Source organism: Oncorhynchus clarkii, chromosome 15, assembly GCF_045791955.1.
Source record: "Oncorhynchus clarkii lewisi isolate Uvic-CL-2024 chromosome 15, UVic_Ocla_1.0, whole genome shotgun sequence".
Classification (NCBI taxonomy): Eukaryota; Metazoa; Chordata; class Actinopteri; order Salmoniformes; family Salmonidae; genus Oncorhynchus; species Oncorhynchus clarkii.
Window position 1 is genome coordinate 35,635,951 of NC_092161.1, and position 72,089 is coordinate 35,708,039.

The 72,089-nt window shown below is 40.5% G+C and overlaps 1 protein-coding gene across 1 annotated transcript; it reads left to right on the plus strand.

The window, feature by feature from the left end:
• Positions 1 to 14,455: 14,455 nt before the first annotated feature.
• On the plus strand, positions 14,456 to 58,525 carry LOC139366789 (cadherin-10-like). The gene is made up of 11 exons (XM_071104497.1): positions 14,456 to 14,671; positions 40,648 to 40,942; positions 42,978 to 43,097; positions 43,710 to 43,877; positions 44,508 to 44,695; positions 45,840 to 46,099; positions 47,261 to 47,397; positions 47,757 to 47,878; positions 47,971 to 48,079; positions 55,147 to 55,395; positions 57,471 to 58,525. Exons 1-11 carry the CDS (start codon positions 14,456 to 14,458, stop codon positions 57,962 to 57,964), a joined length of 2,358 nt encoding a protein of 785 aa, XP_070960598.1. The 3' UTR covers positions 57,965 to 58,525.
• Positions 58,526 to 72,089: the final 13,564 nt, after the last annotated feature.

Below are 72,089 nucleotides of genomic sequence, written 5' to 3' on the forward strand. Positions count from 1 at the left end.
AAAATGTATATTGATGAGGGGGAAAAAATAATTTCATCAATTTTAGAATAAGGCTGTAACGTAACAAAATGTGGAAAAAGTCAAGGGGTCTGAATACTTTCCGAATGCATTGTATATTCTCCAATTATCACTTCTATACAATGGGTTGCCAACATATTCAAACAATTATTGACATATTTTCATTAAAAACATGATTTTGATGTTTATATTAATTCATCCTTCCACAAGACATAGTCCCGAAACAAATCTAGGTTTGCTACCCAAGCCGGCTGGTGGTTCGATCTATCGGTTCAGTTGCCAGAGTCTTTTTGACCAGTCTTTTAGTCATTCAGTCTTTTTGTTTTGTATGTATGGACACGATCCAGTTGTTTGTTCTAAATGTTCCATTGCCATACTGGCTGGCAACATTCTTATCCCTTGCTTGCTAGCTAGCCAACTACGACTAACTTATAGTCACGTCAAAAAAAATGCAGAGGAAATAATAGCAAAGTAGCCATATTTGTTTATGCTGTTTTCTAATGCCATTTATTTGTAATCTATATTAATGAAATACTGAGGCACAATTTTTAGAAAATGTGCTCTCTCGCCAGTGCACTGTTGTTTAGAGGAGCTAGCCAACAACAAAGCTAACACAATCACTGCACACTGAAGCTGGAAAGACAGCAAACTAGCTGTATTTCAATTAATTTGACCTGTTTCTATTGACACTTCTTTGTATATAAAATAAAATGATGCCAGCGCATTCTTGATTTCAACTGGCTGAGAAATGCTGCCTACCTTTGTCTCCTCCCATCTCCCGACACGTTCATTACTAAGGGACAGCAGTAGACTGAATTTCAATATTGATACAATGTTGCAAATGTTGGTGAGACAGACAGCAAGTTTAATACAAATTAAAATCAAATTCTAGTCTAAAAGAAATGGGAGATCATGTCTAAATGCTTTTAATGTTGGAGATCAAGTTCATAAATTGCCTGGCTGGGCTGATAAGACAGTGGATTGTGCAATCAGATGGAACAGAGTAAGGCATTTCAACATCATAGCCTCAGCCGGTGGTAACTTGTGGAATAGACACAGGATGGAATGCAGTTTTAACCAATCAGCATTCAGGATTAGACCCACCCGTTGTATAATTAAATATACATCACTACCCCACATATCTTAGGAAGAGATGACTTCAGATAACCTTTCATTAACAGTTTGTTACAGTATATCAGGGTCCATTTTCAGTGTGTGTGTGTGTGTGTGTGTGTGTGTGTGTGTGTGTGTGTGTGTGTGTGTGTGTGTGTGTGTGTGTGTGTGTGTGTGTGTGTGTGTGTGTGTGTGTGTGTGCGTGTGTGTGTACTAAGAGACATGTTTGGTCTCAGGAACAGACAGCTACAAGTATCACCTAAACCTTCCTCTGTTTGATGATGTCGACGGTAACACATTTAATGAGTTCTCGGCAGATCACAATTCTAATGAGAGAGAAGATTTTCTGCCACGGTTGCTCGAGTCAAACGTCATGAAATGATTGTTTCATTATGTGGTTGTGTTAATTCTGAAGCAGCCCACTTCTCCTTCTGGAGACCTCTCATCTCTGTACCTACACTGTAAACTCCAATATGCTGTCATTACTTAAACCTGTTAGAGGAAACCCGTTGCTCTTAATATATCTGAGTATGGTTACTTGTGATTTTGTAGTCATTACTCAAACCAAGTGTCACTGGGGGATCCAGATTTTAGTTGTATTAGCTTGACATTTTTGTACTCATATAATTTCCAAGTGTACCTTGCCCTTTCGAGTGAATTGTAGAGTTACAACCCATGATTGTATTCGTTAATGACAGACATCGTGCTTGAAGTCATTCATTAGCAATTCTGTGGCCTTCACTGAAAGAGGTCCAAGCTGAATGATAGCTTAATAATAAAATGCTTGAACGCAATCTGTTACATATATCATAAGGCTTTATTTTTTAGCTTTAACTTATTACAGTGTCCTGTTACTCTACAAGCCATAATATCACTCCCGTAAGTAGGGTTGCAAAATTCTATTAACTTTCCAAAAATTACACAATTTATTAGAGTTCCTGTTTAAAGAATGTCCAGGAATATTCCAACTGGGATTTCTGTAAAACCTGGAAAATGTACGTTCATTTTGCAACCCAACCCTGAAGTGATATTATCCTGGCTTGCAAAATGATGTGTAACTCCTATTAGAATCCAGCCAGAGTTAGGATAACAGTTGATATTTTTATTCATCCACAACCTGCATTCATAATGACTGCTAGGGTTAGTAACCGTGTGAGGAGACTCATTTGAACTGGAACAACCAGTTCAGCAAAGGCAACAAATCTAACAAATGATTTGATTAGTTGTGAAAAATTGTATGTTATTTATCAATGTGTAGCATAAGATTAATCAGTCAATGTATATGTAAAAACACAGATATATATATTTTTTTATCCCCAAGAAATACCTGCCATAGAGCATGCTTGGAAAATGTTATAATTGGTTATCCTGATTTCAAAAAAAAAATAGATGTTGAAAATAGAGTTGATGTGACTTCTCATTTTGCTTTGAGTCAGTACCACATAAGCATTTTAAGAAATAATGACTTTTTACTGACTTTGAGTTCACTTTACTGGATGGATTTTGGGGTTTACAGTGTACTAATAACTATAATCACATTTTCCTTCCTATCAATTGGGTGAAAATATCTGTGTCCTGGTGACATAACATGGTGACATGGCAATGAGTTGCTTACATTTTTGGTATAAATACATTGTTATAGGTCAGTATAAAAGTCCATACCAAAGCAAGTTGAAATAAGCATAATGAAAATAGGAAAAGAGACAACTCTCTACAATATTTGAATATGTAATACATAATGCCCCATAGGATTAGCTTAGTGGTCCAGTCTGTTTGTGCTTAAGCCAACAACCTGTTTGTTCATTGTCATACCATGACAAACATGAATAGCATGAAAATTATAGAACAGTTGGCTAAAGCTCATACAGTCTGGGACCAGACTACCATATAGGATTTTGCTGAAAGCTTAACTTGTGTGGGCAAAAGTAGTGCACTATATAGGGAATAGGGTGCCATTTGGTATGCAGTCAGACAATTAGGATAGCATCCCTGAAACGCTCGTACTGGGAGAAAATTGTTTCTTTGCCCCTGGAATATGCATTTTTTTTAATGCAGCGGTGTACTTTTACTAAGCTATCCAGCAACGTACTTAAGAGTTACGTATAAGTCTTGCACCTCGGGGAGAGCAAGGGCATGATTCGGTGAAGGTCTGTGTGAGAGAGTTTTGGCACACATAGTCATGCTGTAAATGGTGTAAACCTGAGTCAGACACACAATTTGGCTGTTTTTCTCTGATTGCACTGTGTTGTTTGGGCTCGATAATAACAACATAAGTAACCTCCCAGGGGTGTAAATAACAAGTAGATTAAACCAATGATATGCACATATGTACAAAATAGCCTGGTTTTTACCCTGGCTTGTTAGTGTAGGACACAGGGGCATGGTGGCACCCACCCATACACCCACACATACACAAACACATGCATGCACACACACACGTGTGTACACATCCACACGCATACACACGCAGTCATGGTACACACGTACACTATCTCTCTCTCATGGCCGCATAAACAACACAACTACATTGTAAATTATGAAGGATGTGGACTTGGCTTCACATCAGAGAAAGGGTACCTCAGTGCCTGTGCCTGTGTTAATTAGTTTAGCTTGTTTGCTTTTTAATTTATTTATTTGTTGCAGTAAGAATTTGCCTGCGTCTTAAATTCCCCCTATGGGCCTTGGTAAAAAGTAGTGCACTATGTAGGGAATAGGGTGCAATTTGGGACTTCGAGTTAATCATCTATTCACACTGATAGTGGGAGATAAAACTTGCGGTGGGATGAGGGTGGCTAGTGGTACAGCTGCTGCTTACCTTAAATTATTCATTGAGATTGCAGACCCTGAGTGGCATACCATGCATTTCAAAGGTACTCCATCACATTGTTTATCAGCTCAGGGTACACGTATGTGTATTGGCATTTGATGCTTTATCACGCTCTCTCTCTCTCACTCTCATTCTCGCTCATTCTCTCTAACTCTCTTTTTCTCTGTACTCAGAATCAAACACCCTTGTGATATATTAACTCTCTCCATTTCCCTCAACTGAATTAAAATGCTATATCACTTTCAAAAGGCAGGGGATTGTGGAAGAGCTATATTGATATGCATCCAAGATGAAGCACATAATGAAAAGACATGACGGAGTGCTGCCTGCCTGGACTAACTGCCTGTGCGCACGCGCTCAATTTCACTGCAGTCCGGTTGGCCAAGTCACCAGGCAGACGAGAGAGCAATGGAGATGTAGTTGGAGAACACCCCCCCCCCCCCTATGAGAGGGTGATTCACAAGTTATGGCCTTTCTCTCCTTCATTCCACTGTCATTGAAAGGATATTAGATAGGGCTGATAGCTTGAGACATCAAACATCACAGAGGAGCTGGACTGATCAGGACAACCTCAGGACAACCTAGGTTAGACTCCTCTCTACAGAGCTGCTTTTCTCCCTGCAGTCACATGGAGTTCATTCTGTGCCTTCCAGGAGTCCTACCGTAAATATACAAGCAGTATATCAAACTGGGATAATATTTTAGTTTACACCTGTAAAGAATAAGAATATTTGCCACAGCATATTTTTTTCATTATAAATCTGATTATTTCACATAGAAGCTAAAAAGGCTGGCTAACTTGCTATGTTTTTAGCCAAGCTGCTCATTACTAGTAGCAAGGGAAGGCAAATCTACCTTGTTTTCAGCAAATAAAAAATAAAAAAAATAAAATCTTTGCTATTGTCCCCTTGTGAATGGGAGTGTGACCGGCGAGGATGTCATGTTACCAAAAAGTGTCCGCTACTCCAAAAATCCCACTCACACATGTAGATCAACGGAGTGAAGCTCGATGTCCTCACCTGAGCAGATATCTAATTAGTATAATGAAAAATCCCCATCAAATGCTGTTTGTTAAAGCAAGAGTTTTTTTTTTTTTTTGCATGGGCTGCGTCTCAATCTACCGCATCCGCCGATGACGGCCTTCCACATCTGCGGTGGAATGTTGCAAAAATCTGTCTTCTCACGAAAACCTCTTTAGCATCTGAACCGTTTGGGCTATACACTAATATGACCCCTCCATTGAAAAGTGAGACTGACCAAGTATGTGTTGGTTGTTTTTCTCTAGGATGCCCACAAGCCTCATCTGAAGGTAGTTTAGTTTCTTTCTTATATCACTAAGATATAGGACAGACAGTTCAAAACAAACTTCCTTTTGATAAATGTTTTGTCTATCTGTGTTGCCATATATGAATGTGTGATTCAATAGTGGACCCCCTCGAAAGGCATAAACTTTAACTCCCCCATCCTCAATTCCACTGCTGCTTTAGTCAACTGCTGCTTCTCACTGTGAGTAAGGGCACTCTCTTTTCTCCCTTATCCTTTTCCCCTCTGCTTCCTTTTCATTTCTTTCATTTTTTTTCTCTCCCTTGCCCTCTCTTTCTTCATCGCAAACTTGAGAATGGCAGCCAATCAGAAACAGAGTCCCCTTTGCTTCAGCCTCCCTGACATCCACAGCGAGAAGTGGTGCAGCGAGAGAGAAAGAGGGTGAGGGAGGGAGAGTCAGAGAGAGAGAGAGAGAGAGAGAGCGATAGATGGACAAAGAGAAGGAGAGAGGGAAAGAGAAAAAAGAGAGAGAGGCAGGAAGAGAGAGGATAGAAAGAGGGTGGGGGAAGAAGATCAAATGTGAGGCAGGAGGTGGAGCAAGAGAGGGAGGTAGAGGGAGAAGAGCATAGAGAGAGACAGAGGAAGCAGGCAGTAGGCTCACACAAACACTGACACACACACTAGCGCTCGCAGTACTGTTCAGTCTTGGATGTAAGTGCAGCCAAGAGGAGATAGAATAAGTGCCACCGCTAAGCACTGCTACGCGAGGAGTGGGGAGACAGTACCATGACACTCAGAAACACAGATGGACAATACTACTAGCTGTGAATAACAAAGGTAAGGTTCAGTTTTTTTGTTTTCTATTCTCTGTGTTGTAGGATTTTTTATATCAAATCTCTGGTGTTATATCAAATCTCTCATCTCCATCTCTGCAGTCTTAGGAAACTTCAAAATAAAAAGTGCCTGATGAAGGGCAGTAGCTACACGTAGGATATTAATTTGACAGGAAATGTGAATTATTATTTGGATTATGATTAATGGACATTTTTGTAGGGGTTCATACATGAGTTGATGCATTTTTTTGGAACAGAAAATCAAGCCTGAAATTTCAAAGTGAAAATTACAAAGTGGAAATTACTTTAGAAGGATTTTTTAAACCTCAAATACACTACAGATTTTAGATTTCCTATCAAAATCTGTAAATGCATTCAGATACTTTCTTAAACAAAATAGGATGAACACAGTGCTCATGAATGCAGAGACTTTTTATGAAAACAAACTAGGACTGGCACAGTGCTCGTACAGTGGAATTACAGATGTTGAAGGGCAGCAGCTACATACAGGTAACTGCCAAAATAAAAGAAACACCAACATAACATGTCTTAATAGGGCGTTGGGCCACCACAAGCCACCAGAACAGCTTCAATGCTTCTCGCTTTGGCATAGATTCTAGAAGTTTCTGGAACTCTATTGGAGGTATGCAACAACATTCTTCCACAATAATCATTTGGTATTTTGTTGATGGAAAACACTGTCCAGAATCTCCCATAAGTGTTTAATTGGGTTGAGATCTGGTGACTGACTGACGTGTGTGCACACATACACACACACACTTTAAACCCCCATGCTCCTTTGAGACACCTATTGAGATCTCTTCTTCTAACCATGGTAGCCAAAACAATGGGGAACTGGGAATTTTTATACATGACCCTAAGCATGATGGGATGTTAATTACTTAATTAACTCTGGAACCACACATGTGTGAAAGCACCTACTTCAATATACTTTGAATTATACGTATCCCTCATTTACTCAAGTTTCATTATTTTCGGCAGTTACCTGTAAATTTAGAGACTTCCTAAACAAAATACGACTAGCATTGTGCTAGCTCATAGGACAGATTTACAGATTCGTCCAGTGTATCACTCTGATGAAATGTTTCATGACCGGCCTCACATGCTTCCAATAAGCTAAATCATATTCAGACTTTTATGTCAGCTACAAGAGTGATTTGTGTGTGTGTGGTAGCAATGGCAAAACCGTACATGTAGTTAAGTGTGAACAGGGTTGATGGTGAGGCACTGCACTACTGCTCCTATCTCAGCTCAGGTGCATGGAAGGGTGAAAGAGTTCATTGTGGGGTTTTGAGCACTGCAATAATAGGGGCAATGAGTATGTTAGGATGTTAATGTTCTATATACCCTACAGCACAGAACTAATCTCTCTGTCCCTCTCTCTCTCTCCACCCCCATGTCTCTGTCTCTATCTTTCTCTCCATCTCTGCATCCCTCTGTCTCTTTCTCTCTCTCATCTTTCTTCCTCTCCCTATCTGCTGTTGTGTGCTATGGGGCTTGGTAGAGACTGCCTTATAGTCACACGTGATTTATAAGGGTGCAGTTTGTACTGGGTCATTTGGGTAATGCCATTATTGTTTAACACAAATTAACCACTAACATTTTCATGAATTATTATTGTCAGATATGTACTGGCCTTTCAGCGTTCGAATGAATAATAGCAAAACCCTGTATCCCTCCCACACAGACACTGCATGGTTCTCTCTCTCTCTCTCTCCCAAATACTCAACCAAAGCTTTCAACAGGCTCAAATTGAAACATGACAGACCGAACTCTAAATGAACATGTTGGATATATATAGGAAAATCTGGAAAAAAAATCACATGCTGATCATAAGGGTTGTCATTGTTATAAAATGCTTGGATCAGGCAACAAAGTTAATTTTGTGTAGTAGGGCTCATCTAAAACACATAATACAAAATATAATCAATGAACTGACATGGACAGCAAAATAAATTGTGAATGAAATTGTAAGCTTTCCGTTCAGTTTTAGTGCATCAAAATCACACCACTAACTCTAAGTGACAATTTATGCAATAGGAAGGAGTTTGTCTGTTCATGGCCTCACACATTGTATAGTTCGACCTCCTTTTGGACCAGTTTTCAAGGTACAAAGTGAAGACAGCATTTCAAAACTGCATTTCAAAATTGCAGCAGGTTCTGTAAAGAGTTGTCAAGCCTTGCCAGAGACTGCAGCAGGCAGCCAGGATGCTTGCGATGTTGGAAAGGTCTAGGGCTCCACCAAGTGGACACGTTTTTCAGGTCTGCCGCTTTTTCACAGCTGCATCACCACCCCTACTGTAGTAGCACTTAGGCTCTGTGGTGGTCTGTCAATTGTGTAGTCTGTCAGTGTGCAATCAGTAGCTAAAGCCACTCAGTCTGTCAATCACAAAACAGGCATTTATAGTCCTTGACCCCATTGCACCACAACTGCCTTAATCTCAAGTGCACAGTTTTGTTAAAAGAAGAACCACAAATTGTTTTTGGCAAATACGTATTCAAACCATCGCTCAGTCTTGTTAAGATAGGTCTATCCACAGGGACATCACATGAACCAAATATAGCCCATGATGGATTTGGTCATATTTTGGTAGAATGTAACATAAATAAGACATTCTCAAACTGTGGGACGTGGACCACTGGTTGTCTGTAAAAGTTTGCTGATTGCAGAGCAAGATTTGTGTGTGCGACTGAAGTTTGATTATTGTAGAAGAGTATGTGGGCATCAGTGGCCTATATATATATATATATATATATACAGTCGGGAGAACAAGTATTTGATACACTGCCAATTTTGCAGGTTATCCTACTTACAAAGCATGTAGAGGTCTGTAATTTTTATCATGTAGGTACACTTCAACTGTGAGAGACGGAATCTAAAACAAAAATCCAGAAAATCACATTGTATGATTTTTAAGTAATTAATTTGCATTTTAATGCATGACATAAGTATTTGATACATCAGAAAAGCAGAACTTAATATTTGGTAAAGGAACCTTTGTTTGCAATTACAAAGATCATACGTTTCCTTCTTGACCAGGTTTGCACACACTGCAGCAGGGATTTTGGCCCACTAATCCATACAGACCTTCTCCAGATCCTTCAGGTTTTGGGGCTGTCGCTGGGCAATACGGACTTTCAGCTCCCTCCAAATATTTTCTATTGGGTTCAGGTCTGGAGACTGGCTAGGCCACTCCAGGACCTTGAGATGCTTCTTACGGAGCCACTCCTTAGTTACCCTGGCTGAGTCCATCCTCCCCTCAATAAGGTGCAGTCATCCTGTCCCCTTTGCAGAAAAGCATCCCCAAAGAATGATGTTTCCACCTCCATGCCTCACGGTTGGGATGGTGTTCTTGGGGTTGTACTCATCCTTCTTCTTCCTCCAAACACGGCGAGTGGAGTATAGACCAAAAAGCTCTATTTTTGTCTCATCAGACCACATGATCTTCTCCCATTCCTCCGCTGGATCATCCAGATGGTCATTGGCAAACTTCAGACGGGCCTGGACATGCGCTGGCTTGAGCAGGGGGACCTTGCGTGCGCTCCAGGATGTTAATCCATGACGGCGTAGTGTGTTACTAATGGTTTTCTTTGAGACTGTGGTCCCAGCTCTCTTCAGGTCATTGACCAGGTCCGGCCGTGTAGTTCTGGGCTGATCCCTCACCTTCCTCATGATCATTGATGCCCCACAAGGTGAGATCTTGCATGGAGCCCCAGACCGAGGGTGATTGACCGTCATATTGAACTTCTCACTAAGATGCTTGCCTATTGTCCTGTAGCCCATCCCAGCCTGCAGGTCTACAATTGTATCAATGATGTCCTTCCACAGCTCTCTGGTCTTGGCCATTGTGGAGAGGTTGGAGTCTGTTTGATTGAGTGTGTGGACAGGTGTCTTTTATACAGGTAACGAGTTCAAACAGGTGCAGTTAATACAGGTATTGAGTGGAGAACAGGAGGGCTTCTTAAAGAAAAACTAACAGGTCTGTGGGAGCCGGAATTCTTACTGGTTGGTAGGTGATCAAATACTTATGTCATGCAATAAAATGCAAATTCATTACTTATAAATCATACAATGTGATTTTCTGGATTTTTTTCTCTCACAGTTGCAGTGATATATATATATATATATATACACTCCATTATAAGGGATGCTTAGGGAGCAATCTGCAGTGTATTGCTAAATGGAATGGTCTTAGCTGGTCTCAGGGTGGTTATTTATTCCATATTAAGGCTGCTGTTGCAGATAGGTTTTGAATCTCAAGAGAAATGCACCCAGAATACTCCTACAGTATAAAGGGCGAGAGCAATTCCACTGACCATTTCTGTTTGGAGTCTAAACACTCCCAACTTATTCAACACTGTGTGTGTTCTTAAAAGTCATATTCAAAGGACAGATAAATGGTTGATAACCATATAAGCCTTCATAGAAATAGTGTTTATTCCACTAGCTTTTGCCAGAATGGACAACCATAAAATGCTAAACGCTCTACTCAAAGACTTAAATTTTAAGAGCATATTTAATGATTTGTTGTTTCATGCATCTCTGTCTGTTTGCATGCCAAGCCTCTCAAGCTTCCTACCACCTAATATAATCATAAACAACATTTTTAATATACTGTAGGCATTTAATTGACTAATCAAACCAAGATGATTCAGTGAGAGGAGTTATAGCATCTGGTCAAGAAATCGAGTCAGTACGCTCTGCTCAGGGTGTGGAGGAATTTTAAAAAGACACACTGGCCTAATGCTTAATAGACATGGTGCATCAAAGATTAATATCCAGAATGCTATTAAAACTCAAGGACAGCCTTGAATGATAATTAGAAAATGCAATCACAGGAATCAGACCAAATTAATTGCCAGCCAATGTTTCCCGATTTCCGGGGTTCTGCGCCTGCCATGCCGCCTGTCATACTCATGGCAAAGCCTGGGCACGTATCGAAGTGATAACAGCACATCATCATCAGCTTATGGCTTACTGGCACCCCACGACTTCCCCCAATCAGCGTGGCTTCATTCTGTATCTTCTATCTGGTGGTAGGGACAGCGACACCTACAGTTGATATCACATTTTCTTGGTTCATCCAGTACATGTTGTTAAGCGTACTGTATGTTTTGTGAAAATCATTACTTTGTCCTCACGTAGTGCGCATTTTTATTAAATTAGTGATTGTTCTTGTACTTTAACAAGGTTAAACATCTGGGAAACTGCTAGACCGAGGTCTGGCTGACTGAAAATTTACTTTAATGGTTTAGTTACACTTTATGTTTTGAAGGCTTGACCTTGGATGACAGCTGAGACCATACCAGTATTCCCAATCACAACTGTCTCTCTCTGTCGCTGTCCTAACCTTTTAACATTTGGATATAAGTCATAACCTGCCTGTTTGAGAGTCACGGTTTGATTCAGTGTAGGCATTAGCCTTAATGACATGAATTACATTCCACAGTGCTCTTTAAGACTGATGGAATGAATAATGTTTTATTTTGAGATCTCATTAGCTGAATTATTTGATTTGCATTCATGGGATAACATGCATTTACATGTGGCGGTGCTTCAATTTCATCAATGGAACCTTACTAATTTGGCTACAAACAAGGTCCTTTGTTTGTTCATTTTTTTTATTGATTGTTGAACAAAAGCAGAGAAATGATCTAATATGGTCCTTGCTTGTTCAAGGCCCCTCGTGAGTTACACAATGAATGCTTGTCGGGATGGCGCTGGTACTAAAACCTTTCCACCAGCTTCACACTAAATGGGCTCTTTTTATAAAAGGAGGACAAGATTTATTAGGATTAACTTTCCAAAGTCCATAAATTATGCATGCATCCGCAAATTACCTATCAAGGCTGGCCCTGGTGGGGATTCTGCTTCATCTAGGCACTACAGACTGGTTAGCTGATAACGTCACAAAGACGATGTGTGCGCTTCGAGGGGGCAGAGGTCTGTATTTTTCATGATTCTGGGTGGCCAGACAGCTAACAACAATGACAAGAAGCTGCCATGTGGGGATTCGCAGGTGGCTTATTGTCCCTTGTTATGATACCATGTCTTTCTTGTTTTGAGGTGTTTTGACTCTTGTCACGTCTATGATTATACAGTATGGCTAAAATTAACAATGTGCTTGAAAGAGAACAAGTGCTCATTGTGCAAATGTATTTATTATTTCAATAAAGATTTGGAGAGGAAATATAGTTTACATGTTGTCAACAATCCTTTGATTCTAAGCCAACCCAGCCTCTTTGCTGCATGGTTGCACACTCATCGGGTTTGTTGCTAAACAACCCACTGTCTACATAGCGCGTGCCATGGAGTCAATAATACAATGGCTACCTTTAGAAGCCAAGGTTTGGCTGCCAGCAAGCCCAGTATAGCTTTGTCAGTGGTCAGTCACCATGTATCAATTAACAGGAAGATGGCTAGCTTAAGTTGAACTTGAACCAGGCTAGGAAAACTGTGGTTGAGTTAGCTAGCTAAGTATCTAGCAAGCTAGCTAACTTCCTTCAATTTCATTCTAGCCTGGCGGTTTTATAATTCACTTTGTCAATACCTATTGTTTCATTTCACAACTGGCTAGCAAAATAAAACTAATGATGACAACAGAAAATAGCTGTTACTAAACTGTATTACTTACTACTACTCTATTACTAATCAAATCTGCAAAAACAATCGATCAATGTATTACATTTTAATGTTTTATTGTAAGGGAAATTAAAATAGGCTAGGCAACGTGTTGCAGTAGGCCTTTGTAGAATAATACAAAACATATCCTTGACTGTAACCAAAAACAAATTACTCTTGTAATTCATCCTTTACAATTGTTTATGCACTATTTACCAAGCATTGGTACTTATGTTTATATCAGGAATCAAGGTAAGACCCAAGTGCAGACTTTGTGAAAAAGGGAGACTGTGGAAAAATAGGAACAGAGACAATTGCTGGTTGACTTGAACAAAAATGACGAACTGGCCCAGACATACAGAAAACACAGGTATAAATACCCAGAGGATAAGTGGGGAAGATGGGCGTGTCGCCCTGGAGGAGGTGGAGACAAGCACAGGACAGGTGGAACAGATCAGGGCGTGACAGTTTATGGCAAATAATTTGACCTGCAAACCTTGCGGGTAAATATTATTCTGGACTGCATTATTTACCGGACTGTATTACTCTAGTACCAATCAAATCTACAAATCAAATTGATCAAATCTGCTACAAGTTTGGCTACCAGCTAGTTTAAGCTAATCCTAGGTAAAATGTTTGACTCTTTGAGATGCCGATTGGAGCTATAATTCCTTTACTAAAAGCTCTATTCAATCTGTATCGATGAAGCATTACAGATTGCACTATAGACATTTAAAGGTAATTTCTGATTGGGCCAACATATGCAGTGTTTACCTTGAAAGCAGTCTCTGCCAATGCGGGAGCATTGCCTTTAGCTGAACTTAAATTTCGTAATGCTGGACAAATGCAAAATTGATTTTATATAGCCCAAGATAATTAATGAATGCATTTAAGGAAGTTTCTAATTCCATATAATTCATAATTGTCCCCCACGATGAAATTGGGCAGGGAACTGAGGATCTGTCTCCATCTGTCTGTCCGTTCGTACACGCAATATTTCAGATGGCACCGGCTCGATTTTGACGAAGTTTGGGTGAATGATGAGGCTTGCTATAGAGATCTGGCATTTACAAAATTACACTGATTGGGCCAAGGCGGGAGCTATAGTAATTAACAAAAATGTGTTAGTCACACGCAATCTCAATTGACCCAAGGGGTGGGGGGGTGACATGTTTATGTTGCCTGTTTTTTTCTCTAGGAAGATTAAACAGTAGCAATGTACAACACTGGCAACACTAAAGAGCTTTGAAACCAATTATCTCTTGATACAGATAAAATATCTTCATATGAGCCAGTTTGCTAGAGCAGGAAAATTATCCTGCATCAACGAATGTGAATTATTATGTGGATTATAATTAATGTACATGTTTGGAAGTCTGTCATTTCAAATTGGAAATTACAAACTTCAGAAGTCTTTATAAAACCTCAAATGCACTACACATGTTTTATTTCATGCAAAAGTTATCCTGCAATGGGTGATCAAATGAAGATCCTACATCTGTATTAGACACAATCAGACAATATGACCATTGGGGGGATATTGAAACCCAATATGACTGCCTCAAGTCAATATCCTGCTTGTGTTATCTCTCTAATTTATCCATGTTCTTCTTCTTCACAGGGATCAATAAGGGATCAAAGGGAAGAAGACTACAATGCCTGATTTGGTTACATTTCATTCCAGCGTGCATCCTACCAGAAGCCCATTACCATAACTCATTAGTCATACAGAACTATTTCCCCGTGTGATTGGATACCATGATAACCAATCACTTCCTGGGTCTACTGATGCTCTCCATCCTGCAGCCAATCAATGCCCTGCCTGTGGCACCTGGAAATACTGTGAATCTCTTGGGAACATCGCAAGAGAAGGATGATGGAAGGATACTCCAGCGCTCCAAACGAGGATGGATGTGGAATCAATTCTTTCTTCTGGAGGAGTACACAGGGAATGACAACCAGTATGTTGGCAAGGTAAGGGTTTTGTGCACCATTTTTATGGGACATTCTTTGTATGCTGCCTTGAGGTGGTCGATTATGTCAAAGTACACTCAATCAAAAGGACTGTTCCTGTTGTACTTGACATAACTTTCAATAGTTTCAGAAAATGTATCCATAAATAGAGAGGAGTGCACCAAATGAGAACTCCCTTAATGTAAGTACTAGCTTGTTAGGCCAATGATCATAGGTGAAGGGAATGGGCATCTATATCCTAGCAACAGGCAACTAATTCCAGCCATCTTCCCTCATTCACAGAACAATTCAAAAACAACAAAGTTGGATATAAATGAGTAAAAAAAGTAGGAATCGTCACTCAAATTAGCGATTTAAAATGACACATGGAGGAGGAATAGATGTTCCATATTCGACAGACAACTTAACCAAATCAAGTCATGAGGCAGACAAAACGGCGAAACAAAATAACTGACCCAGTCCCTCACATCGCCAAGGGCCTGAGAGCCTCCACTGTCATGATGACACAGCTCTTCAACTGACAGAGGCTTGTGTTAGCCAGTCAGGGACCAGATAAGAACGCATAAAAGTGGAAATATTTCTCAGAGCTATAACCCCCCACTTTAGATCAAAGGAGTGACGTGTCAAGCCACCAGTGTTAGTGCTAACACAGAGACAGCTAGTCGCAGTGTTAGAGACAACGTTACAGTTATCATCCTGAGGGAGGGGAACGAGGTGACTGTCGACAGCCAATTTTCTCAGAGGAAGCTGGCTTTCATCACCTGCCTGATCCTCAGGAGTAAACAAGTGTCACGGTACAGGGTGGAGTATGAGGATATGACTACCAGTTTGGCAGATAGCATCATCCTGATGGGTTGGAGACAGGGGAACAACAAGAAGACAAAGATGGAGAGAAGAGGGAAGAAGGGAAAGTGGGTAATGGAGAGAAAAATAATGAATCAATCAAGTCAGGCCAATGAAATTTCACTTCACATAATTTTGGCTTTCTTCCTGACTCCGATGATCTTTGGCTGGCACACTGGCAAGTTTCTTTGCATGACAACAATCACATGTGCTGGCTCTTGACTCACTCAGTGTCCAAAATCATTCACAATTAACCTGTTGCGTCTACCAAACCCGGATCCGGGATTCTATTTACAGACCTAAGCTCATTACCATAACGCAACGTTAACTATTCATGAAAATCGCAAATGAAATTAAATAAATATGCCATCTCTCAAGCTTAGCCTTTTGTAAACAACACTGTCATCTCAGATTTTCAAAATATGCTTCTCAACCATAGGAAAACAATCATTTGTGTAAAAGTGGCTAGCTAGCGTAGTATTTAGTGTTAGCATTAGCGTTAGCATCCAGCACGCAAGATTTCAACAAAAACATAAAAGCTTTCAAATAAAAACATTTACCTTTGAAGAACTTCGGATGTTTTCAATGAGGAGACTCTCAGTTAGATAGCAGATGCTCAGTTTTTCCAAAAAAGATTCTTTGTGAATTGGAAATAGCTCCGTTTTCTACATCACATTTGGCTACCAAAAAAAAAACGAAAATTCAGTCCTCAAATCGCGAACTTTTTTCCAAATTAACTCCATAATATCGACTGAAAACATGGCAAACGTTGTTTAGAATCAATCCTCAAGGTGTTTTTCACATATCTCTTCAATGATATATCGTTCGTGGAAGCATGGTTTCTCCCCTCAATCAAATGGAAAAGTACAAGCAGCTGGCGTTTGCGCACCGAATTCCACGCAGGACACCAGGCGGACACTTGGAAAATGTAGTCTCTTATGGTCAATCTTCCAATGATATGCCTACAAATACGTCACAATGCTGCTAACACCTTGGGGGAACGACAGAAAGTGTAGGCTCATTCCTTGCGCAATCACAGCCATATAAGGAGACAATGGAAAACAGAGCTTCAGAGATTCTGCTCATTTCCTGCTTGACGCATCATCTTGGTTTCGCCTGTAGAATGAGTTCTGGGGCACTTACAGACAATATCTTTGCAGATTCTGAAACTTCAGTGTTTTCTTTCAAAAACTGTCAAGAATATGCATAGTCGAGCATCTTTTCGTGACAAAATATCGCGCTTAAAACGGGAACGTTTTTTATCCAAAAATGAAATAGCGCCCCTAGAGATCCAACAGGTTAAACTGTCAGAATGACATGAGGTCTCAATGAATAAAGTTGGTGAAAAAACAAAGCCCACATGCTGGCTTTACTGGGGAAGTGAATAGTGATCACTACCTCTAATTCCATCAGCTTCACTCTGGAGTTGGTTTATGTGATGAAAATGTGGTGAAAAGCCAGGGCCGATAGACAGGCACTTAAATGCCCAGGACCAAGCCATATTTCAGTGCACTGTGGGAGGGTTTATTTATTTCACATCCAATCATGTCCCCCATCCACCAACCCTCTCCCTAAACCCACATACAGCTACAGTATCTTCCTCCTCTCCACAGGTGTAGCGGAAACCCCCTCAGCCCCCTACAAGGAGGGGGGACCCACCAACACTGTCTAAATTGTAATATAATTTTGTATAAAATAACTTTGACAGTAACCCTCCTTTTAATTAATTGTCCATATGTAGCAAGCAAACTGTTTGTTTTGTCCAATATACATGGGTACAATATAGTTTAATGCATCCAGTTAGCCAATTTCTCAGCTGCGCCAACGGCAGACCGCCTTAGCCTCCTCACATAATTGGCTATCAAGTTAAAAAAAAAAGTTTGGTGAATAAGGTCGAAGAGTAAGTTCATTGTTAAAACCTCTCTGGGATAGGCGGGACAGTCGCGTCCCACTTGACCAATTGCCAGGGAAAATGCATTAAATCACACATGTAAGATACCAAATTAAAGCTACACTTGTTGTGAATCCAGCCAACATGTAAGATTTCAAAAGGTTTTTCTGCGAAAGCATAAGATGCTTGATAGCAGATGATGATGATGATGATGATAGCACAACAGTAAACAAAGAGAGAGTAGCATATTTCAACCCTGCAGGCACCACACTAAACACAGAAGTAAAATATAAATCATGCCTTACCTTTGAAGAGCTTCTTTTGTTGGCACTCCAATATGTCCCATAAACATCACAAATGGTCCTTTTTTTCGATTAATTCTGTCGATATATATCCAAAATGTCAATTTATTTGGCGCGTTTGATCCAGAAAAAAACAGCTTCCAATTTGCGCAACGTCACTACAAAATATCTCAAAGGTAACCTGTAAACTTTGCCAAAACATTTCAAACTACTTTTGTAATACAACGTTAGGTATTTTTAAACGTTATTAATCGATCAAATTGTAGACGGGACAATCTGTGTTCAATACAGGAAGACAACAAACTCACGCTACTTTTCTAGTCATGCGCCTTCTCAAAATATACACTTCAAATGACACAAATTCAAGATGGCAGTACTTCTTCATTACACAAAGGAATAACCTCAACCAATTTCGAAAGACTGGTGATATCCAGTGGAAGCGGTAGGAACTGCAAACAAGTGCCTTTTGAAATCTGGTTTCCCAAGGAAAAATGATTGAATAGACAGTGACCTCAATAAAAAAAAAATCTGAATGGTTAGTCCTTGCGGTTTTGCCTGCTACATAAGTTCTGTTATACTCACAGACATGATTCAAACAGTTTTAGAAACTTCAGAGTGTTTTCTATCCAAATCTACTAATAATATGCATATCTTATATTCTTGGCATGAGTAGCAGGAAGTTGAAATTGGGCACGCTATTTATCCAAAAGGGAAAATGCTGCCCCCTATCCCAAAGAGATTTTAAAGATGGACAAACAAAAGGCAAGACCAAGTGGTGCATGAAAATGCAGCAAAAATACTTTATTTGATCAAGCTAGTGCCAATTACAGAAGATATCCAAATCAGCAAATCTACCACCTCGTCCCCGACTGTCAAAACACCATTGCAGGTAGAAGCTAGTAGACCTACTTATGTATCAGCTACCACTAGCAACCTTCCATTCCTGACAGAGGCATCACTGCCCGGGACTGGCAATGACAGTGGCCTTGCTCCTCTTCTTCTTACTCCCCTCAAGAATAGTGACAGTTCCAGTGAGAGTGTCAGCCCACTTTCTCCTGCTCCTTCTCTCCCAGAAAACTAAGACCCAGCGGCACTCATGAGAGCGACCCCACTTCTGTGAACACTGGTAAGCCTATGAGTAATTAGACGGAAAAACCTGTGGAGTCTGAGTTCCAATGTGTAATATAAATAGGCTACCAGCTAAATACTGTATATAGCCATAGATAGGCTAGTAAGTTAGACTGCATTGTCTCCATAATGAAGAGACACCAGTGTTCCTCTCAGTTGAGTTTCTCTATCAGCCGGTGTAAAATCTTTAAATGTGGGAGGATAAATAATTATGTTATTGTTTCGGTTTGTTGAGAACTCGTTTCTTCAGCTTTCATGGTACTATTGTGATTTACCAGAACAATATTGGTACATTTTAGGAGCAGGTTTACCGACACACTGGATCAATCTGGTATCTTATCATGGTGTAGACAGTCTCAATACACATCTCAGACGTTTAGGGCTCATCATAGATGTACATCATATAAAATATTGTGCTGGAGTGATTTAAACTGTTCATGATGCTGAAATGGCTTCTCTTTTAGGTGAACTTTACAGTGCGAATGTCCCAGGGTAGTGCTAATCTAAGATCAGTTATTAATGATTACATGAACATGGATGCCCTGATCCTAAATCAGCACTCCTACTCTGCAAAACTTTATGAAAATTGGTCCAGGTGTGTATTTGTCAGAAAACTCCACTGCATGTGCCTCTTGGAGTTGTTCATTCACTATCACCTGATCTTCAGCGAGCTATTTCAGACTGCCACTAGCAGACTGCCAATGAGTGAGAGTATTTAACCTCTCTAGGGTAGGGGGCAGCATTCGGGATTTTGGATGAAAAGCATGCCCAGATTTAACGGCCTGCTACTCGGGCCAAGAAGATATGATATGCATATAACTGGTAAACTGTTAAAATAGAGTCTGTGAGTATAACAGAACTGATTTTGCAGGTGAAAACCTGAGAAAAATCCATTCAGGAAGTAGATTTTGTTTTGGTTTTGTAGTTTTCAATGCCATTACAGTATCCATTGACTTAGGACTCCATTTGTAGTTCCTATGCCTTCCACTAGATGTCAACAGTCTTTAGAAATCGTTTCAGGCTTGTATTCTTATAAATGAGGGAGTAAGACCAGTCTGAATGAGTGGACCATAACGTGTCGCAGAGCTTTTTCAGGCGCATGTGCATTTCTTGTTTTCCTTTTATATTGACGACGTTATTGTCCGGTTGAAATATTATAGATCATTTAGGCTAAAAACAACCTGAGGATTGAATACAAACATCGTTTGACATGTTTCTATGAACTTTACAGATACAATTTGGATTTTTTGTCTGATTGTTTTGACTGAGTTTGAGCCTGTGGATTACTGAAGAAAACGTTTTTGGATATAAAGAGAATTCATCGAACAAAAGGAACATTTATTGAGTAAATGATTGTCTTCTGATTGCCACCATATGAAGATCATCAAAGGTAAGGGATTAATGTTATCTCTATTTCTGAGTTTTGTAACGCTTCTGCTTGGCTGGTCATTGTTTTTAATAATTTGTCAACTGGGCTATTATCTGGGCTAGGTATGTTCTGGGCTAGGTATGCTTTCGCCGTAAAACATTTTATAAATATGACACTGTGGTTGGTTTAACAAGAAGTTAATTTATAAACCTATGTAAAATATTTGTTGTTTTCTGAATTTTTATAATGAGCATTTCTGTAATTGAATATGGTGCTCTGCAACCTCACTGGATGTTGGCCAGATGGGACGCTAGCGTCCCACGTACCCTAGAGAGGTTAACAAGCCAAGCCCTCGTCAAGGGAGGCCTACTTTTTCAGTATGAAGTGTGAACACTTGCAATGTAATCAGACGGCTTTTGTGTCTGGAGTTTATTTCTGTAGGGGTGCAGTGGCCCACATCACTTGCAGTTCCATCCAAGCTATGCATGTGAAGAAAACCCCTTTAACCTTGTGGTAGTGTGTGATGCTTTGTGTCTGTAATCAAATGCTGCCGGTCTTCAGTTCCCACAACAGTTTCTTCCTGAATCCAGTTTCTACTGTTCCTAGGAAAAAATGAAGAATCTGAAATAACACTACTGAATGTGTATAATCCCCGAGTACAACAATGTGAGTTTATGTCCAAGATTATACACTAAACAAAAATATAAACGCAACATGCAACAATTTCAAAGATTTTACTGAGTTCCAGTTCCTATCGGCAAATCAGTCAACTGAAATACATTCATTAGGCCATAATCTATGGATTTCACATGACTGGGAATACAGATATGCATCTGTTGGTCACAGACCTTAAAATAAACAATAGGGGCGTGGACCAGAAAACCAGAAAATCTGGTGTGACCACCATTTACCTCATGCAACTTGACCTCTCCTTTGCATTGAGTTGATCAGGCTGTTGATTGTGACCTGTGGAATGTTGTCCATCTCCTCTTCAATGGATGTGCGAAGTTGCTGGATTTTGCCGGGAACTGGAACACGCTGTCGTACAGGTCGGTCCAGAGCATTCCAAACATGCTCAATGGGTGACATGTCTAGTGAGTATGCAGCCTATGAACGAACTGAGACATTTTCAGCGTCCTGGAATTCTGTACAGATCCTTGCGACATGGGGCTGTGCATGCTAAAACATGAGGTGAAAGCTGCGGATGAATAACACGACAATGGGCATCAGGATCTTGACACGGTATCTCTGTGCATTCAAATTGCCATCGATAAAATGCAATTGTGTTTATTGTCTGTAGCTTATGCCTGCCCATACCATAACCCCACTGCCACCATGGGCACTTGTTTACAACGCTGACATCAGCAAACCAATCACACGACGGTACAGTTGAAACCGGGATTAATACTTGAAGAGAACACTTATCCAGTGTGTCAGTGGCTATTGAAGATTATCATTTACCCACTGAAGTCGGTTACAATGCCGAACTGCAATCAGGTGAAGACCCTGTTGAGTACAACGAGCACACAGAAGAGCTTCCCTGAGATGGTTTCGTACAGTTTGTTTAGGAATTCTACAGTTGTGCAAACCCACGGTTTCATCAGCTGTCTGGGTGGCTTCCCACAAGGGAAGAAGCTGGATTTGGAGGTCCTGGGCTGGCGTGGTTACACGTGTTCTGAGGTTGTGAGGCCGGTTGGACAAACTGCTAAATTCTCTAAAACAATGTTAGAGGTGGCTTACGGTAGAAAAATCAACATTCAATTCTCTTGTGGATATTCCTGCAGTCAGCATGACAATTGTACAATCCCTTAAAACTTGAGACATCTGTGGCATTGTGTTGTGTTACAAAACTGCACATTTTAGAGTGACATTTTATTGTCCCTGGCACAAGGTGTACCTGTGTAAAGATCATGCGGTTTAATCAATTTTTCAAAATCAATAATTTCTTGATATGCCACACCTGTCACGTGGATGGATTATCTTGGCAAATGAGAAATGCTCACTAACAGGTAAGCAATTTTGAGCATAACATTTGAAAGAAATTAACTTTGTGTGTATGGGACATTTCTGGGATCTTTTATTTCAGCTCATGAAAAATGCTTTTATTTCAGCTCATGCGTTTATATTTTTGTTCAGCATAGATTAATGACTAAGGGCTTTCCAGCACTCCAGCTGGAGTGGAAAATATTTGGGGTATATCAGATTGTTCTGGCAATTCTGACATAGTAACTTCATTGAGAGAAAGGATGTTTAATATGTTTTTATATTTGTATCACAAACCTTTTTTTAATGAAAAACATGATAAAATGTGCCTTTTTTACTTATACATGCCTCCTTAACTTTTAAGAAGGCCCACATATTAATTGAAATGCATTCCAGGTGACTACCTCATAAAGCTGGTTTAGAGAATGCCAAGCGTGTGCAAAGTTGTCATCAAGGCAAAGGGTGGCTACACTGAAGAATCTCAAATATAACATGTATTTTGATATGCTTCATACTTTTTTGGTTAGTACATGATTCCATGTGTTATTTCATAGTTTTCATGTCATCACTATTATTCTCCAATGTAGAACATAGTACAAATAAAGAAAAACCCAAACTTTTGACTGGAACTGTATGTTGAGGTGGATGATGTTTGGATGAGTAAACAATCCATGGAAAAATAGTGCATTGGAATGTTGTCCTTTCTAATATAAGCAAGTGACTGTATTATGAACCTGTTTATTATCAATACTTACAGTATTTATTATCACAGATGTTCAAACCAACATTAGTGGAGAGAGAGAGAGAGGTGGAGAGAGAGAGAGGTGGAGAGAGAGAGAGAGAGGTGGGGAGAGAGAGAGAGAGAGAGAGAGAGAGAGAGAGAGAGAGAGAGAGAGAGAGAGAGAGAGAGAGAGAGAGAGAGAGAGAGAGAGAGAGAGAGAGAGAGAGAGAGAGAGAGAGAGAGAGAGAGAGAGAGAGAGAGAGACAGAGAGAGAGAGAGACAGAGAGACAGAGAGACAGAGAGACAGAGAGACAGAGAGACAGAGAGAGAAGGAGAGAGAGACAGAGAGCATAATTATTCTGTATCCTTTCGGGGCTCTTTTTTCCTATCTCCCCTCTGCAGCACTAAGCAATGCTCACTACAGACCTGACAGGAATTGCCAATGATTTTGCTACTTTACTGGCTATTCCTCTGTGCTTGTGCAAGGGGATTTAAGTCATCAACATGCTCCTCTGTCAAAGGCTCATTTTGTGCAACAAGAACTTTAGAAAAGAGAACCACCAAGCCTTACTTATAATACTGCATGTTACCTTGTTACTTGTGCTCACCTTGAATCCTAAAGAATGCATTGCTATTGAATTATAACTATTCTATGTTGGTACCAAACTCATTAAACAATAATCATTTCTGAAGGACAAGATCATAGAAACTACAGTCTTTCAATATACAAATCAAATCAAATTGTATTTGTCACATACACATGGTTAGCAGATGTTAATGCGAGTGTAGCAAAATGCTTGTGCTTCTAGTTCCGACAATGCAGTAATAACCAACGAGTAATCTAACCTAACAATTCCACAACTACTACCTTATACACACAAGTGTAAAGGTATAAAGAATATGTACATAAAGATATATGAATGAGTGATGGTACAGAACGGCATAGCCAAGATGCAGTAGATGGTATAGAGTACAGTATATACATATGAGATGAGTAAAGTAGGGTATATAAACATAAAGTGGCATAGTTTAAAGTGGCTAGTGATACATGTATTACATAACGATGGCAAGATGCAGTAGATGATATAGAGTACAGTATATACATATGAGATGAGTAATGTAGGGTATGTAAAAATTATATTAAGTGGCATTGTTTAAAGTGGCTAGTGATACATTTTTATATCAAATCCCATCAATTTCCATTATTAAAGTGGCTGGAGGCCCGTCAGGAAGTCCAGTACCCAGTTGCACAGGGCGGGATCGAGACCCAGGGTCTCGAGCTTGATGACGAGATTGGAGGGTACTATGGTGTTAAATGCTGAGTTGTAGTCGATGAACAGCATTCTCACATTGTTATTCCTCTTGTCCAGATGGGTAGGGCAGTGTGCAGAGTGGTTGCGATTGCATCGTCTGTGGACCTATTGGGGCGGTAAGCAAATTGAAGTGGGTCTAGGGTGTCAGGCAGGGTGGAGGTGATAAGGTCCTTGACTAGTCTCTCAAAGCACTTCATGATAACAGAAGTGAGTGCTACGGGGCGGTAGTCGTTTAGCTCATTTACCTTAGCTTTCTTGGGAACAGGAACAATGGTGGCCCTCATGAAGCATGTGGGAACAGCAGACTGGGATAAGGATTGATTGAATATGTCCGTAAACACACCAGCCAGCTGGTCTGCGCATGCTCTGAGGATGCGGTTGGAGATGCCGTCTGGGCCTGCAGCTTTGCGAGGGTTAACACGTTTAAATGTTTTACTCGCTTTGGCTGCAGTGAAGGAGAGTCCGCAGGTTTTGGTAGCGGGCCGTGTCAGTGGCACTGTATTTAATCTGTCTGGGAGCAAGACATCCTGGTAGGCGAAGGGCTGGTTTTCTTTTTGTAGTTCGTGATTGACTGTAGACCCTGCCACATACCTCTTGTGTCTGAGCCGTTGAATTGCAACTCTACTTTGTCTCTATACTGTCGCTTAGCTTGTTTGACTGCCTTGCTTTCATTTTTGCGCGAATGCTGCCATCAATCCACGGTTTCTGGTTTGGGAATGATTTAATCGTTGCTGTGGGTATAACATCGTCAATGTACTTTCTAATGAACTCGCTCACCGAATCAGCGTATTCGTCAATGTTGTTGTTGAACGCAACATGCAAGGCATTAGGAATTAGGTCATAAGTAGTACATATCATTGCAAGTCATATACGTTTATGTTACTTATTTTACTCATGGATCGAATCTATACCACTACATGAATTCATAATACTGCATGAATCACTGCATGAATTGACACCATACTGTTTCATGAATGGATTGTGTAATACTGCATGAATCACCTCTATATTACCTACAAATACTGCATGAATCGACTCCATACTGATGCATGAATTGACTCAATAATACTGCATGAATCCATACAGCACAGGGGTCTCAACTAACCTGTACCCTCAACTAACCTGTACCCATTGACTTGGTACCGGTACCCCCTGTATATTGCTTCATTATTGTTATTTTATTCTGTTACTTTATTTTCTTAAAACTGCATTGTTGGTTTAAGACCTTGTAAGTAAGCATTTCGGCGCATGTGACAACTACAATTTTATTTGATTATATTGTTTACCCCATACTAGTGTGCCAGCATGCCAAATATCCATACGGCTTGTGAAGTTGTCCATAAGCGGACCTCCAATAATTACCTTTTAGTGTTTACCGTTGGAGCGTGTTGTGTATTTTCTGCCTTTTTTAATTCAATAATTGCAAGCCTATGTACAGTACATCCCTTAGGCCTGTGTTGTCTGAGGATTGTCAAACTCCAATTAGCTGGCAGACCTGACAGTATGGCTCCACAGTATGGAGTTCCCTCTTCACCTCCCTTTGATGGTCTCCTCTTTGTTTTCTTCCTGTCAGTTATCTCTTTATGGGATTAACGACTGAGTCTGAGAAGCATAGGCTATGTCCCAAATGGTACCCTATTCCCTCTATAGTGCAGTGCTTTTGACCAGGGCCTATATGAAACAGGGTACCATTTGGGACACAGCCATACTGCAGGAATCATCAGAGGAATGTTCAGTGTGAACGGAAACGACACAGGGTATAAATTAGTAATATGAATGCCTTTTAGGAGCAGCTACAGATGTAGGATGTTAATTTGAGCCAGTTTGATAAATCAAGAAAACAATCTTGCAGGAACAGGAAGTATAATTTACTATGTAGATTATAGTTTCAGATTTGTTTATTGTTTGTTGTTGTTGATACATTTTTTGTTAGGTGCAAATCAAGTCTCACATTTTAAAGTCTAAATAATAAAAGAATTCCCAGCAACAAAAAGTGATAAAATGAAGATCCTACATCCGTGCTGTACATTTTATGTTGAAATTATTATATTGACTTCATCATATTCTTAAATGTTCAGCAATGAACATCATGAGTAATACTATTCACAGACTGTAGCTGGGTCGTTCCAACAATTCTGTACCTTTTGAAAAATTTAACTTTGTCAAGAAAAACATTGATTTCACCTCACATTCTGTCATAAAGAGCTCATGTTCAACAGTTTTTTCCATATTTAGAGGTTAACGAAAATGACTATAGTAAGTGCCTATGAAGTGCTAATTAAAGTGACAGGGTTGACAGTAACAGGGTTGACATTTTCATCTTAAAATAGCCATAAATCCCATTATGACAGGATGAATGCAAGGGTGCTGTGTGCAATAGGGAGTGGCAGTTGAATGCAAGCGTTACAATTTAATTGAATTGTCTATCTATTGGTAACAGGGTTGACGTGTTATGCTCTACCCGCTCAGTTTTACACCACAAAACACCGGATACTTGCCAAAAAGAGAAGAACCAACTCACCTGCTTTTACACTATGATATGATTATTAGATGTACAATATATGTATTTAAAAAAAAATATATAATTTGCATAGTTTCAACATAAAACGAGAGTTCATTCAAGTAACAGGGTTGACCTTAAAATGAGGGACAGATGTAAATGAATGACTGCATGAATTAAATTATCTTCAGAAATGACCAAATCACCCTCTAGAGGCCTCATGGGTGGAATGTTATTAAAATTGTTCTTTATTTCATAATTATTATTATTATTATTATTATTATTATTATTTATTTTTTTATCCCATCCCCACATCCCTTCTGTGATGTACATCAAGTGTCATATTGGGATGAAGACTAAGAATGGAATACATTTCATTTCTATATCTGACATGGTAGAGATGTCTTCTTTTTTAAAATCCATAACCATGTGTGTGAGGTGTATACCTTTGTTTTAAAGTTGATTTGTTTAAAACTACCAAGAAACACTCTATGTGACTCTGATTTAGCTCGCTGCAGTAAAAGGTTTTAAGTGGGTTCAAATCTTCCTAGAACTTACAGATGTGTACTGAAGGAAAATTATGAATTTTGACACTGAAGCAAGTCTTTATTCATATTACAATAAGAGGTGTTGAATTCTTCACGTGATCTATATTAAAGGGCAATTCATGAATATTTCATGCCATTAAAATTCAATATTGGTGCACAATTTCTACTTACAATATCTTTAGGGAACGACCCAGCTGTATTCATAGTCAGCATCCCAAATGGCACCTTATTCCCTATATAGTGCATTACTATTGACCAGGGCCAAGCATCAAATATGGAATAGGGTGCCATTCGAGACAACCATAGTCGGGTCACGGTGTGCATCCTTCTCACTTTCTTCCCCAAGTTGCACTGTTGTTGAGCCCAGTTTTCAGATTGCAGAAAATACAGTGGCTTGCGAAAGTATTCACCCCCCTTGGCATTTTTCCTATTTCATTGCCTTACAACCTGGAATTAAAATGTTTTTTGGGGGGTTTGAATTTGATTTACACAACATGCCTACCACTTTGAAGATGCAACATGTTTTTTATTGTAAAACAAGAAATAACACAAAAAAACGGAACATTTGAGCGTGCCCAACTATTCACCGCCCCAAAGTCAGTACTTTGTAGAGCCACCTTTTGCAGCAATTACAGCTGCAAGTCTCTTGGGGTATGTCTCTATAAGCTTGGCACATCTAGCCACTGGGATTTTTTCCCATTCTTCAAGGCGATACTGCTCCAGCTCCTTCAAGTTGGATGGGTTTTGCTGGGTACAGCAATATTTAAGTCATACCACAGATTCTCAATTGGATTGAGGTCTGGGCTTTGACTAGGCCATTCCAAGACATTTAAATGTTTCCTCTTAAACCACTTGAGTGTTGCTTTAGCAATATGCTTAGGGTCATTGTCCTGATGGAAGGTGAACCTCCATCTCTGGAAGATTGAAACAGGTTTCCCTGAAGAATTTCCCTGTCTTTAGTGCCATCCATCATTCCTTTAATTCTGACCTGTTTCCCAGTCCCTGCCGATTAAAAACAACCCCATAGCATGATGCTGCCATCACCATGCTTCACTGTAAAGATGGTGTTCTTGGGGTGATATGAGGTGTTGGGTTTGCGTCAGACATAGCGTTTTCCTTAATGGCCAAAAAGGTACATTTTAGTCTCATCTGACCAGAGTACCTTCTTCCATATTTTTGGGGAGCCTCCCACATGCCATTTGGCAAACACCAAATGTGTTTGCTTATTTCTTTCTTTAAGCAATGGCTTTTTTTCTGGCCACTGTTCCGTGAAGCCCAGCTCTCTGGAGTGTACGGCTTAAAGTGGTCCTATGGACAGATACTCCAATCTGCGCTGTGGAGCCACGCAGCTCCTTCAGGGTTATCTTTGGTCTCTTTGTTGCCTCTCTGGTTAATGCCCTCCTTGCCTGTGCCATGAGTTTTGATGGAAGGCCCTCTCTTGGCAGGTTTGTTGTGGTGCCATATTATTTCCATTTCTTATAATGGATCTAATGGTGCTCTGTGGGATGTTCAAAGTTTCTGATATTTTTTTATAACTCAAATCTGATCTGTAATTCTCCACAACTTTGTCCCTGACCTGTTTGGAGAGCTCCTTGGTGGTGCCCTTTGCTTAGTTGTGTTGCAGACTCTGGGGAATTTCAGAACAGGTGTATATATATTGAGATCATGTAACACTTAGATTGCACACAGGTGGACTTTATTTAACTAATTATGTGACTTCTGAGGGTAATTGGTTGCACGAGATCTTATTTAGGGGCTTCATAGCAAAGGATGTGAATACATATGCACACACCACTTACCCATTTTTTTTCTGTATAATTTTTTGAAACATGTTCTGTTTTTCATTTCACTTCACCAATTTGGATGATTTTGTGTATGTCCATTACATGAAATCCACATAAAAATATATTTAAATTACAGGTTGTAATGCAACAAAATAGTAAAAACACCAAGGGGGATGAATACTTTTGCAAGGCACTGTAATTAGTTTCTTCCTGAGTATGCTGATATTAATATTCATGTATGATGTTGATGCTGTGTCCCTCACTGCTTGTCATTTAGGATGTGAGGGCCCAAGAGATATAGAGCTAAATATACGCCTCTGACACTATTATCAACAGTGCAGTAATGAGCTTCAAGCCAGTCACTCATCATACTTGCTTGAGGTAATGCTACTTTCTTTCAAGACGATGAATAGTACAGAAAGAGGCACTTAGATGCCCCTATTTCTTTCCGTGAAATGATTGCATTTTCATGTCTCCGGGTCTTGTAGGCTACTTGCATTATACAAACATGATTGATTATGGTTTACATTGAACATCAAAATCAATATTTGGTGGCTATTTTTGTGTCTATTGTCAGATGAGATTTAAGTGGATGCCCTGCTGAAGTAGTAGGGTATAGAGACACATGCAGGTGCACGTTGTCAATAATAGGACAGAGTCACAAATCTATGTACATATGCCTCTTTCTTAATATGGACACCATACAGGCACGTGGAAAAGGTGCATGCTAGTAGTATGGCTCTTTACAGCATTGGTTGCATTCCAATTATCTCTCCTTTCCCCCTGAAGTGTGTACTTGTTAATTTCCCTTCATAGATTTGAAAGGTTATTACTGGTACATGGAAACACCTTCTAGCCCATGCCTACACCAATCCAATGTTTTTAAATGTGTGGGGAGTTGTAGTGAAAGAGTGCACAATTCAGAAGGAAGGAGAGATTATTGGGACGCAACCTTGGTGTCTTTCCCAGAGGGGCTTTATCCTCCCTATAGGCAGTATAGATACCTTAATAGAAAGTTACTCAAGTAAAAGTGAAAGTCAGCCAGTAAAATACCACTTGAGTAAAAGTCTAAAAGTATTTGGTTTTAAATATACTTAAGTATCAAAAGTAAATGTAATTGCTAAAGTATACTTAAGTATCAAATGTAAAAGTAAAATAATCAATCATTTAAAATTCCTTATATTAAGCAGAGCAGACGGAACCATTTTCTTGTGTTTAAAATGTATGGATTGCTAGGGCCACACTCCAACACTCAGACATTATTTACAAAATATGCATTTGAGTCCGCCAGGACAGAGGAACTAGGGATGACCATGTGTTGTCTTGATAAGTGCGTGCATTTAACTATTTTCCTGTCCTGCTAAGCATTCAATGTTACGTCTGATGTTGGAATGAGACCAAGGTGCAGCGTGGTAAGCATACATCTTTCTTTATTTCGATGAACACCAAAAAAACAACAAAAGATAAACGAACGTAATGTTCTGCAGGCTACACAGTAACTGTACAAAAACAAGATCCCACAACTGAAGGTGGAAAAAGGCCTGCCTAAGTATGATCCCCAATCAGAGACAATGATAAACAGCTGCCTCTGATTGGGAACCATACTAGGCCAACAAAGAAATAGAAACAGATTCTGATTTAACTAGGCTATATACATGGGACACCGGTACCGAGTCAATATGCGGGGATATAGGTTAGTCTAGATAATTTGTAAAGTGACTATGCAAGAAGCTCCCGCGCTCAGGTCGGTTCAACGCTGGTCCGACCAATCTGATTCCACGCTTCAAGACTGCTTCGATCACATGGATTGGGATACGTTCCGCATTGCGTCAAACAACAACATTGACGAATACACTGATTCGGTGAGCGAGTTCATTAGAAAGTGCATTGACGATGTCGTACCCATAGCAACGATTAAAACATTCCCAAACCAGACACCGTGGATTGATGACAGCATTCGCGTGAAACTGAAAGCTCGAACCACTGCTTTTAACCAGGGCAAGGGGACCGGAAACATGACCGAATACAAACAGTGTAGCTATTCCCTCCATAAGGCAATCAAACAAGCTAAGTGTCAGTATAGAGACAAAGTAGAGTTGCAATTCAACGGCTCAGACACAAGAGGTATGTGGCAGGGTCTACAGTCAATCACGGATTACAAAAAGAAAACCAGCCCCGTCGCGGACCAGGATTTCTTGCTCCCAGACAGACTAAATAACTTTTTTTGCCCGCTTTGAGGACAATACAGTGCCACTGACACGGCCCGCTAGCAAAACCTGCCAACTCTCCTTCACTGCAGCCGACGTGAGTAAAACATTTAAACGTGTTAACCCTCGCAAGGCTGCAGGCCCAGACGGCATCCCCAGCCGCGTCCTCAGAGCATGTGCAGACCAGCTGGCTGGTGTGTTTACGGACATATTCAATCAATCCTTATCCCGGTCTGCTTTTCCCACATGCTTCAAGAGGGCCACCATTGTCCCTGTTGCCAAGAAAGCTAAGGTAGCTGAGCTAAACGACTACAGCCCGTGCACTCACTTCCGTCATCGTGAAGTGCTTTGAGAGACTAGTCAAGGACCATATCACCTCCACCCTACCTGACACCCTAGACCCACTCCAATTTGCCTACCGCCCCAATAGGTCCACAGACGATGCACTCGCAACCACACTGGACACTGCCCTAACCCATCTGGACAAGAGGAATACCTATTTGAGAATGCTGTTCATCGACTACAGCTCAGCATTTAACACCATAGTACCCTCCAAACTCGTCACCAAGCTCGAGACCCTGGGTCTCGACCCCACCCTGTGCAACTGGGTACTGGACTTCCTGACGGGCCGCCCCCAGGTGGTGAGGGTAGGTAACAACATCTCCACCCCGCTGATCCTCAACACTGGGGCACCCACAAGGGTGCGTTCTGAGCCCTCTCCTGTACTCCCTGTTCACCAACGACTGCGTGGCCATGCACGCCTCCAACTAAATCATCAAGTTTGCGGACGACACTACAGTGGTAGGCTTGATTACCAACAACGACGAGACGGCCTACAGGGAGGAGGTGAGGGCCCTCGGAGTGTGGTGTCAGGAAAATAACCTCACACTCAACATCAACAAAACAAAGGAGATGAATGTGGACTTCAGGAAACAGCAGAGGGAGCACCCCCCTATCCACATCTACGGGACAGTAGTGGAGAGGGTAGTAAGTTTTAAGTTCCTCGGCGTACACATCACGGACAATCTGAATTGGTTCACCCACACAGACAGCGTCGTGAAGAAGGCACAGCAGTGACTCTTCAACCTCAGGAGGCTGAATAAATTTGGCTTGTCACCAAAAGCACTCACAAACTTCTACAGATGCACAATCGAGAGCATCCTGTCGGGCTGTATCACCGCCTGGTACGGCAACTGCTCCGCCCACAACCCTAAGGCTCTCCAGAGGGTAGTGAGGTCTGCACAACGCATCACCGGGGGCAAACTATCTGCCCTCTAGGACACCTACACCACCCGATGTCACAGGAAGGACATAAAGATCATCAAGGACAACAACCACCCTATCCACTGCCTGTTCACCCGCTATCATCCAGAAGGCGAGGTCAGTACAGGTGTATCAAAGCAGGGACAGAGAGACTGAAAAACAGCTCCTATCTCAAGGCCATCAGACTGTTAAACAGCCACCACTAACATTGAGTGGCTGCTGCCAACACACTGACTCAACTTCAGCCACTTTAATAATGGAAATTTATGTAAAAATATATCACTAGCCACTTTAAACAATGCAACTTAATATAATGTTTACATACCCTACATTACTCATCTCATATGTATATACTGTACTCTATACCATCTACTCCATCTTGCTTATGCCGTTCTGTACCATCACTCATTCATACATCTTTATGTACATAATCTTTATCCCTTTACACTTGTGTGTATAAGGTAGTAGTTTTGGAATTGTTAGCTTAGATTACTCGTTGGTGTAACGGTTTTCTAGGTGTGAAGGAGAGTCGGACCAAAATGCAGCGTGTCGATTGCGATTCATGTTTAATGAAAAAACACACTAAACACAAACACTACAAAAACAATAAACGTAACGAAAACCGAAACAGCCTATACTTGTGTAAACTAACACAGAACAAGGACATCAGGAAACTAAGGACAATCACCCACGACAAACTCAAAGAATATGGCTGCCTAAATATGGTTCCCAATCAGAGACAACGATAAACACCTGCCTCTGATTGAGAACCACTCCAGACAGCCATAGACTTTGCTAGATAACCCCACTAGCTACAATCCCAATACATACACACCAGAACCCCAGGACAAAACACACCACAATACAAAAAACCCGATGCCACACCCTGGCCTGACCCAATACATGAAGAAAAACACAAAATACTTAGACCAGGGCGTGACAGTTGGTTAATACTGCATTGTCGGAACTAGAAGCACAAGCATTTCGCTACACTCGCATTAACATCTGCTAACCATGTGTATGTGACAAATACATTTGATTTGATTTGCATATATAATAAGCAGCGAGCAGCAGCAGTGTAAAAACAAAGGGGGGGGGGGGGGGGTAAATAGTCCAGGTGACCATTTGATTCATTGTTCAGCAGTCTTATGGCTTGGGGGTAGAAGCTGTTAAGGAGCCTTTTGGTCCTAGACTTGGCACTCCTCTACTGCTTGCCATGCAATAGCAGAGAGAACCGTCTATGACTTGGGTTTCAGGAGTCAGACAATTTGTTGGGTCTTCCTCTGAAACTGCCTAGTATATAGGTCCTGAATGTCAGGAAGCTTGGCCCCAGTGATGTACTGTGCCATACGCATTACCCTCTGTAGAACCTTATGGTAAGATTCCGAGCAGTTGCCATACCAGGCAGTGATGCAACCGGTCAGGATGCTCTCACTGGTGCAGCTGTAGAACTTTTTGGGGATCTGGGGGGGAAAATATTATGTTGTGCCCTCTTCACAACTGTCTTGGTGTGTTTAGACCATGATAGTTTGTTGGTGATGTAGACACAAAGGAACATGAAACTCTCGACCCGCTCCACTTCAGCCCCGTCTATGTTAATGACGGCCTGTTCGTCTCCCCTTTTCCTATAGTCCACTGTCAGCTACTTTGTCTTGCTGACATTGAGGGAGGGGTTGTTGTCCTGGTACCACACTGCCAGGTCTCTGAAATCCCTATAGGCTGTCTCATCGTTGTCGGTGATCAGGCCTACCACTGTTGTGTTGTCAGCAAACTTAATGATTGTGTTGGAGTCATGTTTGGCCACACAGTCGTGGGTGAATATGGAGTACAGGAGGGGACAAAGCATGCACCTCTGAGTGGCCCCAGTGTTGAGGATCAGAGTGGCAGATGCTTTGTTGCCTACCATTACCACTTGGGGTTGGCCCATCAGGAAGTCCAGGATCCAGTTTCAGAGGGAGGTGTTTAGTCACAGGGTCCTTAGCTTAGTGATGAGCTTTGTGGGTACTATTGTATTGAATGCTGACCTGTAGTCAATGAACAGCATTCTCACATGGGTGTTCCTTTTGTACAGGTGGGAAAGGGCACTGTGGAATGCGATAGAGATTGTGTCATCTGTTGATCTGTTGGGGTGGTATGCAAATTTTAGTGGGTATAGGGTTTCTACCACGATGGTGTTGAAGTGAGCCATGACCAGCCTTTCAAAGCACTTCATGGCTACCGACGTGAGTGCTATGGGCGGTAATAATTTAGGCAGGTTACCTTCGCTTTCTTGGGCACAGAGACTATGGTGGTCTGTTTGAAACATGTAGGTATTACATACTCAGTCAGGGAGAGGTTGAAAATGTCAGTGAAGACACTTGCCAGTTGGTCCACGCATGCATACTGGTAATCTGTCTGGCCCCGTGTGAATTTTGACCTATTTAATGGTCTTGCTCACATCGGCTACAGAGAGCGTGAGCAGACAGTCGTCCAGAACAGCTGGTGCTCTTAAGAATGCTTCAGTGTTGCTTGACTCGAAGCAAGCTTAAAAGGCCCTTAGCTCGTCTGGTAGGCTTGCGTCACTGTGCAGCTCACTGCATGGTTTCCCCTTGCTGTCCGTAATAGTTTTCAAGCCCTGCCACATCCGATGAGAGTCAGAGCCGGTGTTGTAGGATTCAATCTTAGTCCTGTATTTACGCTTTGCCTGTTTGATGGTTCGTCTGAGAGCATAGTGGGATTTCTTATAAGCGTCCAGATTAGTGTCCCTTTCCTTGAAAGCTGCAGCTCTAGCCTTCAGCTCGGTGCGGATGTTGCCTGTATTCCATGGCTTCTGGTTGGGATATATACTGTACGTACAGTCACTGTGGCGACGACGTCCTCAATGCACTTATTGATGAAGCCGGTGACTGAGGTGGTATATTCGTCAATGCCATTGGATGAATCACGGAACAAATGCCAGTCTGTGCTAGCAAAAAAACAATCCTGTAGCATAGAATCCGCTTCATCTGGCCCATTCCATATTGAGCGAGTCACTGGTTCTTTCTGTTTTAGTTTTTGCTTGTAACAGGAGTCAGAAGGATAGAATTATGGTCAGATTTGCCAAATGGAGGGCGAGGGAGATCTTGGTATGCGTCTCTGTGTGTGGAGTAAAAGTGGTCTATAGTTTATCTTCTGGTTGCACATGTGACATGCTGGTAAAGCAGATTTATGTTTGCCTGCATTAAAGTCCCTGGCCACTAGGAGCACCACTTCTGTATGACCATTTTCTTGTTTGCTTATGGCCTTATACAGCTTGTTGACTGTGGTCTTAGTGCCAGCATCGGTTTGTGTTGGTAAATAGACGGCTACGAATAATATAGATGTGAACTCTCTTGGTAGATAGTGGGGTCTACAGCTTATCATGAGGTTGCCTACCTCAGATGAGCAATACCTCAAGACTTCTTTAAAATTAGACATTGTGCACCAGCAGTTATTGACAAATAGACACCCCTCCCCACCCCTCGTCTTACCAGACTTAGATGCTCTGTCCTACCAATGCACGGAGAAGCTGACCAGTTCTATATTATCCATGTCGTCGTTTAGCCATGTCTCGGTGAATCATAAGATATTGCAGTTTTTAATGTCCCGTGGGTAGGATAGTCTTAATCATATATTGTTCAATTTGTTTTCCAATGATTGCACGTTTTCCAATAATACGGAGGGTAGTGGTGGTTTACCTACTCGCCGGCAAATTCTTACAAGGCTCCCCACCCTCCCCTGCTCTTTTCTCTGTGTTTTCTTCAAGCGGATGACAGGGATTTGGGCCTTGTCTCGACAAAGCAGTATATAATTTGCGTTGGACTCATTAAACAAAAAATCTTTGTCCAGTTCAAGGTGAGTAATCGCTGTTCTGATATCCAGAAGCTGTTTTCGGTCATAAGAGACGGTAGCAGAAACATTATGTACAAAATGAATTACAAACAATGCGAAAAAACAGACAAAGTAGCACAGTTGGTTAGGAGCCCATGAAACTGCAGCCATCCACTCCGGTGCCATCATCATCATAGCAGGTAGCATGAGTGTGTTGCTGACATTTGGCAAAGATACCCTGCCTGCCACAGAGGATCAGTCCGAGGGTAACTTAGCTTCATGGTTAAGGCTTATGTTCCTCCTACGATGCCATGTTGTAATTGCCATCGATATGAAGATTTTGCGGCTGTGTTGGTGACAGTGTAAGACGTGGGAGGATTTTGTGGGGAAGAATCATACTTTTTAAAAACATGTCTGGGACTGTGGAAAGTTGCTCCAATTGTGTTGCGGATCATGTGGAGGGTTATTGGGGAGGTATCAAGCATCCATTGAAGAACAATTGGCTGAGGTTGTGTAGAGTTCACACCATGAACTGTTCAGTATCGATGGCTATCTATAAAGTTTAATTGTATATATGTAGAGGTGTGGTGCTTGCAGGGCAGGCTTACAATGTTCAATTTGTTTAATAACCCATGCCTCTCACTTGAGATCTATACAATCATTCATTGACATTTTACTTCAACATTTGTCAGAAAGTGCTTAACAGTACCCATCCTATACCTCCAAAAAGCAAGCAGGAAGCACAGTGGCAAGGAAACACTTCCTAGAAGAACAAGATGGCGCCAGAGGAGATGGCCGCCGTTTTACGGTCTCCTAACCAATTGTGTTATTATGTGGTTTTGTTCGTGATATTTGTAAATTATTTTGTACGTAATGTTTCTGCAAACGTATATTACGGCAGAAAAGAGCTTCTGGATATCAGGACAGCAATCACTCACCTCGGATTAGACAAAGATTTCTTCAACAACAACAACAACAACAACATGCCGGACTCACACGATATTCTCCAAACACCCCACATGGCAGACATCTCAATTATTCTCAAAAGGAAGCGACGCAGAGGACGAAGAGCCAGATGCCTCGTCCGGACCCGCAGAAGGCGAGTGGGAAAGCTGCCGTTACTGTCAATACTACTCGCCAACGTGCAATCATTGGACGATAAACTAGACGAGGTACGATCACGAATATCCTACCAACGGGACATCAAAAACTGTAATATCCTATGTTTCACGGAATCGTGACTGAATGACGACATGAATATTCAGCTAGCGGGATATATGCTGCACCGGCAGGATAGAACAGCACACTCTGGTAAGATGAGGGGAGGTGGGGGGGGTGGTCCTTGTGCCCAACAACACAACGGCAACCTGCAACCTAGCCATGAAGTGCTTTGAAAGGCTGGTAATGGCTCACATTAACAACAGTATCCCAGAAACCCTAGACCCACTCCAATTTGCATACCGCCCTAACAGATCCACAGATGATGCAATCTCTATTGCACTCCACACTGCCCTTTCCCACCTCGACAAAAGGAACACTTGTGTGAGACTGCTATTCATTGACTACAGCTCAGCGTTCAACACCATAGTACCCTCAAAGCTCATCACTAAGCTAAGGAACCTGGGACTAAACACCTCCCTCTGCAACTGGATCCTGGACTTCCTGATGGGCCGCCCCCAGGTGGTGAGGGTTGGTAGCAACACTGGAGCTCCCCAGGGTTGCGTGCTCGGTCCCCTCCTGTACTCCTTGTTCACTAATGACTGCATGGCCAGGCACGACTCCAACACCATCATTAAGTTTGCAGATGACACAACAGTGACAATGAGACAGCCTATAGGGAGGAGGTCAGAGACCTAGCCGGGTGGTGCCAGACTAACAACCTATCCCTCAGCGTAACCAAGACTAAGGAGATGATTGTGGACTACAGGAAAAGGAGCACCCAGCACGTCCCCATTCTCATCGAAGGGGCTGTAGAGGAGCTGGTTGAGAGTTTCAAATTCCGTGGTGTCCACATCAACGACAAACTAGAATGGTCCAAACACACCAAAACAGTCATTAAGAGGGCACGACAAAGCCTATTCCTCCTCAGGAAACTAAAAAGATTTGTCATTGGTCCTGAGATCCTCAAAAAGTTCTACAGCTGCAACATCGAGAGCATCCTAACCGGTTGCATCACTGCCTGGTGCAAATTGCTTGGCCTCCGACCGCAAGGCACTTCAGAGAGTAGTGCGTAAGGCCCAGTACATCACTGGGGCAAAGCTGCCTGCCATCCAGGACCTCTACACCAGGCGGTGTCAGAGGAAGGCCCTAAAAATTGTCAAAGACCCCAGCCACCCCAGTCATAGACTGTTTTCTCTACTACCGCATGGCAAGCGGTACCAGAGTGCCAAGTCTAGGACTAAAAGGCTTCTCAACAGTTTTTACCCCCAAGCTATAAGTCTCCTGAACAGGTAACCAAATGGTTACCCAGACTATTTTCATTGTGTCCCCCCCCCCAGCCCCTCTTTTACGCTGCTGCTCCTCTCTGTTTATCTTATATGCATATTCACTTTAACTATACATTCATGTACATACAACCTCAATTGGCCCGAAAACCAGTGCCCCCGCACATTGGCTAACCGGGCTATCTGCATTGTGTCTCACCACCCGCCAACCCCTCTTTTTACACTACTGCTACTCTCTGTTCATCATATATGCATAGTCACTTTAACCATACCTACATGTACATACTACCTCAATAAGCCTGACTAACCGGTGTCTGTATATAGCCTTGCTACTCTTATTTTCAAATGTCTTTTTAATGTTGTTTTATTTCTTTACTTACCTACACACCCACATACCTTTTTCGCACAATTGGTTAGAGCCTGTAAGTAAGAATTTCACCTGTTGTCTTCGGCGCACATGACAAATAAACTTTTATTTGATTTGAGAAGGAGGAAACCTCATGAAAACTCACTCAGAGGGGGAGGAGGGGGTCATCCATGCTGTAGGCCTACACAGTATGGTTACATGCAAGTGCAAAGGCCAGTATCTTTAAGAATGAAGTAACCATTCAGCTAAACAAATAGCCCATAAAATATGAAACAAGTCTTCTCATTCTGTCATCCAATCTCCTTAGAAATCTTTATTTTTGGATCTGCCCTGAAGGCAACGTCGCAGACGGAAGACATTAGGGAGCTAAATGGATTTAGAGTCAAAGTGACATGATTTTATGCTACTTGGCATATGGTATCAGATTGAGCTTCTGTCTATTTTTGGTCTTCAACCAAAGTCTTGAATTATGGAATTATGAAAATAAGCTTGGTCTGTGCTTTGTGACTGTTGATGCTTCAAGGAAAAGTTGTTGCAAAAATCATTCCAATCAAGGTTTTGCCTTTTGCTGTAGGATATTTTTCCCCTACGTTTATTTTGTTTTTTACCTGGCCACAGGAAAGGAAGGAATCGTCCTGCATGATTCCTGTTTTTTTCCCCCCGTATGATTCCTGTAGGACTTGTTTGTAAGGGGTAGTTCTTGTTACAGTATTGGTGTCTGTGTTGTAACATGAAATACATGACACCTCAAGGGTTGTCCGTTTGAAATTGTCTGTTTGAAATTGCCCACAGAATATAACTATTTTGATCAGACAGGGACATCCTGCTTTAGAAATGACCACTTCAGGGGGCAGTCACAATCAGGATAAGAAGTATTGCAATCAATTTGAAGGACACACTTTAAGCAGACACTCATGTTCCTAAGAAACAGCTGGAATACAATATTCTAGATGAGAGTTCTGTGCCAAACATGAAACATGTTTAGAGCAGTCTCTGAGAAACCGTATGTTTTTATTTTTGTGTCATTTAACGGGTGGAATGTAAGGTCCATGCAAGAACCATACAAGATACAAACAATAACCATTTTCATTAGAGCAGTCTGTGAGCTACTATTCTTGTTTTTCCATTTCTCAAATATACAGATGAATTAAACAATTCTGAGGGATGGTGATTGGTAGCCAATAGTAAATAAATAGCTGAAATCAAATATCTGTGGATTGAATGTATCCAAGGACAATATTGTGAGCTTAAGATCTCAAGCTCATGATCGCAAGATATAAAGTATGACTATCTGTCCTGAGAGACTAATGGAAGGCAGATGTAAAGTTTTAATGGCACATTTGAAGTTGAATCTGTTCTTTACGTAAACCTGCCAACTGTATTTGTTATTTTATTTTTATGTACATTTCACATTTCCTGACTAACACTGAATGCTCTCTCCATCTCAAATAAAAACTCTTACACAGCTTTTCTCTCTATCCACAGCTGCACTCGAATATGGACAGAGGCGATGGTAACGTGAAGTACATTCTCACTGGAGAAGGGGTGGGAAGCTTGTTTTTAATAGACGAGAACTCAGGTGACATTCACGCCACTAAGAGGTTGGACAGGGAGGAGAGGGCCATATACACACTCCACGCTAAGGTGGTGGACAAGAGGACCAATGAGACACTGGAGGCTGATACTGAATTTAACATCAAGATCCACGACATCAACGACAATGAGCCAAAGTTCTCTAAAGACCTTTATTTCGCCAGTGTCCCAGAGATGTCTGACGTAGGTGAGTAAGTTGGTCCTCTTGTGATGCTTTATTTCTGTGGAGAAATGTGAATGACAATTCTTTCTTAAACCTATATAGTTCACAGAGGCAGAGATAAGCAATGAACTGCATATCAATCAAATCATGTCATTCACACGACAATATAATAATAGTGGAAGGTTGAAATTGAAGCTATCATTAAAGTGAAGGTTTTGCTTCATCACACTCAAATTAATTCAGATAATATAGATTAACCAGTAGGCATGAATACCAACAAAGCTTTAAAAATGCACACAGGAGAACTGGAATCAATTTCAAATCATGAGCCTACAAATTAATAGAAAGTGTAATCACCATTGAATTAAAACTTACTTGCCAATATGAAAAATAATGGTTCTCTATTGTGTTCACATAATAATTGAATTGCTGACTGACTCCAGAGAGAGGATGTTGCGGTTAAAACATCCAGCATTGGTAATATGCATTGAATACATGTCTTTCTGTGAGGTAACCAACCACTATTTATTGAAGATCAGACTCAACAAGCTCTGGGTTGGACACTGTGAAAAGGTGTACTGTATAAGTAAAAGTTGTACAGTAAAAGCACTGTAAACCACTTGTGCTAACAGGCAGACTTCCATCAAAGGTTGATGCTTCCAGTTTCTATTTGTCTGTTAATTCATTCATTAATCCATCCATTTCTTCCAATCATTATTTCATTAATTTGTTATTCATTCATTCATACATACCCTCGGTAATGTTAGAGTGATGCATTTATCATGGGATTTCTTGTGTGTGAAGTGCATAGCCATTACCAAATCATTGGTCACGGTCACCAATGCTTCACCAAACAGATGAACAAACTGCCCATGGTTGTATCCCAAATGGCACTCTGTCCCTAGTGCACTTCTTTTGACCAGGGCCCATAGGGATGCATCCCATGTGTTTAGAGGGTGCAAACTCGTTTGTCAGAGCAGGCATCTGTGAAGAGTCAGCAGGCCCTTTCATATTCTCATTGCAGACAGCTGTTCCTGCAGTCATTAGTATGCTTGAAGATAGTCAGACTTAGCCAGGACATTACAGAGGTCTCCAGAATGCCAAGGACAAATGTGTTCCAAATGGCACCCTATTCCCTATAGTGCACTACATAGGGAATAGGATGTCACTTGGCATGCCACCATAATCTGAGCAGTGGCTAGACAATGTAAGTACAACAAAGAGCTACGAACCCACACTCTAGGGGCTAGTTTCCCAGACATAGATTAAGACTAGTCTTGGACTAAGTGGCACTTTCAATGGAGAATATCAGTTGTCTAGGTCTGTATCTGGGAAACCAGCCCCTAGAGGCTTAGTATTAGAACAAGAATGACATTTTTGCCCCCCAAAATGTAAAACTGTACTATTGTTCACCCTTAGCAGAGCTTGAATCATTTCAGCTCAATTTACGTCCCTTTCATAGATGACTATTATGCATTCCGTGGAATTTTTTGGGGGGGAATTTATTATTTTTAGCTATATTTATAATGACAAGAGCTGTGTGTTGTTCATATTTCCCTAGGCAAGGTTAACTAGGTACTGTGCAACATAAATTACAAGGCCTCACACAACTTCTACCTCCCTTTGAGCTGGATCGCATTTCAAATTATTTTGTAAAATGCTATTGTGCTTATAATTACTTTATTATATGCATGCTAGATCATTCCTAGTAATTGCTCTGTATAGCTATGTACATTTTCGTGAATGTATGGATGTGCATTAGCGAGTAGACTGTTGGGCCAATAACTGGGAAAAATATGTTGATGTACCCTTGAGCAAGGCACTTAACACTAATTGTTCCAGGGTCGCCGTTAATAATGGCAGACCATGGCCGTGCACCACTCTCCGAGGGTATCTCAGGGAGAGTTGGGATATGCAAGAAACACATTTCCAATTATATGCTAATACACACTTGTACATGTGTGAAATAGGACAAATAGAAGCATCCACCAAATTATATAATTTGTGCATTATCTATACTTTGCTATGTATTGTAAGTTCTCTATCTTCTCCTCCACAGGCACATCAGTTATTCAAGTCACCGCGACAGATGCTGATGATCAAACATATGGGAACAGTGCCAAGCTTGTGTACAGTATTCTACAGGGTCAACCATATTTCTCAGTGGATTCAGACAATGGTAATCTAATCACAACACCCACAATGGGCATGCAAACACTTGAAAGAAGCCATCATGTGTGTATATTATCTCTCCTCCTCTACTCTGCAAACAGAGACCCAACAGCACTCAGTATGGGGTGTTTGTTTAGGGAATGATGAGTGAGTTGAACTTATTCATGGTTTTCCTCTCTATCTCTATGTTAGTCAGATGGCACCTGGAAAGGATATTTTAATAGTGGGTGAATACAATGGCTGCTGTGAACTCAATGGCTTGGTGTGTTAATATACACTCTTAGGGTTCATTGGCTGTCCCCATAGGATAACCCTTTTCAGTGTCAGGGTTCCATGTACAACCCTCTGAGGAAAGGGTTCTGCATGGAACCAAAAAGGTTCTACCTGGAACGAAAAAGGGTTTTCCTATGAGGACAGCCGAACTTTACAGTAGTGTTCGGCTTTTGATACCTTCTTTTGATAACTACAACATTCTTGTGATATATTGCACATATTCTATTGAGGACTGGCAATTCAAATGTATTTACTCTAAATTAAGTAGATATTGTCCTTGTAAATTATTTTAATCTCAAGTTAAACCTGACCAGTCATATTGATAATAGTCTATTTTCTCATTCAGGCACGATTAGAACAGCCCTGCCTAACATGGACAGGGAGACCAAGGAGAACTACCAGGTTGTGATCCAGGCTAAAGATATGGCTGGCCAGATGGGTGGGTTATCAGGGACCACCACAGTCAGCATTACCCTCTCTGATGAGAATGACAGCCCACCGCGATTTGCTAACCGTAAGAGACCTTCTCTCTTCTCATCGTTGTTGATATTCTGTTTTTCGTGCAGACAAAAAGTGCTGTACATGTATGTGCTCTCTTTTCGCTATCACTGTGCAACTTTTTTTTAAACTGAGACGACAATTGTTAATCTGGCATGCATCGACGATATCCTGTGAGCTCTTTCTTAAGTCAGTGTTGGTTTGACCTCTGTCAAAAGTTGGTTTTGAGTAATGGGTTATGACGTAACTAATAACCCATTTACTACAATTATGCTGAAACTTCATCAGTTAAAAGGCAGATATTGTGCTATGTACGTAGCCTACGGGTAGGACTGGCATCAGAGTCGAAAAGGGAACAATCTGTACATAATAATCCTTTCTGAAGGAGTCCCACAACTAATGACAAAACAAACCGGAACATTTCCACACAAGACAAACTCTATAAAAAATCTGCGCTACTTAATTGAAGCTGAAAGTGGAGTACCTTTTATATATAATTCTCCCCCAGGAGACGTAGATTAACAAACATTTAAAAATACACATCAAATCACATCGTCCCAGAGTGCAAAGAATCTGGGGGAGAAAAATCCGGTGCTTATTCTGTTTCTATTCAATTCTTTTTATCGTATTTTCTTCTTCTCCCCAGATACGTTTCGTCTGAGCACTCTGGAGTCGGCTGAAGTAGGAGCAGCCATAGGTCGGATCAAGGCTAACGATGCGGACGTGGGGCGGAATGCTGAGATGCAGTATAGCATCGTCGACCGAGACGGACAGGATATGTTCACGATCATCTCCGACCAAAACACACAGGAGGGCGTTATCAGGGTAAAAAAGGTAGGCCCTAAACTTCCAGTACAATGTTCTCATGTTTTAATTGCTTATGACCCAACTGCTTCAAATCACAAGATACCACTTTGTGTATATAGTTATCCTCTCTCTAAACCAAACCCATCTTCTATTATTATCATCTTCATGAAAGTACTTAATCCTGTTCACTGTCAAGAGACCCTTATTCCTTCTGGGAATTTGTATAAAGAGTCTTTGAGACTTTTGAAATCCAGGTTTAGCTTTTCTTTTCTTAGCCAGGGCCATACTTTTCAGAGCCTCTGCCAATTATGCAAATTGGAGAGCCTAAGTGAAAAGAAGACGGTGCGTACATACTGTATATATAGGCTCAGATTAAAAATGACACCCTGATAGCAGTCCTTTATATCTAAAGGTGTGCAAATAAAATCATAAATACAGTAGGTATAAAGAAACTCATAGATACAGTAGGCATAAAGAAACTCATAGATACAGTAGGTATAAAGAAACTCATAGATACAGTAGGCATAAAGAAACTCATAGATACAGTAGGTATAAAGAAACTCATAGATACAGTAGGTATAAAGAAACTCATAGATAACAGTAGGTATAAAGAAACTCATAGATACAGTAGGTATAAAGAAACTCATAGATACAGTAGATATAAAGAAACTAATAGATACAGTAGGTATAAAGAAACTCATAGATACAGTAGATATAAAGAAACTCATAGATACAGTAGGTATAAAGAAACTCATAGATACAGTAGGTATAAAGAAACTCATAGATACAGTAGGTATAAAGAAACTCATAGATACAGTAGGTATAAAGAAACTCATAGATACAGTAGATATAAAGAAACTCATAGATACAGTAGGTATAAAGAAACTCATAGATACAGTAGGTATAAAGAAACTCATAGATACAGTAGGTATAAAGAAACTCATAGATACAGTAGGTATAAAGAAACTCATAGATACAGTAGGTATAAAGCTGTAAGGAGATAAGTAGTGGAGCTCCGCTTTACTTTACTCATTCACTAGTTTTTATTTCAACCAATAATCGACCAAGTTTATCAATTTAAGCATCAACTTTCAGTTTACTTTCAGTTATGATAGTAAATTAATTCTATTGAATAATTATTGATGGTTTATCTTTTTCATTTTCTTCATAGCAACTGGATTATGAGAAACAAAGGACGTACTCATTCAAAGTGGAGGTGACTAACACCTATCTGGACCCCAGGTTCATGTACAGTCCAAACCCTCCTTTCAAAGATGACGCCATGGTGAGGGTGACGATAGAGGATGTGGATGAGCCGCCAGTGTTTAGCAGGAACCCTTATATCATTGAGGTGCACGAGGACACAGCCTCTGGCAGCTTTGTTGGTGTGGTGTCTGCCAGGGACCCCGATGCTGACAACAACTCAGTCAAGTAAGTAATTGTGTCTGCATGTCAAATTGCACCCTATTCCCTAATGCAGTGCACTTCTTTTGGCCAGGCCCATCAGGTGTCTTGTCAAGAGTGCACCATATAGGTTATATGGTGCCAGTTAAGACTCAGACCGTACATTGAACTGATCTGGCTCAGCATCTTTGTTATAAATTCATATAATCCACAGGGTTTCATTGGTTGATTGACTACATGTAGTTGGTTGATTAGTTGACTTACTGATTGTTTATAGATGTTCCCTCGCTGAATAAAGCTGTTTTAATTTAGGTCATTTGATTGTTTCATAACCTAATGGACTATTATGGTGTAAGAAACAAAGAATAAAAGGTAGCAATAGAAATAAACAATTCCTGGTGTGGTAATAAGTCTATAACAACCATTACATTTTTGGATGTGGAAATGTGGTTCGCTTTGCTAATCGAATCCATCAGTGTATCCGAGTGTCGGTGTGGAGAGAGGGTGGTTGGAAGAAAAGCAAATTATTGATGGGTCCCTCCTTGTTGACCGTACTGTGAAGAGAATACAGACACTGTTAATTTCCACAGAATTATGTAAGCTAGCCCAGTGTGGTAGCGGCACAAAGTCAAAGAGCCTAATTTGCTCTATCGATTCACACTGCGCTGTTCCACACATATGGCGCCTGTCTGTCTGTGTATTTGTCTGTTTGTTGTCTCTCTGTGTATCTACCTGCCCATCTGTCTGTCTGCCCGTTCCATCTATCCGTCCGTCCGTCTGTCTCTCTCTCCAACATGGAGACATGCCAGTCTCTGCTCGTGCAGCACAATGAGGAATGTCAGTCGAATATATAAGTTGACAATGATAAATGAGACAGCGGTATATCAGTACTCATTATTTCCTGACAAAGGAAATAGAAGGAGAGGAATGATATATACTGTGCGGGCCAACATTAGGTGATTTGTAGTGTATTTTTTAATAGACTCCTATGTTATTATGCTCTAACATAATGAATGATATTGATGGAATTTATCACAGGAGACAAGAACTACAGCTTTATGTCTGGGGCAAAACATAATGTCCATATGATTAATTTGATTTGAATCATGTCTCGATTAATATGGGTAAATTAAAATGAGGGACAGTTTTACACAATCAAACATGATGTATTTCTATTACTCTATGCAGATACTCCATTGACCGCCATACCGATTTGGAGAGACTGTTCAACATTGATTCTGTTAACGGCACCATTACAACACTGAAAGGCCTCGACAGGGAGATGTCAAAATGGCATAACATCTCTGTTGTTGCAACTGAAATAAGTAAGATAAACATCCTATTTTTATTACTTTTTTGGCAAAAAATATTGTGCATGTTTGTTAAATTCTGTGGCCTTTGTTATTACACAAATTGTTGATGCTAGAGGCATTTATGCACTTTTGATAATAGACAAAGACACATAAATGGGATGCAAAAGCTGCACATGTTCACATATGCCTAGTTAAATAAAAAATGTACAAATCTGCATATGTTCCACCCACCTGGTGTCCCAGGTCTAAATCAGTCCCTTATTAGAGGGGAAGACATTTGTAAAAGCAGCGGAACTGGCTTCAAGGTCCAGATTTCAATTTGAGGGGTCTACTGTATGCGCCTGTTAACACACTTCAAACATCTTGTTTAGGTAACCCTCGCCAAACCACTCGAGTCCCAGTGTTCATCAAGGTCCTGGACGTTAACGACAATGCACCTGAATTTGCCATGTATTACGAGACATTTGTCTGTGAAAATGTCCAATCAGGACAGGTAAAGTAGACATCATAATACTAAGAATGTTGAGGAAAAGCCTGAAGAAAGTACATATGTTTTTGAATGCCTTTTTGTTTCACTATCCACAGCTGATTCAGACGATAAGTGCAGTTGACACAGATGAGCCCCTTGTTGGACATAAGTTTGTCTTCAGCATAAGCTCCTCCAATCCAAACTTCACTATCGTTGACAATGAAGGTAAACGTTAGCCTTCTGTAATTTATTGACTAGTAGCATTTACAAGTAATGAATGATGCTTTGTATCTGGCCATTATCTGTTCATACTGTTCACTGCAAAACAATGTCTTGTAATTCTTGTAGTGCAATACTGGCAGCACATTTCTGTTATTTGATATAGATATGTCAAGACTTATTTGTCATTTGGATATCAATGGCCTGAAGTACCTATATTTTATTTTGAAATAGTTTAATTCACTCAAGTATCTTGTATTTTCAAGTTTAAACATAGATTTAAAAAAAAAGTTTTATTGAATATCCGAAACATACAATATACTTGCAGTGAAGCCGCTCAACAACTACATCATACCAGTCATCAAACAGATTCCCATTCAGAGAGACACACAGAAGCATACAGGGTCAATGCCCTGCTCACATGAACCACCCCACAGTTCCCCGATAGCTGTCTCTCAACCATTCAAGACCACTCCCACAGTCCCCCCCAGGAAGAAAAATAAAAACTAAATGTAATTCCATTCCCCACCCCCCAAGAACCCCCCAATGCACCAACAACCAAGAGAATAAACTAAAGAGAAAAAGGAAAAGACAGAAGAAAACAGCAAACAACAATGCAAAAATAAAAATAAAACATTTAAAACAAAGGACAACTAAAATCATAACAGCAATGCCAACTGTATGTGTTTTTGTGCATGTCTGGCACTATTATATGTATGTGTGTGTTCTTGTATGTGTTTATTTGAATGAGAGTGTGTGTATATGCATGTGTACAAACACATGCACGGCATCAGTCTCAGGCAAACGGCATTAGTTGTAAAAACACTGCCCCTCAGTGTCATTCAAATGTACTTTTTATATTGTTTTATTTCGAATTTGTATTACTTTTATCTATTATTATTACTTTGACCCTCATGCCAACTTGTCTCCAATTCCAATTCCACATCCCAACCCTCAGTTTTCCTCAGCCCATCCCATCTATCTCTTTAAACATAGACTTGCAGGTAGTCTGCTTAATTACAACAACATACACAGTAACAGTAACATCATTTTTTACTTGCCACAGTGTTACATTCATATGCTCTTTTTATCTACCTTAGTTTAATGAACTGATTGCAAGTTGCTCTGGATAAGAGTGTCTGCTAAATGACCAAAATGTACATGTAAATATAAACACTTGCAAAGCACAATGCGGGTATTATTCTAATGAGCTCTGACTGCAAATAAGGCCACATTTTATTAAAATATAAAATCATTTGAGAGTGGAAGTCATTAGAATAATACCAAGCAGGGTGCTTTGCAAATTTTTATTTTCACATTTTGGTCGTTTAGCATACACTCTTGTCCAGACGTTCTTACAGTCAATGCATTAAACGAAGGTTGATAAATAAACACATATCACAGTCATAGCAAGTAAAACATCTCTGTAGCCATTACTGAGGATGCTGTAGTAGTTAATAATACATTGCTCTTCAAGATTCTATGTATTTGTTGAAAGATACGTTTTGATGTATCTTTGCCCACCTCTGGATAGTGACAAGTGAGTTATTCTAATATTCACAGTAATTTACCACCAGTGTTCTTTAAGTTAATACGGATTTGACACTTTTTCTCAATTTTCACCTAAATTACATACCCAAATCTAACTGCCTGTAGCTCAGGACCTGAAGCAAGGATATGCATATTCTTGATTCCATTGAAAATAAACACTTTGAAGTTTGTAGAAATGTGAAAGGAATGTAGGAGAATATAACACATTAGATCTGGTAAAATATATAAAAATATATTTTTTTTGTTGTACCGTCATCTTTGAAATGCAAGAAAAAGGCCATCATGTATTATTCCAGCCCAGGCGTAATTTAGATTTTGGCCACTAGATGGTAGCAGTGTATGTGGAAAGTTTTAGACAGATTCAATGAACTATTGCATATCTGTTCAAAATGTTGTATCAAGACTGCCCAAATGTGCCTAATTGGTTTATTAATACATTTTCAAGTTCATAATTGTGCACTATCCTCAAACAATAGCATAGTATTCTTTCACTATAATAGCTACTGTAAATTGGACAGTGCAGTTAGAGTAACATCTATTTAAGCTTTCTGCCTATATCAGTCTGTGTCCTGGGAAATGTTTTTGCTACTTACAACCTCATGCTAATCCCCCCATATCCTACATTGGCTCAACCGTCCCGCGGGGGGACATCGATCCCGTAGAGGTTAAAGTAATATCAGAGCCATGCTACAGTAAAATACTGTAAGATGTGACTACTATATGAAAGTAAGTGCTACTTTAATCATAATATTAGTGTTTTACAGTAACTACATGGGATTGGTGCAAGCAGTTTGTCTGCTAGATATTTGCAATTACAGCATATGTATGATTATTAGTTGTTTTATATCACGTGTACTTCTAGAGGCCTAAACAGATGCTTCCAAAGTTGCAATGAGCACAATGCAAAACAGACAAAAATACAGTGCCTTGCAAAAGTATTCATCCCCCTTGGCGTTTTTCCTATTTTTTGCATTACAACCTGTAATTTAAATTGATTTTTATTTGCATTTCATGTAATGGACATACACAAAATAAAAAAATGACATGTTTAAAAAAAATTACAAAATAAAAACCGGGAAAGTGGTGTGTGCATATGTATTCACCACCTTTGCCCATAAATAAGATCTGGTGCAACCAATTACCTTCAGAAGTCACATAATTTGTTAAATAAAGTCCAACTGTGTGCAATCTATGTATCACATGATCTGTCACATGATCTGAATATGTATACACCTGTTCTGAAAGGCCCCCAGAGTCTGCAACACAACTAAGCAAGGGGCACCACCGAGCAAGAGGCCCCATGAAGACCAAGGGGCTCTCTAAACAGGTCAGGGACAAAGTTGTGGAGAAGTACATATCAGGGTTTGGTCATAAAAAAGTATCAGAAACTTTAAATATATTATAAAAAAATGGAATAAATATGGCACCAAAACAGACCAGGCAAGGAGGGCATTAATCAGAGAGGCAATAAAGAGACCAAAGATAACCCTGAAGGAACTACAAAGCTCCACAGCGGAGATTGGAATATCTGTCCATAGGACCACTTTAAGAAGTAAACTAAAAAGAGCTGGGCTTTACGGAAGAGTGGCCAGAAAAAAATCTTAAAGAAAAATAAGCAAACACATTTGGTGTTTGCAAAAAGGTGTCAAGGAAAACGCTATGTCTGGCGGAAACACAACATATTTCATCCCCCTGAGAACCCCATCCTCACAGTGAAGCATGGTGGTGGCAGCATTATGTGGGGATGTTTTTCATAGGCCCTGGGACTGGGAAACTGGTCAAAATTGAAGGAATGATGGTTGATGCTAAATATAATATAAATAAATAATACATTCTTGAGGGAAACCTGTTTCAGTCTTCCAGAGATTTGAAACTGGGATGGAGGTTCACCTTCCAGCAGGACAATGACCCTAAGCATACTGCTAAAGCAACACTCGAGTGGTTTTAGGGGCAAACATTTAAATGTCTTGGAATGGCCTAGTCAAAGCCCAGACCTCATTCCAATTGAGAATCTGTGGTATGACTTAAAGATTGCTGTACACCAGCGGAACCCATCCAACTTGAAGGAGCTGGAGGAGATTTGCCTTGAAGAATGGGCAAAAATCCCAGTGGCTAGATGTGCCAAGCTTATAGAGACATACCCCAATAGACTTGCAGTTGTAATTGCTGCAAAAGTTGGCTCTACAAAGTAATGACTTTGGCGGGGTGAATAGTTATGCACGCTCAAGTTCAGTTTTCTGTCTTATTTCTTGTTTGTTTCACAAGAAAAAATATTTTGCATCTTCAAAGTGGTAGGCATGGTGTAAGTCAAATTATACAAACACCCCCCAAATGTTTTTTTTAATTCCAGGTTGTAAAGCAACAAAACAGGAAAAATGTCAAGGGGGTGAATGCTTTTGCAAGCCACTATATCTTAGCAAATCAGTAACATTTTAAGACTAATTACCATTGTGATCTGTTTCCTATGCACATTAAAATGCTCAGACACAACTACCACATGTCAGTTCAGTTGGTACAGCATTCTTACTAACGGGTGAATATAGCCACTTACAAGGCACGCCTCAAAATATGTTTATAAGCCAGCGATTCTTTCCCCTCCCACACATTTTTTTCCACAATGCACCATCATTTACACAATGCTTCTGTAAATATAGAGCAAACAGCAATACAGTACTTTATTGTTAAATTGTATTGTAATACAATCACAACAATTGCTAACATTGAATATGTAATTACAGTATATATTACAGCACACCAATTCATATTTGGTGTTTTATATTACTTGCACTTGTAGAGACTTTAACAAAGGCTTCTAAACTGGCAGTGACTACAGGGAAAAACAGATCTAGAGGACATAGTTAAACACGCAACCATTACAGGTCTGAGATTTACTGCCTCGCCGATCTGTCTCCTACACATATCAGGGGTGACCTCGGGGGCTTTGAGGTACCAGAATGCATGAAAAAAAAAATCACCTTTATAATAGCATTATTATAGATTTTGCGTACTGGCATAGAACAGTAGGGTAGAGGTGCTTGCAGAAGTTGCACACATTGGGGAAAAAGTTTGTAGCCTAGGAACCAGAATTTTTTTAGCCTTTTATGACTGGATTTCATGGAATTTTTTTATTACCTCACAACTGAAATTACAGCCTACTTAGACACTGACAAACTGAGAATCTGAGATCAATAAAAACTACCTTGTCTTGAATCCATCAATAGCCTAGGCCTAGGTGTGTGGAGACACATACAGTGTATTGTACAATATGAGAAGGAAATTTAAGTCCTAAAAAAGCTTTCCAGTTTCACTGACTCACCCAATGATGCGCAGCTAACTCACCGGCGATTGCTGATGCCCTTTTGTCAAAAGCCTCTCTCTTGTTTTACTTTCTGAGACAATACTGTTCACTCAATAGGCATATGTAAAAGTTAATAACATAAACTCAGCAAAAAAAGAAATGTCCTCTCGCTGTCAACCACGTTTATTTTTTAGCAAACTTAACGTGTACTTGTATGAACATAATAAGATTCATAAACTGAACAAGTTCCACAGACATGTGACTAACATAAATGGAATAATGTGTCCCTGAACAAAGGGGATCAAAATCAAAAGTAACAGTCAGTATCTGGTGTGGCCAACAGCTGCATTAAGTACTGCAGTGCATCTCCTCCTCGTGGACTGCACCAGATTTGCCGGCTCTTGCTGTGAGATGTTACCCCATTCTTCCACCAAGGCAACTGCAAGTTCCCGGATATTTCTGGGGAGAATGGCCCTAGAACTCACCCTCCGCTCCAACAGGTCCCAGATGTACTCAATGGGATTGAGATCCGGGCTCTTTGCTGGCCATGGCAGAACACTGACATTCCTGTCTTGTAGGAAATCACGCACAGAACGAGCAGCATGGCTGGTGGCATTGTCATGCTGGAGGGTCATATCAGGATGAGCCTGCAGGAAGAGTACCACATGAGGGAGGAGGATATCTTCCGATTAATGTACAGCGTTGAGATTGCCTGCAATGACAACAAGCTCAGTCCGATGATGCTGTGACACACCGCCCCAGACCATGACGGACCCTCCACCTCCAAATTTTATTTAATTTTTTATTTTACCTTTATTTAACTAGGCAAGTGAGTTAAGAACAAATTCTTATTTTCAATGACGGCCTAGGAACAGTGGGCTAACTGCCTGTTCAGGGGCAGAACGACAGATTTGTACCTTGTCAGCTCGGGAATTTGAACTTGCAACCTTCCGGTTACTAGTCCAACGCTCTAACCACTAGGCTATCCTGCCGCCCCAAATTGATCCCGCTCCAGAGTACAGGCCTCGGTCTAACGCTCATTCCTTCGACTATAACCGTGAATCTGACCATCACCCCTGGTGAGACAAAACCGCGACTCGTTAGTGAAGAGCACTTTTTGCCAGTCCTTTCTGGTCCAGCGATGTGGGGTTTGTGCCTATAGGTGATGTTATTGTCGGTGATGTCTGGTGAGGACATGTCTTACAACAAGCCTACAAGCCCTCAGTTCAGCTTCTTTCAGCCTACTGAGGATAGTCTGAGCATTGATGGAGGGATTGTGCGTTCCTGGTGTAACTCAGGCAGTTATTGCCATCCTGTACCTGTCCCGCAGGTGTGATGATCGAATGTACCGATCCTGTGCAGGTGTTTTTACACGTGGTTGCCACTGTGAGAACGATCAGCTGTCCATCCTGTCTCCATGTAGCGCTGTCTTAGGCATCTCACAGTACAGACATTGCAATTTATTTCTCTGGCCATATCTGCATTACTCATGCCTCCTTGCAGCATGCCTAATGCACGTTCACACATATGAGCAGGGACCCTGGGCATCTTTCTTTTGGTGTTTTTCAGAGTCAGTAGAAAGGCCTCTTTAGTGTCCTAAGTTTTCATAACTGTTATCTTAATTGCCTACAGTCTGTAGCTAAAAGTGTCTTAACAACCGTTCCACAGGTGCATGTTCATTCATTGTTTGTGGTTCATTGAACAAGCATAGGAAACAGTGTTTAAACCCTTTACAATGAAGGTCTGTGAAGTTATTTGGATTTTTACGAATGATTTTGAAAGACAGGGTCCTGAAAAAGGGACATTTTTTTTGTTGCTAAGTTTATTTGGTGAGCCTACAGGTTGATTAGTCTTCTCTTTTCCGCAGGAACCATTTGCTCTCCAATCGGTCTTTTCCCACACTTGTATTTGAAATATCCCAAAAGGCCTGTTTTGGCTGCATGTCATTTTACAGCAGTGTGGCAGAATGCCATTGAGCCCCCAACATGCATTGCTCTTTACAGTACTGTATTGTCATATATAATTACAGTAGCTAACTGTACATTTGATGCTGTAAATTTACAGCAACTTCTTACAGTGATGGTGTGAGATGTATTATGTACTTTTTTGTAACCTATGGAGCTGCAACGATACAAGCTTTAGGGGGACTATTTGTTCAAAACATTACAAACTACCTTTAATTTCTCGAATCCTCTATTTCTTTCCTCTGCAATCCACCCCTTAGATAACACAGCTAGGATCCTGACTCGGAGGGCAGGATTCAGCCGCCGTGAGATGAATACCTACCTACTGCCCGTGGTGATCTCGGACAATGACTACCCTATCCAGAGCAGCACCAGCACTTTGACTGTGAATGTGTGTGCCTGCGACAGCCGGGGGAACATGCAGTCCTGCAACACTGAGGCTCTGCTGTCTGCCGGGCTGAGCACTGGAGCCCTGGTGGCTATCCTGCTCTGTGTCATTATCCTCTTGAGTAAGTATTACTATCAATTACACTGGTACAGACAGTCAACGGCTTTGTGTAGAGCCCATAAGGCTCTGTTCAAACGTATAGGGAATATGGTGCCATTTGGGAGACACCCAAATCAGAGTCAGATCACTCAAGTAATCTTCTTAAGTCTAAACACACGGTATGCAATTCACGTATTACAAAGTGGAGGTAATTATTATGGGCTGTGTTGGACTCTACCACAAATAAATATACTGCACTGTGCTTAACAGGTCTGTAGCCACAAAGTCCTTCGACAGCACTTAAATCCACTGTGCTACTTCTGTGACTCCTTCTTCTTTGTGTGTATTCCTTTCATCATCATTCTTCAACTAAAGATAGTTGAATGTAGGACCACTCGCTGAGGCAAACTTTGCTGGTTGCTTGTGTAAATACAGTGTGTTTCCTCATGAAAATGGCGTAGCGGGATGAAAGCTTTCATTAGTGGATATATCCACTTGACAAAAAGGTTTGTGTTTTTACGTGCTAAAGTAGGTCACATGCTATTTCCTGACTTCCTAAAGCACCACTTCAGCCCCCTTTGTGAGCTAATGCAGTATTGTAAAATCACACAGTGCAAAACTGCAAGTATGCATGTCATTTTCCACGGCAAAAATATGTAGTGCTTATGTTCAAGGGTATATAAATAAGTAATGGCCAAAAAACTGACTTTGAACCTGGCACTGCACTTGGCCAAGCATAACCCCAGTGCCACCAAAGCAGCATCATATAGGAGGAGCCTATTTAAGATGTTGATCAATTCAATTATCCCATTAAAAGTCATGACAGTGACCTAACGGCAACATACCTATCCACTGAGTTTTCTTTGTGTACTTCACTTCACATCGTGCCTAAGAACAGCCCTTAGCCCTGTGTTATACACAATATTACACAGGTGCTAATGTGCCTGAGTGTGTATGCTAATCTTCCTCCTCACGCGATACTGCAGAGACCCAGCTCATCTATTGATGTGTTCACCTCTTCATGTGTATGCTATCTTTCTTTCACAAACACCTGTTTTATGATCTCCACTTAACTAGAATCCTGTTTGCATCCTCACCAAGCAACTGATTCCTAGCTAGCAAATTAAGTATTGACATTTCTTCCACTGCATGCCTGTTCCTCCTCACAGTCTCCCTTCACTTGTCTGTCTCACACTGAAGAGAGCTCAACTGTAGCTCTGGCTTCTGGCTCACTCAGATTGGAAGTGCTGAAGGTTGAACCCCATGCTTGCCTTTTGAGCGAAATATCATGACATCTGCTCATTATCCAATGGTTCTCGCTTGAACCCCTATGACAGGCTGTCTAATTCACCTCTACTGTGCCTCCGACAGACAGGCAGGCAGGCAGTAGGCACTGAGCTAGAACGGTTTGCCCTCCTGCTTGTCCTCCTCTTCGCCACCCCAAACCGCCCAAAACCACAGCATGGGTCAGTCAGAAAGTTCTGGTCACAGGGCCTCTAAAGAGCCCCTCCTGCAGAGAGAGCTTTATAATTAACACCTAGGTGGGAGGCAGGTAGAGCACTACAGCACCTGCTGAGAGGTGGAAAGAGGAGGAGAAGGAAGAGGAGGAGGAGGGAGTAACACTGGCTGGAATTATTTTTGCTATTTTTGCTCCTTTTTCATGAAAATAATGAGCTGGACCCCATAAAAATCCCACACTCTCATAGCGCCACTCTCTGGATGCAAATTTCTGCTCATGCTGGTAAGTTTTGATTAAAAGTCCTGCTCAGAAATGAAAATATGGTAAGATGCATTTAATCATGTGTGTAAGTGTAGTCTGACTTGAGAGAGAGAAAAAAGGAGGCACTCTTTCAAATGCTACAGCTTTTCTACAGTGAATGTGAAGTTAAGCGGAAAAGAGAAAGAAAATCTTTTCTGCTGAATCTTTAATAAAAGGAGGTGAGTGCCCGCGGCAGTGCAGCGGATTTATCACTGATAGCAGATGCGTCTTTCTCTCTTCTGTGCATTTCTGAATCTCCTTAATGCATGACACATGTATCGAAGCCCACTCCTCTCCCATCTCATACTCAAGTTATTCTCTCTCTTTGTTGTCTATAGTGATCGTGGTGCTGTTCGCTGCCCTGAGGAGGCAGCAGAGGAAGAAGGAGCCTCTGATCATCTCCAAAGAGGATGTGAGAGACAACGTCGTCAGCTACAACGATGAAGGGGGCGGAGAGGAGGACACCCAGGCCTTTGATATTGGCACGCTGCGCAACCCAGAGGTGATGGACGCTAACAAGCTGCGCAGGGATATCATCCCAGAGATGCTATTTCCCTTCCAGAGGACATCTCCTATAAAGGATAATGCCGACGTCAGAGAATTCATTCATGGGAGGCTTCATGAGAACGACTCGGACCCCACCGCGCCGCCCTACGACTCCCTGGCCACCTACGCCTATGAGGGGAGCGGCTCGCTAGCCGAGTCCCTCAGCTCCCTGGAGTCAGGATGTGTGGAGGGGGACCAGGAGTACGATTACCTCAGCAACTGGGGACCCCCGTTCAAAAAACTAGCAGATATGTATATAGGGAAGGACACGGCGAGAGAAACCTAGATCATAATTAGGCCTATACGAAAGCAGCTCATCATCAACGTCATGTCTCAATAATCTCTCTCACACACTTTCCTGCCACCCATCCATTGATTCATATGAATGGTCAAGTAGATTTCAAGACTTGAACATTACTCTCAACACTGGTGGTGACATTTCTCACAGTTTTACTGTTTTTGGTATAATCAGTAAAGATGCCTTTGAATTTTAGGAAATTTTGTGAACAATGGTGTGGACAATGTGTTTTGTAACTGAGGAACGAGATAGTAGTCTTGTATACTATCAATGTTTAATGGGAAAACATATTCATGAAAAAATGTAAAAAATATTTAAAAAAAGCTTTTCCTGCAAATTACATTTGAAATAGATACATGTATGAACTGTTTTTCCATGATGGACATACTATATCCTATTCACTATCTTTGTTTGACAAACAATGTTCATGTGAACGGTTGGTAAGGTTTATTCGTCAAACTGTGGATACATTTCATCATAGGTGTACAATGTAATAAGGATGTGTACGTTGTAGGGTAACTGTTACACACTGAATTCATGTTGTTTGATTGCCAAGTCATATTGTTTTATATTTATATTTTTATACTTATTTTATTAATAAAAATTCCCCAAAAACACTTCACTTTCTCCCTATTTTTCCATAGATAAGGGCATAGTCCATGCCTTGGCCTCTATAAAATATACAATGATACATCATATCAGTGGAATTTGGTAGCATTGCTGTTCAGCAGATGATGCATGATTGTAAATCTTACATGGCCACATTTAAACTACAGGAAACTGTACGTGAGCTACAACCAGTGGTGAATGTAGCATGTAAATCTTGGTGTGGCAAAAAAAAATTTAAAAAAATGTAGGATGCATGCCAGCAAAGCGACTACACAACACAGCACTAAACAATACATGAATTGCACTATAACAGTGACAAATGTGCCCACAAACTGTTAGGGCCTACATAAAGCTGTCCCAACAGCAGAGTCTCAACAGCAGAGTCCCAACACCTTACAACTGCTACACCTGGCTATCAGCAGAGACTTGTCTGGCAGCGAAACAGTTCATTCATAGTTCATTCAAATAGCTGTTCATTCAAATAGCTGATATGGCTGACTTGCTTAAACAAATGTGGTTTCTACTGACAATTAAGATGTACAAACTATGGCATAATGGGACGACAAGCGGATAAGAGGCAGTCCGTAATTTCAGTTAAGACATTAATAAGCGTGCGACGAAGGACATAGTCAATATAACTATTTGTTCAGCACTTTTGAAATGTACAGCGACAGCATTCAGAACATGGGCTGTTCTTACAGTGTACTCCCTGCACACCAAGTCATAACCGTAGGATAAATAAAGGAGGCATAATAGCAGAAAGCTCTTACAAAATTCAATGTTTACATTTCTCTAAAACAGGTTACAGGCTACATGTGCACCACCAAGTTAGAACAGTAGGCAAAATTTAGGGGTGAAAATAGACCAAATTATTATCCACTGAATAGCAGGCCAACGTTAGTGGTTGCTTTACAATGCTTGCAGTTATCCACTGATGTCACGCTGGTATAAAGGATTTGGAGACAGGCGCAGGAATACATAATCTGGGTTTTTAATACACCCAAAACAAACATGTATACAAAACACTGAAAGGTACCTAAACAAAAGAGTGAGGGTAAACCTCGTAGAACGACACGGGGCAAGACCCGTAATACACAATGCACAAAACACGCAGCACAGGCTGAGACAATGCATAGGCACTCACACAACCAACGGACATGGGAACAATAATCGACAACCCAATTGGGGAAATAAAGGGCATATTTATACAAACACAACCAGTGAGGAATTGGAACCAGGTGTGCGTAATGACAGTTCAGTGCAGCCTAGAAGGCCGGTGACGTCGACCTCTGGAAATGGTGAACAGAATGAGCAGCAGTACGGGGGGGATCCGTGACAAATGATTCCTTCCAATCCACTGATTGTTGAATTTGCAACTTGTTGTGTAATGTTTATGTTCAATGGCCGATGAGCACTGATACGTTTTATCTATAATTTATCTTCATTATTTCTCCTGTGACAAGGATAAAAAAAATGTGCCATGATTTTGCCCTCTTTGGGTGTGGCATGCCCCATCCCCATCCCCCTCTCCCTGCCTCCCCCTTTCCTCCTTCAGCTAGGCTGCTGTGGTCAGAGAGACGTCATAAATTCCTGAGGATCTCCTCAAGGACACGCAGTATAGAGAGAGTACATTTTCATAGAGAACAGGGGAACTTCTTCCACCTCACATAACTCGAGGTCCGAACAAATGTCATGTTACGGAGAAAGTATAGAAGATCGGTAAAGAATTCAGCTACGAACTGGTCCGTTTGTTACAACTTGGGGAAGATCATGGGAGACAGTGTGGCCACATTACCATAACGATGTTTATATAATAGCCTCAGATATGAGGTTTACATCTAATTGTTGTATAAGATGAATGAGTGAGTATGATACTGTTTACACAATTTTACAATGTGATTTTGGACTGTTTAATGAAGGAAAATTCAAAAAGGGAATTGGAGTTAACTAAATCAGAGGACCGCCCCTGAGCCCAGTTAGGGTCAGGCGTCCTGGGACAGCCCTTTTCTGCAATTCCGAATAAAACCCAACTTTGAGAAATTATCACCAGACCATGTTTTTCTCCATTAGGAGAGGACAAAGGTTGCAAAACCATTGCTGAATCTTTTAACCGTACCACGTGGTTAAACTCTTCGACTATCGATACCGACAGAATAAGAACAAGTCTTTGATATTAATTACTAGTCTGCAGCTAGGAATTTGGTATCATTGAATGCGAAGAACGACAACCGCCGAAACATCCATTCTATAACAAATGAATGAATGTTACTCTGAACTATCCCCTCTAACCAAGACAGAGAGAGAGAGAGATAGGGAGAGAGACGGACAATTCCTCAAAAGAAACAAACTTTTCACCAGCGATCAAGACGACACACTGAGCGTAAATATATATATTGATTGCAATTGTTCCCGAATGAGTGAGCGTTCATGTGTAAAGGATTAACATTTCAGTTGTTATAATTATTAACTCTGTAGTGACTTCTTAGTCGACCCCCACTTCCCATTTTGTCTAGCCCACTAGGGCACATTCTCCTATCATTTCTTGTAACCACATTTACCTTGTTTGTTTGTGCATTTCTGTGAATTACTTAATAAAGTAACAGTAATAAATAAATGATTTAAGACAATTGATGTATGGATGACTCATAGTGAAGACTGGGTACGTGCAGATAACCAACAATTTACGACGTTTGGAATGAGACTAACGTGAGGTAAAGTAAATAATTCATTAATTCAAAGACTAATTGATCAGATAAAATATCTGAAAAGTTATTTTAGGAAATGATAACTTTGTAATCTGAATATTTTTCCGACTTCCTAGTTAATTACAATTACATGATTAATCAGTTGATCGCGTAATAATAATTACAGAGAGTCTTCAATTTAATGATAGTAAATACACGACACATTTATGATGATGACTATTAGCTAAGATTTTGAAAGTAAGATGTTTACATCTCCAATCAAAGCTACTGTACATACAACGGATTTGACGCCATTTTATCTGTGGCCAATGATCTTGAGTCTTCTTGGAAGGGCTCTTCTAATGTAACTCTATGGCAGGACCCAAAGGGCTTAAATGTTCGATGTCTACTTTTACTAAGGACTTTCACTTGTGACGTAGTGTCCCCATGAGTGACAGAACACTGAGCCAATCACGGCACAATGCTCCTATTTTCTGCTGGCCTGCCCCACCACCACAGAAAGCACTGAGCTAGGCTGAAACACCTGCATTTTGGAGCTGCCTTATTCAAGAAAACAACAGAGACCATGTTTGTATGATGCTTTATTAACTCAATTATATATATATTTTTTTTTTGTATATTGTGACACGCATTAATGACAAAATAACATGCAAAATAGGCAAGCCCCCCCAATTGTTTTTCAAATATATAATTTATCAGAGCTATTTTTTTTGTTGCTAAAAATGTGGGGCTTAAAACAGGTCGGGCTCTGCTAAGGAGGTATTTTATAAGATAATCAACAGCTCTCCCTTTGTGGACATATTTTCTCTTGATGAATTAGTTCTCTATTTCCCCCCCATCCAATTTATTACATTCCAGCTATCTTTCTCTCTCTTCCCTCTGAGGTTACACACAACATTAACTTCCTACTTGTTTAGTCCAAGCACAATTATGGATAATGTTGCTCTATGCATATTTTGAAACGAGTGGAATCATATCCAATATAACAAATGGATGTGTCCCAAAATGGCACCTTATTCCCTCATGGTGGGTAAACTCTTTGAAAAAAGGGTTCCAAAAGGGTTATTTGGCTGTCCCCATAGGATAACCCTTTTTGGTTCATGGTAGAACCCTTTTGGATTCCATGTAGAACCCTCTGTGGAAAGGGTTTTACATGGAACCAAAAAGGGTTCTTCAAACTGTTCTCCTATGGGGACAGCCAAATAACCCTTTTAGGTTCTAGAAAGCAACATTTTTCCAAGAGGACACAGACAATGCAGAGTACTCAGATTTACAAGCATAAATTAGGAGTTTAACTAAATATATAATCTACTTACCGCACAAGCCACAGTAGTCCAAGCCAGAGTCCAAACTTTGAAGTATACTTGTGGGGTTGGTCATGATTAGCTTTACAATATAATAATGTTTTATCTCTTTGAAGTGCCATTCCTTATGGCGACACAACATGGTTACTCATGAAGTCTCCATGGTTAGCTAACATTCTCATCTTATGCTAAAACTAATAGTATTAGCAGTAATAGTAATAGTATTACTATTCCTCCAGCAAGATGGTGTCTTGATTTATGATAGACACACTGACTGCTATTGACAATGTGGGAGTCTATGGCAGTAATAGTACACAGTCATTTACCAGATGATTTTATCCAAACTGACTGACTGTAAATATCACACCCCTTTCGACAGTGAGTAAAAATCAAGTAACATTCTACCTTTCATTTTTAACTGAATTGATGCCTTATCCAGGAATATACTACATCTGTAGAACAACATCGTGTCATTATTGGAGCCACCCAAGACATTTGATTACAAGCACAATTGGAGCTGTAGTTTCAGAACAAAGAGGGGGACTTCAAGACTCTACTGAGAGACCCGACCAATACTACAGTATGCCTTTCTGAATAATGCATTCGGGCAGAGAGACACGCCAAGGTGACTGCAAAGACGTGCCACTGTCACTGGCCATTACCTTTAGACTTGGGCTGCATCCCAAATGGCACCCTATTCCCTATATAATGTATTATATCTGGTCAAAAGTAGTGTACTATAAAAGGAATAAGTTGCCATTTTGGACACAAAGGCGGTAATATGGCGCACTATGAATCATCCATGTCGTTTGTGGCCAAAAATGATGCATTAATATTCCAAGCACCACATCAGTACTATGCAGCATTAGTTATGGTGTGATATCAGTACTGTGAAGTGGGAGAGACCTATATCTAAGGTCAATGTATCTTCCATTATATTTAGTGAGGTAGTCTGATTATAAGTTTTATGTGTAGCAGCTAGCCTAGTCAGCACAGTGAAGTCACACTTTACCAGTCTATGACGTTTGGATGCTGATGTAATAGAGTCTTATGGGGTGTTTCTTGAATTGCGGAGGCATTTTCAGTCCTTCACCTTTGGAACCATGAAAGACACTTTAAAATGAAAAATAGTTACACATCATACATGTTTTTGCTTATATTCAACTGTTTATCATTGATACAACATAATCCAGTAATTTATAGTGCAAAACGTTAAGCATTGTTTAAAATGGGCTTGTCCCAGTAGTGACCAAGTAGAGTTGCAGTGACACGTTTTGGGGATTTAGAGATATCTATTATTTTGAACACTAGAAAGTAAACAATAGTATTTCATATATAGTATACATCAATAAAAAACAAAGGCGGCTTTTAAAATACCTACTTTTTCTTTACAAATATAAAATGTGTCTCTCAGTTTTATGTCATTGGTGTTATCACCTTGAAAATCATTACAAAGATACACAAGGACCTTGAGCATTTCCTCCAGTGGCAAACTGTTACCGGGGGAGGGGTCTATATTAAATACAATTCTTGCCTAATTGCACCCTTTTAGTTTGTCATACATTTTAGGATTCCATTTATCATTTGGGGTTTCTTAATCCAAGTGTCACTTGGTATTTCTCAATGTTAATAAAGGGAAATTACATTGTGAGAAAAATGATTAATCATATATGTTCAATGGGTTAATGACCTTAGCTTTGAGAATATGTGGATTCTATTTCCAAAAATCTAAATTTACCTCAAATGTATCATTGGTGTGACCATCATTGGTGTTACTGCTCCTACTGGTGACACAATGTTATCATAATGGTAAAAAGGTCATTAAGCTACCATATTAGTTCAGTTAGAATGGGAAGATGCCTTTAAATTTGACAAAATCTAGGAAAAATGTGCTAAACATTTTTTCTTTATTTTTTGCCGTACCCAAATGCCACCACAATTCAATAACTTTCTAAAGGTACTGTATGTACTGTAATAAGCCATAAGGTTTCATAAATATGTTTCGCAAACAGCGTGAACATACATTTTATTTTTAAATAATAGGGATTTAATCAAAATGCACGTAAATTAAGCTACCTTCAAGTAAAGTGCAATGTCCTTGTCTATAATGTGTCTTTGATTGATTTCCAGCCTTAGAGTAGGTAATGCTTGCATTTGTCCATGTTAATTTTTACTATTGTGGTACACCGAAGGACACAACACTATTTGATGACATGTCTATGCTAGATAATAGGGATGATAAGTGACTAAATACACAACAGGCTGTCACCTTGAATTACCATAGCTTATTATTAAAATGTACCTTTCACAGTAAAAAAGAGAAGCATGTCCTCAAGTAGAGGTGGTAATAATTGAATCTGCCTCCCAAATGGGTGTTGGTCAAAACAGTAGTCTTAATCTTGATGCAGTCTTAATCAGAGGTGCATCAGGCGTTGGGTTCACATGGCTTGCTCATTCGAGAGCAATAACCCATGTGGTGCACTGAACAGTGGGAAACGTTAGAGTCGCTAAGTCTGTGTCCCAAACGGATCCCTATTCCCTATATGAAGAGTTTAATTCCAAAACGCTATATATCCATTTTCAGAATTATTGGTCAATTAGCCTTAATTGTTTAAATAAATTAGAAAATGATATTGGTGTATTTTTCACTATCCAATGTTTTAAATGTAACCTTTATTTTACTAGTTAATAACAAATTCTTATTTACAATGAAGTTCTACTGTGGAACAGTGGGTTAACTGACTTGTTCATGGGCAGAACGACAGATTTGTACCTTGTCAGCTCGGGGGTTTGAACTTGCAACCTTCCGGTTACTAGTCCAATGCTCTAACCACTACCCTGCCGCCCCAAAATGTAATAAACAACTACATGTTTTATAAAGATCTGTACAAATGATACATTTGTGACATCAATATTATTCAATACAGTAGTATGAGATCTGCATGTAAAACATTTACATTTGACATTTTAGTCATTTAGCAGATGCTCTTATCAAGAGCGACTCATACATTCATCTTATACAGTAGAACCACATATCAGTCAAATATACAGGATACAAACAATGGATATAATAGCGTTTTGCTAAAAGAAAAATCATACAGCTAAAACCTATGAAATAAAAATCTGAGAACAGTAATATTTTACACACACATGAAGGTAAGCAATCATTTCTGATGAAAAACACAAATGTGAAAAAACTGTGGATATAGCGTATTGGATATAAACTCTTCATATAATGCACTACTTTTTATTAACAGGGCCCATAGGGGATTTAACCACTGCATAGGGGATAGGGTGCTGTTTCAGACGCAAATTAAAACACCACAGAGGGGAATAACTCACATCTAGAACTCACATGTTCCACCTCCCTCCCTCACATGTGGCAGCTTGTGAGTACTTATGTTATGCATATCCTGTTTGCATGTCATATGGAATAATACATGGCAGATACCTTATTATGGTGAGGATTCCCAGGGTAAGCAAATGCTCTAGTGCTCACAGTGCACTTTAAGTGCAAAGCGGCAGATGACAATCACTGATCTTTTTTTCCCACACTTTAACTTCCTCAGATGTGACAAGCATTTGGATGTAACAAATTGCTTTCTAGCCCGAGGCCATTGTGGCTTCTGATGTCTTGTCAAGTCACCATCTTCAGAATGGTTCAGAATTGTGTCTCTAATGTTAGCATTATTTTGTGCCACTAGTGTGTGTGTGTGTGTGTGTGTGCTAGGAGTATAGTTTCACAACATCGGTTTTGTACCACCCCATCGATTGACTCTCTATGACTTTGATATCTCTCATGTCTTGAAATAGTCACATCAGCAACTCTGAGAAAAGGTCTCTCAGATATGATAGAAGATAACTTAGTACTGTCTTCCTCACATGGGATCCTCCCCTGTGTTATTCTCATAGTTTGAACATACGCTGCTCTATGCAGCGTAAATAATTGCCTGCAAGCACGTTGAAGCAACTACATCCAAAACTTTCTTTATTTGGGATGTTATTGTACCCCCTGTGAAGCAGACGAGAAGAAGCGAGAAATGGGTTGCATGTCAAGTTGTATAATACATTATATTTTTTATGATGGATCAGGTTTGAAAATCGCAGAAGGGAATCATTTTTCTGAGTCAGGCATGGACCGCTAGGCCATAGTGATCAATAATTCAGGTGAAGTATTGGCATGTGGATGGGATGTGACAGGCTGGGGCAGGGAATCCAGACCACCTGAGACATGGTGGGGTCCTGGAGGAGTGGGAATGGCTCTCCCTGTCACAGTGTATGCGTCCCAAATGACACCCTATTCCTTATTTAGTGCACTACATTTGACCAGGGCCCTGGTAGAAAGTAGTGCACTATATAGGGAATATGGTGTCATTTGGGAGGCATTTCTGTGTCCCCTGTTTAGAGGTTGAACTCACACTTGAGTGGAGCTAAGCGGTGCGTCCGGCGATGCGTCTGGTCGGAGGACGGTAACGATTAATCAAGTGAGTCATCATGGAAGCCGGTGGCCCCAGAAGACACAATACTCATTTTTTAATAAAGAAAATGCATTTCCTAAAGGGGCTGGGAGTCTAGTCATTAGAAATGTTAAGTAATGGATGTTTCTGACTATGGTTGATTTTTAGAAGAACCCATCACTGCAAGAGTTAATGTTTGGTTTACAAGGAAGGGGAAATTGTTGCAAGCATGGGGCACAGGCATCAGCTATCAGATTGGTGCATAGTCCATTCTCTCCTAATAGCATTTTACATTGCCTATGGTTTTCAATTTTCTGTGAATAGACAACTTGACTCGTCTATTTGCAGCTCGGATGTTGGTCCTCAATTCTTTCCATTTGTAAACTGTCACATTTTAGGGATATGGCTAACCTAACATAGCAGGAGTAAAAGAAAACACCTGAGTTTTTCAGCGGAAAAGGAATCTACTGTAGGTTGAATTAGCTAAATCCCTGAAAACCATATACATCCGGTTGTTGGCAACTCTGCTAAGACTAGGATATAGCAGACTACTATAGCACATATATATTGGCTAGGCCTACAGCTCCCCCTCTAAATTTGACAGTGCCTTCAGTCTTTTTCACTTCATAAAAGCAAGCCCATGACACAGCTAAGCCAATTTTCTAAGACCCAGGCTTGCACAGTCAGGATGAAGATACTCAAAGTGTCTTGATGAAAAACAGCCCCGGCGATCCACCTGTCACCTTCTGGATTTTATGGTGTGAAAAAGCTGAAGACTGATTCTGTGCCAGGATACATCATGGAGAACATAATGAGCATCATCAACTTGAACTCTAATCTGTCTCTCTATGGAGCACCATAGGCCTAGTTATAACTAACTGTAAGAAGGTTCTTGCAAATGTAAGTAGGTTAAAGTTTAACCGTTAAACTCTAATATCGCTTTGTTTCCTTAATCCCCCCCCCCCCCAAAAAAAAAAAAACACAGAGATAGGATTACAACCATATACTGCACAACTGGATTAAGAATAAATACATTATTTTAGGATTTGAAGCACTTTGTTTACTGAAAAGTACTATACAAATAAAGTTATTATTATTATTAATAGTAATATTATTATCATCGAGACTGAAGGCCTAGCTCTCAAGGGTAATTAATTGCATGCATTTACAGTATGTTCAGCTGTATGGTGCTTTGTAACAGGTAAAAATAAAAATGTCTAAATCAGAAACAGTATACATACATACAGGGGAGAAGTTATCACGCATCAACCACTACTGTACCCAGGGATAGGCAAAAATTGACAAAATAAAATTTCAAAATACCATGAAGATGAATGTATCGATTCAGGAAACCAGGCGTATGTCGCAAATCACGACTTCACAGGAGAGCCGTTTGAACTTAATTTTTTTTTTAATCAAAATGAGTTTTTTTTGGTCTTCTCAAACATGCTATCTTTCATGTGCCTTAGTAACAAACTTGTATGCCATTTGTAAATATGAATAAAATGGTTAAATTATGAGCCTTGTTGGTTAAGCCATTCACTAGCCATGATTGGATGAGATAATGAGTGGCCTGGACATGCCGAGAGAGGAGTTCGGGTTGGTCTGCCATATTCAAGGCTTCTGTCTATTTGAGCTCGTCAGTCTGTGTTGGTAATCCTGTCAAACGCTGCTTTTTTATGTATTGTGTAGTGGAGCTGCGTAATTGTTGCTCTCTACTTTCTGGAGGATCAAGTTTTGATATCAGTGGAATTCAAGTATGATAGCTAAAGAGATGGAGACGCGTCCATCATGCATAAGATGTACACAGGTAAGATAGCTAGCTACATTTTCAGATAATACACGTTATTAATTTTGAAAGAAAGCTAGCTATTTAACGTTAGCTGGCTGGCTCCCTAGATGACATTATTAGTTGTTTCCCTGAGCCATTAGATTTTCTAGTTAGAGCTAAATGTTAGCTAGCTAACATTGGACCTGATTGGTTTGCTCAAAGCACTGTGGCGTTGTTGGAACGTTGTTCATTGTTGTTCAACTAACTAATGTTAGCTTGCTGGCTCGTTAGCTAACTTTACGTGACATGTGTGATTTACCTAGCTAGGATCAATGTTTATCTAGCCAGCTACACAACTGGTCAAAAGTTTTAGAACACCTACTAATTCCAGGGTTTTTCTTTGTTTTTACTATTTTCTACATTGTAGAATAATAGTGAAAACATCAAAACTATGAAATAACACGTATGGAATCATGTAGTAACTTAAAAAGTGTTAACAAACAGCTTTGCACACTTTTGACATTCTCTCAACCAGCTTCAACTGGAATGCTTTTCCAAAAGTCTTGAAGGAGTTCCCACATATGCTAAGCACTTGTTAGCTTCTTTCCCTTCACTTTGCAGTCCGAATCATCCCAAACCATCTCAATTTGGTTGAGGTTGGGGGATTGTAGAGGCCAGGTCAGCTGATGCAGCACTCCATCACTCTCCTTCTTGGTAAAATAGCCCTTACACAGCCTGGAGGTGTGTTGTGTCATTGTCCTGTTGAAAAATAAATTATAGTCCCACTCAGCCCATACCAGATGGCATGGTGTAACGCTGCAGAATGCTGTGGTAGCCTTGCTGGTTAAGTTTGCCTTGAATTCTAAATTCATCCCAGACGGTAGCACTAGCAACTGCACTTGAAGAAACATTCAAAGTTCTTGAAATGGTCCATGTTGGCTGACCTTCATGTTTTAAATAATGATGGACTGTTGTTTTTCTTTGCTTATTTGAGCTGTTCTTGCCATAATATGGACTTGGTCTTTTACCCCCAACCTTGTCACACCACAACTGATTGGCTCAAATGCATAAGAAGGAAAGACATTCAAGAAATTCACATTTAACAAGTCACACCGGTTAATTTAAATGCATTCCATGGTGACTACCCCATGAAGCTGGTTGAGAGAATGCCAAGAGTGTGCAAAGCTGTCATCAAGGCAAAGGGTGTTTTTTTTTTAAGAATCTCAAATATAAAAACATTTTTACACTTTTTTGGTTACAACATGATTCCATATGCGTTATTTCACATTTTTGATGTCTTCAATATTATTCTGCAATGTAGAAAATAGTTTAAAAAATAAAAAAAGTAAAAAGTAAAAACTCTTCAATGAGTAGGTGTTCTAAAACTTTTGACCGGTAGTGTATATGTCTTAAACTAAAGTTTACTGTTAGCTAGCTAACCTTAGCTGGCTGGCTCCCTAGCAGACCTTATTATTTGTTTCCCAGAGCTGTTTGCTCTTCTAGTTAGCTCCTAATGTTAGACATTATTGTCACTTTGTTCATTGTTGTTTAACTAGCTAACGTTAGCTGGCTGGCTCGTTAGCTAACGTTAGCTGGCTGGCTCGTTAGCTAACGTTAGCTGGCTGGCTCGTTAGCTAACGTTAGCTGGCTGGCTCGTTAGCTAACGTTAGCTGGCTGGCTCGTTAGCTAACGTTAGCTGGCTGGCTCGTTAGCTAACGTTATGTGACTTGTGTACAACACCCGTTGAATATGGCCGGTGTCAGTAAACATCTGCAAAAAAGCATAATGAAGTTGTTGCCAGCAGAGCTGGTTAGGTTGTTTTCATTTTATACAGAGGTAAACAAATCATTGCCCAGAGCATCAAGTGTGCGCTCTGAGAGCGAAACGAGATGGGTGGGGCTAAAGCTTAAGAGGGTGTGAACGTGGTGAATGGGTGTAGACACTACTTTTATCCAATGTAAAAAACACAATTTCACATTTTGCTACATAAGACCGAATCCAGTTGGTGAGTGACATTTTGTTAAGTTACAGCCTTATTCTAAAATGGATTAAATTATGTTCTTTCCTAATCAATTTTCACACAATACCCCATAATGATTTTTAGCATTTGTTTTGTGCAAATGTATTAAAAATAAAAACAGAAGTACCTTATTTACATAAGTATTCAGACCCCTTGCTATGAGAATCGAAATTGAGCTCAGATGCATCCTGTTTCCATTGATCATCCCTGAGATGTTTCTATAACTTGATTGGAGTTCACCTGTGGTAAATACAATTGATTAGACATGATTTGGAAAGGCACACACGTCTATATAAGGTCCCACGTTTAATAGTGCATGTCAGAGCAACAACCAAGCAATGAGGTGGAAGGAATTGTCTGTCAAGCTCCAAGACAAGATTGTGTTGAGGCACAGATCTGGGGAACAAATGTCTGCAGCACTGAAGGTCCCCAAGAACACAGCGGCCTCCATCTTTCTTAAATGGAAGAACTTTCTAACCACCAAGACTCTTCATAGAGCTGGCCGTCTGGCCAAACTAAGCAATCGGGGGAAAAGGACCTTGGTGAGGGAGGTGACCAAGATCCCAATGGTCAATCTAACATAGCTCCAGAGTAGCTGGAGGGGATGGGAAAACCTTCCAGAAGGACAAACATCTCTGCAGCACTCCACCAATCAGGCATTTATGGTAGACTGGCCAGACGGAAGCCACTCCTCAGTAAAAAGGCACATGACAACCCCCTTGCAGTTTGCCAAAAGGCACCTAAAGGACTTTAAGACAATGTGAAACAAGACTCTCTGGTCTGATGAAACCAAGATTGGACTCTTTGGCCTGAATGCCAAGCGTCACGTCTGGAGGAAACCTGGCTTCATCTCTACGGTGAAGCATGGTGGTGGCAGCATCATGCAGTGGTGATGTTTTTCAGAGGCAGGGACTGGGAGACTAGTCAGGGTCAAGTGAAAGATGAATGGAGCAAAGTACACAGAGATCCTTGATGAAAACCTGCTCCAGAGGGCTGGGGTGAAGGCTGGGGTGAAGGTTAACCTTATAACAGGCAACAATCCTAAGCACACATCCAAGACAAAGCAGGAGTGGCTTCGGAACAAGTCTCTGAATGTTCTTGAGTGACCCAGCCAGAGCCCAGATTTGAACATCTCAGGAGAGACCTGAAAATAGCTTTGGAGCAACGCTCCCCATCCAACCTGACAAAGCTTGAGATGATCTGCAGAGAAGAAACTCCCCAAATACAGGTGTGCCAAGATTGTAGCG

Bases quoted from the DNA above. Each gene is read 5' to 3' on its own strand.
- LOC139366789 (XM_071104497.1), top strand. From the start codon at position 14,456: ATGATAACCAATCACTTCCTGGGTCTACTGATGCTCTCCATCCTGCAG. The intron at 43,098-43,709 runs GTAATCTAATCA...TTTCTCATTCAG, and splicing joins CTCAGTGGATTCAGACAATG to GCACGATTAGAACAGCCCTG. The intron at 47,398-47,756 runs GTAAGATAAACA...CATCTTGTTTAG, and splicing joins TGTTGTTGCAACTGAAATAA to GTAACCCTCGCCAAACCACT.